General features: G+C 38.0%; 6 protein-coding genes and 2 pseudogenes across 8 annotated transcripts; 2 read left to right on the top strand and 6 right to left on the bottom strand.

Moving 5' to 3' along the window:
- Nucleotides 1–166: 166 nt before the first annotated feature.
- LOC104760619 (malate dehydrogenase 2, cytoplasmic) lies at nucleotides 167–2,531 on the top strand. Its single transcript, XM_087500210.1, has 7 exons — nucleotides 167–365; nucleotides 776–934; nucleotides 1,022–1,197; nucleotides 1,313–1,590; nucleotides 1,674–1,809; nucleotides 1,899–2,010; nucleotides 2,209–2,531. The coding sequence occupies exons 1-7, from the start codon at nucleotides 323–325 to the stop codon at nucleotides 2,301–2,303; spliced, it is 999 nt and encodes a 332-aa protein (XP_087356336.1). The 5' UTR covers nucleotides 167–322; the 3' UTR covers nucleotides 2,304–2,531.
- A 955-nt stretch (nucleotides 2,532–3,486) lies between these two features.
- Nucleotides 3,487–4,114, bottom strand: LOC147921546 (uncharacterized; annotated as a pseudogene).
- Nucleotides 4,115–18,564: 14,450 nt separating this feature from the next.
- Nucleotides 18,565–20,783, bottom strand: LOC104760617 (putative inorganic phosphate transporter 1-6 pseudogene; annotated as a pseudogene). Its single transcript, XR_015588504.1, has 2 exons — nucleotides 20,721–20,783; nucleotides 18,565–20,325 (listed from the first exon to the last, which is right to left on the bottom strand). The product of XR_015588504.1 is annotated as a putative inorganic phosphate transporter 1-6 pseudogene (transcript).
- Nucleotides 20,784–21,800: 1,017 nt separating this feature from the next.
- LOC104760618 (putative inorganic phosphate transporter 1-3) lies at nucleotides 21,801–24,143 on the bottom strand. Its single transcript, XM_010483569.2, has 3 exons — nucleotides 23,946–24,143; nucleotides 23,261–23,672; nucleotides 21,801–23,151 (listed from the first exon to the last, which is right to left on the bottom strand). The coding sequence occupies exons 2-3, from the start codon at nucleotides 23,659–23,661 to the stop codon at nucleotides 21,978–21,980; spliced, it is 1,575 nt and encodes a 524-aa protein (XP_010481871.1). The 5' UTR covers nucleotides 23,662–23,672; nucleotides 23,946–24,143; the 3' UTR covers nucleotides 21,801–21,977.
- Nucleotides 24,144–27,101: 2,958 nt separating this feature from the next.
- On the bottom strand, nucleotides 27,102–32,464 carry LOC104763156 (putative inorganic phosphate transporter 1-3). 2 transcript variants are annotated; one of them, XM_087499644.1, is made up of 3 exons: nucleotides 32,446–32,464; nucleotides 28,368–28,746; nucleotides 27,102–28,254 (listed from the first exon to the last, which is right to left on the bottom strand). In XM_087499644.1, the coding sequence occupies exons 2-3, from the start codon at nucleotides 28,679–28,681 to the stop codon at nucleotides 27,102–27,104; spliced, it is 1,467 nt and encodes a 488-aa protein (XP_087355770.1). In that variant the 5' UTR covers nucleotides 28,682–28,746; nucleotides 32,446–32,464. The 2 variants fall into 2 exon arrangements, with proteins under 2 accessions (XP_087355770.1, XP_087355769.1); XM_087499643.1 differs by lacking the exon at nucleotides 32,446–32,464 and having other exon boundaries at nucleotides 28,368–28,768.
- Nucleotides 32,465–37,931: 5,467 nt separating this feature from the next.
- LOC147921545 (uncharacterized) lies at nucleotides 37,932–40,178 on the bottom strand. The gene is made up of 3 exons (XM_087497732.1): nucleotides 38,544–40,178; nucleotides 38,140–38,331; nucleotides 37,932–38,063 (listed from the first exon to the last, which is right to left on the bottom strand). The coding sequence occupies exons 1-3, from the start codon at nucleotides 40,176–40,178 to the stop codon at nucleotides 37,932–37,934; spliced, it is 1,959 nt and encodes a 652-aa protein (XP_087353858.1).
- Nucleotides 40,179–54,239: 14,061 nt separating this feature from the next.
- Nucleotides 54,240–56,035, top strand: LOC104763155 (putative inorganic phosphate transporter 1-3). The gene is made up of 2 exons (XM_087497626.1): nucleotides 54,240–54,679; nucleotides 54,797–56,035. Exons 1-2 carry the CDS (start codon nucleotides 54,279–54,281, stop codon nucleotides 55,947–55,949), a joined length of 1,554 nt encoding a protein of 517 aa, XP_087353752.1. The 5' UTR covers nucleotides 54,240–54,278; the 3' UTR covers nucleotides 55,950–56,035.
- An 8,808-nt stretch (nucleotides 56,036–64,843) lies between these two features.
- On the bottom strand, nucleotides 64,844–66,458 carry LOC104763154 (uncharacterized). Its single transcript, XM_010486563.2, has 2 exons — nucleotides 65,168–66,458; nucleotides 64,844–65,052 (listed from the first exon to the last, which is right to left on the bottom strand). Exons 1-2 carry the CDS (start codon nucleotides 66,456–66,458, stop codon nucleotides 64,844–64,846), a joined length of 1,500 nt encoding a protein of 499 aa, XP_010484865.2.
- Nucleotides 66,459–69,431: the final 2,973 nt, after the last annotated feature.

Below are 69,431 nucleotides of genomic sequence, written 5' to 3'. Positions count from 1 at the left end.
ATCAATTAGAGCCTTTAACCAAATTAGTAGTCGGTAAAGAGTAATCAACTCGCTTAAATAAACTGTACATGGGCTTAACTAATTGGGCTTTCTGTAAGAAGGTTTGGCCCATTAAAAAGTCCAAAAATGGATACTTTCATTTCTAGCATATTCGATTAAATCTGATGACGTGGGGATCACAGCATGGATCTGACCTTCTTTTTTCACCACCCGATAAATAAACCACACAAGCAAATCAAACCAAAGCTTCATACCTTCTTCACGCTCTCTCACTCATCATCAAATCACAATCTTTTCTACTTAATTTTCCGATCTCGATACGATGGCGAAGGAACCAGTTCGTGTTCTTGTTACCGGAGCTGCAGGTAATTTCATATCTCTCTCTGGCATCGGATCTCTGTTTATTGATTCGTATATCGTCAGATCTTTTACGTAGTTGGAAGTTTTGCTAAATTTGAAAATTTTACTCGAGTCCGGTAGCGAGATCTGAGCTGAGAAGATTTATTGGATCTTGTTAGTTTCGCTTTTGAAAAGTATAGTTCTGAGTGAAGCCTGCTGCATGTGATGTGAGATCTAATTTATGGATTTATTTGATTTTTTTCTGATTTTGGAACCTGTGTTTAGCGATTGATTGGTAAATTTGTGCGTAGATCATCTTTAAAATGTGTTTGGATTGTTGTATGGTCATTTTGGGGTTGTTTTCTCATGATTTTGCAAGCTTAGTTTAACGATATGTGTAGATTTTGTTTAAGTGTGTCATTGTACGGTTGTGCAGGACAAATCGGATATGCTCTTGTACCTATGATTGCAAGGGGGATAATGCTTGGTGCTGACCAGCCTGTGATCCTCCACATGCTTGATATCCCTCCAGCAGCAGAAGCTTTGAACGGTGTGAAGATGGAGTTGATCGATGCTGCTTTCCCACTTTTGAAAGGTAATTTGAGTTACCGAACAAAGTTGTATGAACATATTGTACTGTGGAGACAAGAATGTGATGTTGGCGTTTTTTTTTTGGTGGCAGGTGTGGTGGCTACAACTGATGCTGTTGAGGGTTGTACTGGTGTCAATGTTGCTGTCATGGTTGGTGGATTCCCAAGGAAGGAAGGAATGGAGAGGAAGGATGTCATGTCCAAGAACGTTTCCATTTACAAGTCTCAAGCTGCTGCCTTGGAGAAGCATGCTGCACCAAACTGCAAGGTTATAAGTCGTCTATGAATCATTTATTTTTTAGCCATTTTGCGGAAATGTAACAAGATGATCTTTCATATTCTCCCTAAGAATCTAGTCTAAGACAACTCTCTGCATTTCGTAGGTTCTGGTCGTTGCAAACCCTGCAAACACCAATGCCTTGATCTTGAAAGAATTTGCACCTTCGATCCCAGAGAAGAACATCACTTGCTTGACCAGGCTTGACCACAACAGGGCATTGGGACAGGTCTCTGAGAGGTTAAGCGTGCCAGTGTCTGATGTCAAGAACGTGATTATTTGGGGAAACCACTCATCAACCCAATACCCAGATGTCAACCATGCTACCGTCAAGACTTCTTCTGGAGAGAAGCCAGTGCGTGAGCTAGTCAAGAACGACGAGTGGTACAAATATTTAAAACCTCATAATATCTCCATCTAGTTTCTTTCTATGCAATGGTCACATATGTTTGAGGTTAATGTTGTAGGTTGAATGGAGAGTTCATCAGCACCGTTCAACAACGTGGAGCTGCCATTATCAAGGCCAGGAAGCTGTCTAGTGCGCTCTCTGCAGCTAGCTCTGCTTGTGATCATATTCGTGATTGGGTAGTTGGAACTCCCGAGGTCTGTCATTCCTACTATTCAATTTTCGAATCAGTTGATTGTTTTGTGTATTAAATAAAACGAAAATGTTCTCTGATTTGATTTCTCAGGGCACATTTGTTTCAATGGGGGTATATTCAGATGGATCGTACAACGTTCCGTCTGGACTTATCTACTCTTTCCCCGTAACCTGCCGTAATGGAGAGTGGACCATTGTTCAAGGTAAATATATTTTCTCGAAACCATATAGTTACCATAAGTAAAACACAATGCTTTAGAGGACCTGTGTACTGAACCGTAAACTCGATTGTCCACCTAGAATCCTAAGAGTGCAAAGCTGGTCCTCGTTGCAATATAGCGAGCTAGAGATGCTGGTTTATAGATTGTTCTGATGTGTGTGTGTGCTGTTGTTGATCACAGGTTTACCAATTGATGAAGTATCAAGGAAGAAGATGGATTTGACAGCAGAGGAGTTGAAGGAGGAGAAGGACCTCGCTTACTCTTGCCTCTCGTAAACCGGTTTTTTCTCAGCTGGTTTAATCAAATGAGAGCTCTGTCTCGAATAAAGAACTTTTGTTATAAAAAGAGCTTTTAATGACCTCTCTTAAGGTTTTAGTCCTCTTAATTTCCGATGTGTCAGCGCTGATTTGCTGACCATATAATAAACAAACAAGCATTTCGATCTATCGGTTTCAGATTTGGATTCTCTTACGTTACGAGAAAAAAAAAACTCGATTTTTAAATTGTTGAGTTTTGCAGATATGGGTTAAATCGTTGATTGATCTCTGTCCATATGAAGAAGTTTTAACCCATATCATCACAACTTCTTCATATTTTGAGTCTTTACAGAAGACCAACTTCTTCTATAATGTGTATAAAATATACAAAGCATTTAATTCCAATTTTAATTACTGAAATTCAAAATTTTTTTTTTACAAAGGTCGTGTTCGTTTCACCAGTTAGCATGTTCAAATGATCCATTCAAAAGTTTTATCCAAATGATTCATTTGAATGTCAAATGACTCAACAACAAAAAAAATGGTTCATCAGTTAGCATGTTCAAATGATCCATTCAAAAGTTTTATCCAAATGATTCATTTGAATGTCAAATGACTCAACAACAAAAAAAATGGTTCATTTGGATGATGCATTTGAATGGAAATGTGTTTGTTTGGTTATTTTACATTCCCATCTAAATGGATTTGATTAGAATAATGACTAAACTACCCATGTTTTGATCTAACAATTTTTACTTTTAATCTTAACTATATTAATTTTAAATATTGATTTAAAATATATATACATAAATTTTCATTCAAAACCAAACAAAAACTCTAGAAATCCCAATATAAATTATTTATAACAATTTTTTATAGGATATAAAACATGTTATGCCAATGTAAATTATTTGTAAATTATTTATAACAATTTTTTATATAAGTTTTTACAATAAAGACTTGTGAAGTGAAGGAGAAGCTGAACTGCTCAAGAACAAGAGCAAGAGACTTAGGATTGAAACAGAGGAATCACTTTTGGCTTAGAATGGGAAAGAATCTGTATAATCATTCAACTCCCAAATGTTTCCTGCAAAACCAATGAACATCAATCAAGTTTGTAAATCCTTAAGCTAAGTGACAATCCCAAATCCTACTATGGTAACATCAAACAAACACACAGCTTTACCATCAAACAAACCACAACAACGAAGTCTATGCTTTAATAACCACAACTTCAAGCATCAAACGTAACCACAAAGCTATACTAACCGAAGTCTCTGCTTAGGATCAGAAAACACAGAGCTCAGAAAAAGCTGTAACATTCACATGATGGTATGTATGGAACATGTCCATCATTTTCATCACCATGATGTTCATATGGTTCCACCACTTCCCAATGTAAAAAATCAATATCATCCTCTTGTGAATCTTTGATAAAATTATGGAGAGCCATTGTTGCTGTCCCAATCCTAATCCATTTATTCAGCTCATACTTAGGGTGCTTCCTGTCAATAATTCTCCATTTGGCCTTCCAAACACCAAAGGTTCTCTCAATTATCGATCTGAGACCAGAATGTTTACGGTTAAACAGCTCCCTACTGTTGGTCGGTGGTCCTCCTCTGCTGAACTGGTCTAGGTGATATCTAACTCTGCGATGAGGGCCTAGGTAACCACTTCTAGTTGGATACCATGAGTCCACTAAATAGTATTTTCCAGGCGGAGGATGAGGGAAAGAAGCTTCTTGTGTAGCACAATATGTTAGCACTTTGTGTCATGTGCTCTCCCGGGAACTCCAACATAAGCGTAAGTAAATCTCATACTGAAATTGCACATTGCAAGCAAATTCATTGTTGCTTCTGCATATTGCAAGATCTATGTCCTACACACACAAAAAAAACAAATAAACATCGGTCATTGAAGAAACAAACAAATAAGCAACCAACACCCTCTTTGTTTAGTGTTTGTAAACATAACCATTTAACCCAAATTTCATCATATGTGACAACTATATTGCAGATGAGAAACCCATAGAGAATATACAAAGAAGAACTAAACCCTCATTCTTAACAAAGAAGAACTAGCGAGAGAGAGATAGAAGACTTCTAATTATTCAAATCCACCACAACTGAAATCAAAGCAAGCGATGCAGAACAAAATTGTCATAGAGGGATATAAATAAACACAAATCCATGTCTAAAAACATTCACAAGATCAAGCCAAATTCAAAACATTCACAAGATCAAGCCAAGTTCATTGAGACATTTCAACAAACAATTGGTTTGCATCAAAAACTACAAGCTCTAGACTCATCAAACATATGGTTTGCATCAACAAATACAAGCTCTGGACCTAAAACACTTCTAATCATTCAAACATGAACTCATTTCAAACTCTAAAGCAGTATCACCTATAAATCATAATTCACAAATCAAAGAGAGAACAGAACAAATTTGGACAAACCCACCAACTGAAATCGAAGGTAGCAGATGCAGAATCAAAAATTAAGTATAGCAAACAACAAATGTTACACAGAGTTCGATCAAACACCAAAATCTGAGATGATCAGAGCTGTTATTGAGAACTTACCAACACGATGAAGCGATGATGAACGAGAGAGACAATGAAACGATGAAGAGATTCTGAGATTTTGAGAGAACAAAGCTTTGTTGAAGCTTCGTTGAAGCTCAGCTCTTGAGAGCTTCGCCGAAGGAGAAGAGCTTCGTCGAAGGAGAGAGGAGAAGAAGAAGAAATAAGTAAATAAGATATTTTTGGGTTTGATGTAATTCTTTGGTTTTCTTCAGGGTATTTTTGACATTTTCAAATTTTGGCTGAATCATCTCCATCTAACTGCACCAATGAGACTCAACTAGTTTTTTAACTTTTTTTGGATGAGTTTTTAAAAAATCATTCAATTGATTCATCTAACTGATCTGTTAATTTGACATAAACAAACATCATTTTTCATCTTCACTTAGATGATCCATCCCAATAAAGAAACGAACAGCACCAAAGAAGCGAAGATGAATTTACAAAATACTAAGAAGACAGTCGGAGGTTATGAAAATGCCGGTGACAAAGGATGACGACAGCATTGAATATTAGTGATAAAGGCTGACGATGACGGCGACAATAGCAATGTTTGTGAGTTGTGAGAAATCGACACACGAAACTCAGCGAAAAAAAATTGTATATGTAATTCTATATATCCTAAGGGCATAATTATCATTATCCAGCTGAATGGAGTCTTGGCGCTCCACAATCAGACCAAATTTTTGCAATAAGGTTCAGCCCAATTTTTCAAGCGGTTAATCATAAGCTAAAACTATGTGAATTACATCACCTCCTAAGTGTGTTGCCATTCACTGGTGACACTCCAATTAGTTAAGCTTAGTATTGCTTATGTTAAGAGCCACCTCGTGGTGGTTAGGAATATTGAAGACTAAAGCTTGTGGTGGTTAGAATTTTGGTGGTATTTGAATGAGCTATATATATTGAGATATATGATTCAATACAATAGCGAGCCTCGAACTGTGCCGGAAATAATAGAATTGTACGTGTGGAATGGGAAAAATGGTCATTTCCGACATGTACAATATCAAAAAGTGTCAATTTCTACGGGTACACACTACCAGTGCCAATTTATACCTGTATTCCAATAAAATTCAAATTCCATATCCAATCATAAAAAATAGTGCCCATTTCAAAGTCAACACCATCAAACGCTGACTCAGATGACAAATGTCTCATGAGGTGCATCATATATCAAAACTACGTTATTTTGGTGTTGTAATTTCGTTTTGTTTAAAACATGTAACCCACAAATCGAACCCTGGTCCATCAAGGTATTTAAACAAACCTTTTACCATTTGATCCCACAGACTTAATGAAGGGAAACTTTCGAGATTATAACTATGTATCTTACTAGAGAAATTCATTGTTCTCACTGTTCTTCCATCCCTGTCGCTTCTTCCTGTGGTTTGTTTTGTTTCTGGTGATCAACCTCTGCGAATCATCGATTTAAAGAGATTGTTTTACTTAACAAAATCTGTAAAATAACATGAAAGACCACCATATACAGATTTGGGAGAGTAGGAGTCAACGAAGGCGGATCTGGATGGAGAAGAAACTATGACGGAGCACTTCTAAGAGCAGCCATAGACAGTACCAAGGAAATAAGGAAGAGGAGGGAGAAGGAGGAAGATTCTCGCCCGGTGAGCATCTTTATAAACATAAAAATTACATAATATTTTGAATAAGGCTGTTGGATCATTTGGTGAAAGCTTTGTTTTAAAGCCTTGCTAGGCCAGGGTTTGAGTCTAGTATCTTACATTTTTATTTTGAAACGAAATTAAAGTGTCAAATCGACGTCGTTTTCATATATTATCCCACCTCATCAAACATGTGTCATCTGAGTCAGATTTGACTAATATTTGGTATGTTGACTTTGAATTGGCACTATTTTTTATGATTAGGTATGAAATTTGTATTTTATTTGAGTACATGTATAAATTAGCACTGATAGTTTGTACAGGTAGAAATTGGCTTTTTTCCAAGAGCAGAGATGTTACAAAAAAGGAACGACGTCCTATTTCCCCCTCGAAACTATCATATTGTACCAGATCCACATCGAACTTTGACCTCGTTTTATATCTCCCACAAACTTAAGTGATCCACCTATTTTTCCCCGAATTGATGATTCTATTGCTATTTCCTCAAAATTTTGGATTAACCGGTTTATTAACCAAATACTCCCTCCGTTTCATAATATAGGATGTTTTAGAGGTTTTTCTTTGTTTCATAATATAAGATGTTTTCAATTTTTTAAGTAACTTTTAGATTACTTTTCTATTTTTTTATTATTTATTTTATGCAGTCTTGTTTATGATTGGTTGAACTTTTTTAATGTGGTTATTTCTTAATCTGTGTGCTTTCACTCAAAACTTCTTATATTTTGAAACGGAGGGAGTATAATAAAATCGATGCAAATCCGGTATGAAACCAATTTTTTAAACCAGACAAACATTAATACTTGAAACGACCGTAAACAATCTGATCCAAGATCTTCTTCTTCTTCACCTGGTTCTTCAAGCTAAAAAAAATATCCACAACAAAAGAATTCTTAGATGACTCATCAACGGACTCAAATCAAAGCCTCATATCCCCAAACAAACATCACTAAAAATCATATGCATAAAAATATATCTAAGAACAGATGATTCCAAAGAGCAACGAATCAAGCTTCATGCTTCACACAACACTCAAAATCAGATGTTAGCTCATAAAACAACAAGGTCAAGCTAATTTCTAAAGAGGTGAGAACTCAATAGTTTCGATTTCACATCAAATAGATCATAATCTGAAACAGTACCGAGCTGATTGAAACATGTGAGAGATAATCAAATACAATGAGCAAAGCTGATTGATTCGAAACCTAATTCACACCAAATTAAAACTAAAAACCAAATCCCCAAATACTGTTAACTTCAGCAGCGGTGGCAGTGGAGGAGACGACGGTCGGCGTTCTTTGATCGATGTACTTCGACGCCGGCGTTCTCCGATCTGGTTCTATCCAAAGTGGAACGTCGTGTAAAAAAAGAGAATTACAGTAAATCACAAAACCTAATATTGAAATCATGTCTTGATGCGGTTCAAGCTCAACAAATCACAAAAACTAATATTAAAATCGATTACAGTCACTACCTTTGAACCATGAGAGGTCCAAGAACCGAGAGCAGCAATGGTCCTGCGTATGGTGACATTGATGCCTGCTTCAACCAATAACCTTCAGCAACTGAAAATTTTCACACACCAAACGAAGAAATTTGAGCTGAATTTGAAATCTTAGAGAGATGATGATGGGAGAGAGAGAGACAAAGTCAATACGGACGGGAAGAAAGATTGAGATTTCACTCACTTGGGATTTAGTTCTAAAGATTTAAACTTTTGTTTTGGTGAGGATCGGATATCTCAATTGTTTTTTTTGTTCAAGCTTTTTCTGTTTTTTTTTTTAAAAATTTTTGGTTAAATTTTTTGTTTTCTTCACCTAGTTTAATGAGTTTAATTTTAAAATCGGGTTCAAGTAAGGTGTAATCCGGTTAGTAGGATTTGTTGTTGGTTAAGTAAATATTAAACCAACAATAAACCGTACAAACCATATTTACATTGAATTAGATGATAAGTTTTAATCCGAGGGAGAAATAGCAATGATACTATCAATTCGGGGAGAAATAGATAGATCAGTTAAGTTTGTGGGAGATATAGAACGAGGTTAAAGTTCGATGTGAATCTGATACAATATGATAGTTCCGAGGGGGAAATAGGACGTCGTTCCTACAAAAAAATTCCCAAGCATGTACAGGTTCTTTGTGCACAATGCTTGACAAGTTGAGCTTTTCAAGATTTGTTTACTAGTAGATTTTGTTCACTTATTTAGTGATGGTTTTTGAGTTTTATTAATTAACATTGAGGAAGTGAATTTTCCATAGCTTGGTCTATTTGATTTACGAGGAAGTTATCTATGTGAACAAAAATAATAAGAAATGTTTTGAGAAATATGCTCCTCAGTCTCATATAGAATGTGTAAAAAGTTCATTTTCACTTCATAGATGTTTTATAAATTTTAATGGTTTAATATTTTTGACTCTTTAAATTTGGTAGTCTTTTTCATAATTGGTTGTGTTTTATTTTAAACTAATTATTAAATGATATTTAGTTTTTAAAATAATTTCTTAAAACTCAGATCTCAAGTGATGTTGTGGGGAAGTTTATCCAAAAAATAAATTATTAAGAATTTTAGAAAATATTTCAAACTAAAATGGATCTATATTATGAAATAGTTCAAAATTTTAGAACATACAAGCCCTAATTTCAATATGTTAATAAAAAATTGTTTAAGAGTAGTAAAACTGAAACAACCCGACCCGTTTTTTATTATTATTTTAATAATAAATACAATATAATTAAGCATTTCATACTACTTAATTAAACCACCCAAACCACAATTCCTCATTAAACCAATAACAACCAATATACACAGCAGAAACGTACCAAGAAAACAAAACTAACATATCATCAATACAATAACATTCCTAACCATTATATCCCACAATCCAACATAACTCTAACCAAGTTTCGAACATAACTAATATAACCAACAACACACAAACTACACCCTAGATCATCTTCCCCCTCATCGCCATGATTCCACGTCACATACCTACACACATGAAATGACCTGACCCGTTTTTTTTAATTAATATATAATAAATAATAATAATAAATACACTAAAATTAGTGGTCTCATACCCACTAGCCACCTAACCTCAAACACAACCAATAGCGGAAATAACAGATACCAATATCCAATAAATAATAACCAATAACCAACATTAATTTCAAATCATAAACTAATGATCCAAACAGCATAAACCAGAGAACCAGCAATCCTAAACAACATTCTAGGACTCACTCTAGAAACCTAACAGAAGTCAGACAACCAAGCGAACCACTAGAACATCCTCCTCTTCATTGCCTTGATTCCACGATCACAATTTGCCTTTACCTGCACCACAAACACAAATTGCAATCATGAGTATTTTATAAACACTCAGTAAGGCAATCCTCCCATCTACTGGGCTATACACACAAGCAATAGAGACACTCTAACCATCAAACAACAGTCAACAAACAAACCAGGCTCTGCATCGACCGACACAACGCTTGCATCGACCGACACCATCAGGGACCAGCATCGACCGACACAAGGTATGCATCGATCGACACAAGGTTCACTTGCATCGACCGATGCTTCCACTTGCATCGATCGATGCATGCTCGACATCACGCGGAAACCCTAATCGCATCGACCGACACCTCCACATGGCATCGACCGATGCTCCTAGGTCAATCTGCGCCGTCCTCGCACTAGCATCAACCGATACACATGCCGAGCATCGTTTTTCCCCAAAGCTTCTCGTCGGATCTTCGTTCCTGCAACCACAAGAATCGATCCCAAGCCACAAGAAAGCTTCCTAACACCTCAAACAACATTCTAACAAGCCTAACAACACAGAAACAAACAGATCAGGGTAATCTCCAGCTTAGATAAGCCATGGTCATGCACTTACCTTTGCCAAGAAGATTCTGAAGCCTCCTACAACGCCCTAAGCCTCAGATCTCACCAGAAAAAGCCACCAATCCACAAAAATCTCCATGAACACCAAGAACACTCTTCTCTCTTCTCTTTTCTCTCAAAAACAGCCAAATTTGTCTAATGAGACAAAATAAACGACTTAAGGGTTTTTCCCCTTTTCTCTTTGCCCAAAACGCAGCGTTTAACTTAAGTCAAACCGCAGGAAATTGACCTACATCAACCGATGCTCCTCCAACATCGATCGATGCACATCCCAAACCGGGATTCCGGTTCGTGGATGTTACAATTCTCCCCACCAATTTAGATTCGTCCTCGAATCTCGAACAACACTCAGTCAGGGACCCCCGTGCTACCGTCTCCACAGCCCACACTCCTCCGACCGATATACGAAAAGTCACCTCTAGGCGATAGACTCACGCTCCAGGCATCATTTGCTCTCGACTTTTGGACTCTCCTTTTTACTCACAGGCCTAAACCTTGAGTTTTTTGTTGGATCCTCATCAGATCAAAGCCTGCATGCCATAATATTGGCTCTTCATCGGGCCTAAGCCCGCATGCCATAATATATATAAGGGAGTCCAATACTCGTCTCTCGGGTTGCCACCCTACAGCGCGCCCCCGGATCGTCACCCGAAGTCCATATACCAGCCATACTCCCAAGCCACAAAGTCTTAAAATATGACGGTACTAGGAGAACCTAAGTTCCCCAAGAGTCGCGAGCAAACAATTCTGAACACGTCTGAGTCCTATCCCTATCTAGGTTTCCTTTTTGTGGCTCCCGTAAGATAAAACGATGTCTTACCAGCCACATATCCCCTCACTGGAATACCTCATGACCACACAAGGATCATCTCACTGCCCAACGGGCCGCCACAAAGGCCAAACAAATATCCTAAACAGGACCGCCACCAAGGCCAAACAAATGTCCTAAACAGGACCGCCACCAAAGCCAAACAAATGTCCTAAACAGGACCGCCACAAAGGCCAAACAATTGTCCTAAAAAGGACAGCCACCAAGGCCACTCGTCCCGAAGGACCATCACAAAGACCATCTGTCCCAAAGGACCGCCTAAACAGACACTCTGGCTAAACAGCCCACCGCAAAGGCCACACAATTTGCTAAACAGCCTGCCACAAAGGCCAAACAATCGGCTAAACAGCCCGCGACAAAGGCCACACAATGGCTAAACAGCCCGCCACAAAGGCCATACAATGGCTAAACAGCCCGCCATAGAGGCCGCACAATAACTTAAAAGACCGCCACACACGGCGCAACGACTCAAAATTCCGCCACTAAAGCCACACAAGCCCCCCTCCAAGGCTCTCCGCCACTAAAAATGGACAAATTCTAACTCACATAAAACTTTCCATTTTTTAGCACTTTCCACTTCTGGAAACTTTCCATTTATAAAAACTTCTAAAATCAGGAAACTTTCCTCCAACACACTACCTCGCGGAAACTTTGTACCCCAAACACCACCTCATCTTGTTACTTAGTCGCACAACCAACCATCCCAAGCGACCAAGTAAACAAGAGAGATGGGCTGGAATACTCCATTCCCGTTCCAGCCACGGATTACAGATGGGACCAGGCTAGGCAAGCTTAAGTCGCGGCTTTCTTCTCATACCACTTCCTAAACTTTGCTTTCATCCTCGCCTCAGGCTCCCAAGTCTGCTCCTCAACACCATCACATTCCCAAAGGACTCTCATCAAAGGAATCTTCTTCTTCCAAAGTTCCTTGATCCTCCTCCCGAGAACCCTCACTGGTCTCGCCTCCAAAGTCATGTTAGACTGAAGATCCTCAGGAATCTTAGCCAACAACTGATCATCCTCACGGAGACACTTCCACAACATAGACACATGGAAAACCTTATGGAATGCTCGCATAACCTCAGGTAATTCCAGTCTATATTCCACCGTCCCAACTCGCTCAATCACTCTGAACGGACCCATATACCTCAGACTCAACTTAGTCTCAGTCAATGACCTGTTCGGACCCTGCAACATGGCCATCTTGAAGTACACTCTATCTCCAACCTGAAACTCAAGATCTCTCCTCCTCCTATCGGCATAACTTCTCTGCCGATCCTGAGCTTCCTTCATGTTCAGCTTGAGAACCCGAATCTTCTTTGAGGTCTCCTGAACAAAATCTGCCCCGTACATGCTCCTCTCTCCCACCTGAGTCTAGCATAACAGTGTACGACATGGCCTCCAATACAAAGCCTCATAAGGTGCCATCCCGATACTCGCCTGGTAACTGTTGTTGTAAGCAAACTCTACCAAGCTCAAATGATCTGCCCAATGGCCACCCCAATCCAACACACACATCCTCAGCAAATCCTCCAACGTCTGGATCGTCCTCTCTGACTGTCCGTCTGTCTGGGGATGATAAGCTGTACTCATATGCACCTTAATGCCCATCTCTGCCTGAAATGCCCTCCAGAACACCGAAGTGAACTTGGAATCCCTATCAGACACAATACTCTTTGGCACCCCATGCGACCTGACTATCTCCTTCACATACTTCCTAGCCAAGACCGCTGCTCCATCAGTCTTCTTAATGGCCAGAAAATGTGTCGACTTAGTCAACCGGTCCACAATGACCCAAATAGCATCAAACGTCCTGGACACTGACAAATCCACCACATAGTCCATAGTAATCATATGCCACTTCCACTCTGGAATGGGAAGACTCTTCAGCAAACCACCTGGTACCTGATGCTCAGCTTTCACTAGCTGACACACATCACACCTCGCGACCTAGCTAGCCACATCCTTATCATCCCGACCCAATGATATCACCTCTTGAGGTCATGGTACATTTTAGTCGCTCCTGGATGAATAGAGAACATGTTCGCATGAGCCTCTCTCAGGAGTTCCTGCCTCAACTCCTTATCCTTAGGCACACAAATCCACCCATGTACCAAAATGGTACCATTAGCTGAGACCTGATACTCAGAGTCAACAACCTTAGAGGCATTCACCAGCCTCAAACCATTCTCCTGAGCCAAACGCACTCTGTTCAACAGATCCGCTCTATCAGCTGCAACCAAACCCAACGGCTCCTGAGAAACCGCACACAAACTCAAGGTACTGATCTCTCCTAGCAGAGAGTCCATATCCTGCTCCTGAGCCAAAGATGCCCTCTTCCGACTTAGAGCATCCACAACGAGGTTAGCCTTATCAGGGTGATAAGCTACATCAAGATCATAATCCACCACCAACTCCATCCACCGCATCTGCCTCAAGTTCAGCTCGGGCTGAGTTAATATATACTTCAGGCTCCTATGATCTGTAAACACTTGTACCTTTGCACCATAAAAATAAGATCTCCAAATCTTCAGGGCAAAAACTACAGCACCCATCTCCAAGTCATGAGTAGGATAATTGTCCTCATGCTTCCGCAACTGCCGTGAAGCATAGGCAATCACCTTCCTATGCTGCATCAACACACACCCCAAACCAACTCTGGATGCATCTGTATAAACCACATATGGTTCTCCCTGCTCAGGCAACGCCAATACTGAAGCGGTAGTCAACATCTCCTTCATGCTTGTAAAGCCTTCCTCACACTCCTGTGACCAAACAAAAGGAACATTCTTCCCTGTCAACTTAGTCATAGGACGTACTCTGCTCGTAAACCCCTGCACAAACCTCCTATAGTAACCTGCCAACCCAAGAAAACTCCTGATCTCTATGGCATTTTGCGGTCTAGGCCAATCCTTGATAGCCTGAATCTTCTTCGGATCTACAGAAACCCCATTTGCAGACACAATGTGACCTAGAAAACCCATCTCCCGCTGCCAGAAACTACACTTGCTCAACTTAGCAAACAACTTCTGGTCACGCAACTTCTCTAGAACTGCTCTCTAATGCACTACATGCTCTTCAGAACTCTTAGAATAAATCAGGATGTCGTCAATGAAAATGATGACAGACACGTCCAGAAACTCCTGAAACACGCTGTTCATCAATCTCATAAACGCTGCTGGTGCGTTAATCAACCCAAACGGCATCACCACAAACTCAAAATGCCCATATCTCGTCCTGAAAGCAGTCTTCCTCACATCTGCCTCATCTATCAGAATTTGATGATAACCCGACACTAGATCTATCTTGGAGAACTAAGTAGCACCTCTCAATTGATCCAACAACTCATCGATCCTCGAAAAAGGGTACTTGTTCTTCACAATGACCCGGTTGAGACCCTTGTAATCAATACACAAGTGGAAACTCTCATCCTTCTTCTTAACGAATAACACCAGCGCTCCCATGGTGAAACACTAGGACGGATGAACCCCCTATTTTCTTTCTCAGCTCTACTAAACTAAAAAACAAGTATGCTGACATCAACTCACCACCACCCGGATATCAACACCTCTTGTCCATCCAAGAACCTCTAGTAGAGCTGACATCAACTCTACTAATAAACAAGTATGCTGACATCAACTCACCACCACCCGGATATCAACACCTCTTGTCCATCCAAGAACCTCTAGTAACTTGTCTCTTAGGGAAACTTCCACAAGATAGCTTATTACAAAGTTAGCTTTTGGCTTAGCAATTCTCCACAGCAAATCATCAATACGAACGTAATAAAACAAACAAGTACCATACTTCACACATTCTGATTCACCGCGTCAAATGCTTTGCAAGCCGCCAACTCAAACCTCTTGCCTTGTTTCCCTCAGCAAGCTTACCAAAACCTTGAATCTAGCAACCATGTCCATCTCCAATGATCGTAATCCAACATCGTCGCAACAATTAGATTATCCTGCCATGAAGGCTTCTCGTGAACTCATGTATCTGGCAAACATGCCTTTCCTGGCTCAAACCTGCTGCAACTCCCCTTCCCGGGACTCCAGCACCACCGGCCTCACAATCCTGGCGCACAGCCACACATTCATAACTGCTCTGGTCAACACATCCAAAACCAGAGATTAAACCAACGTCAATCTCTCGAGTTCTAAATTCAATCGGTTTGTTTATAATCACGTCCTAGGCATTGCTTGCTCCCAACTCCTCCACCCTTAGGTCGTAACCTTCGAGCCATACCGATCTCACTCTCGGCCCATCATCATCTTCGAGTTATACTGTCTCACTCTTGGACCACAATCCTCAAGATCTCGATATCAGGGGAACTACTCATCTCCTCAGGGGAACATTATCCCCTCTACCACTCTCGGAGCCCCAGCCCCTCGAGCTATCGATATTCAGGAGAATCACCATCCCCTCAGGAGTAACAATCCTTAACGATTATAAATATCTTCCGACCAAAAGTACCTCCTGTGGTCCGAGTATAACATTACAATGTTACACCTACCCACTCAACTTCTCATATCAACCTGGATTACCCACCAAACAGAGAAATATCTGATCCAACTACATATGAACACCTATCTGCCCCTCTAGGCTCGATACCTCTCGAGAAGAATTTTGTACCGGTCATCTACAACTGTTCCATCCTCCTAACAAAAGATGGATAGTCCTCAACATCCGCAGCCCTCGGCTGCACCCCGCCACATGCGGTACAACTGGAGCCTGCACAAAATTGACTAACTCACATAATCAATCAAAGCATGCAATCCCAACATCAACAACAGAAACCTAGTGAACCCAAACCTAGAACCGTAAGGGCTCTGATACCAAACTGAAACGACCTGACCCGTTTTTTTTTTAATTAATAAATAATAAATAATAATAATAAATACACTACAGCTAGTGGTCCCATACCCACTAGCCACCTAACCTCAAACACAACCAACAGCGGAAATAACAGATACCAATATCCAATAAATAATCCAATAAATAATAACCAATAACCAACATTAATTCCAAATCATAAACTAATGATCCAAACAGCATAAACCATAGAACCAACAATCCTAAACAACATTCTAGGACTCACTCTAGAAAACTAACAGAAGCCAGACAACCAAGCGAACCACTAGAACATCCTCCTCTTATTGTCTTGATTCCACGATCACACTTTGCTTTTACCTGCACCACAAACACAAATTGCAATGCATGAGTATTATATAAACACTCAGTAAGGCAATCTTCCCATCTACTGAGCTATACACACAAGCAATAGAGATACTCTAACCATCAAACAACAGTTAACAAACAAACCAGGCTTTGCATCGACCGACACAACGCTTGCATCGACCGACACCATCATGGACCAGCATCGACCGACACAAGGTATGCATCGATCGACACAAGGTTCACTTCATCGACAAATGCTTCCACTTGCATCGATCGACGCATGCTCGACATCACGCGGAAACCCTAATCGCATCAACCGATGCCTCCACATGGCACTGTCCTCGCACTAGCATCGACCGACGCACATAGTGCATCGACCGATGCATATGTCGAGCATCATTTTTCCCCGAAGTTTCTCACCGGATCTTTGTTCCTGCAACCACAAGAATCGATCTCAAGCCACAAGAAAGCTTCCTAACACCTCAAGCCACAAGAATCGATCCCCTTTTCTCTTTGCCCAAAACGCAGCGTTTAACTTAAGTCAAAACGCAGGAAATTGACCTGCATCGACCGATGCTCCTCCAGCATCGATCGATGCACATCCCAAACTGAGATTCCGGTTCGCGGATGTTACAACACCACAAACAACAATTGAGATGTGTAAGTATTATCACAAATACTTAGTGAGGCAATCCTTCCATCTACTAGGCTATACACACAAGCAACTGAGTTTCCAATGTTTAACAAACAACAAACCAGACATAAAACGCAACAGACAAGTTTGTGTCGACCGACACCAGAGTGGTGTCGATCGACACTAACCCATACATGGTGTTGACCGACACCCACTTGGTGTCGATGTCGATCGACACCGACCCCGCAGACACGTTCTGCTTGAAACCAAGCATCGAATCTCCGTTTCCAATCATCTCCAATCTGTTCCAAACTCACCCAAAAGCTTCAGGAACCTATAAGAACCATAATCCAACCACCACAAGCAAGAACAACACCACAAAACACAACAAATCAAGCTAAGAAAGGTTTCTCAGACTTAGATAAGTCATGGTCATGCACTCACTTCTTTTGCAGGAAGTTTCTGACCCAAACTAACAAATCCAACACCTTAGAAAGGCTTCCTTTCATTCCTAGCACCATATCTGCACTCCACACGCACAGATCTCACCAAAAACAGCTTAGAATCTCCAAAATCCCTCAAGCACACTCTCTCTTTTCTCTTTTCTCTTAGAACGGCCAAGACAACACCCTTTTCACGACCTAGGTCGAGTTTTCACTTATATACATCAGGTAGGTACTTCAATTGAACCAAACCAAACCAAAACTGACAATTTAAAACAACTTATCGATTCAAAAATCATTGGTGTTGAACAGTACCCTCTTGTCGATCGACACCCACATCAAAAACTACAATTTTAGTTGGCTGTTGTTATAAAAATAAAGATAATTATAAAGCAAAATTAGACGAAACAAAAAAGGTTTAAATAATGCACATTTTCCCAACAAGTAAATGAGAGTTTGTGTGACATTTTAAAGTAAGAGAACAAATTTAAGAAAACCATAAGTTTTTTTTTTCCTTTCTAAACAATTGCCGTATAGATGAAGATCCATCTGAGATGAGTACAGTCAAATTAACGTGAACCATATATGTGGAAAACTAGATGGAAAGATTGAAAGCAAAAACTTTATGAACCAACGTTGTTGTATGAAAACCAAAACAAAACAAAAGCTTATAAACGGAAAATATTAACTTAAACCAATCAGTAAACCAAAAAATTAGATGAAGAGAAATATAAACATACCATAACCAATTTTACGCTTTGATTTCAGTTACAAGGAGTCAAATATGATCAGGAAGGCGATTACGTGAGACCATTGATCCACATAAGAGCCTCGGGTGTTGAATTAGGTAGTAATTATGTTAAACCTGTAGTAGACTTAGACACAGCCAGGGAACTTCTCACACAAACAATATTCGGGACACGTGAAGCACAGATCATGATCGGTGTTGCACCGGATGAGATTGTGGTGGATAGCTCCGAATATATTATATATATATATATATATATATATATATATATATTTAAATTATGTTATATGTTTTTATTGTTTTACTTTGGATATCAAAGTCTAATAGCAGTTTTATTTATAATAATAAACTGTTAAATGAAAACATAATTAAGAAAAAACTTCTGAAAACTGAGTGCAATATAATAAAATCTAAAATCTGACAAAACAAAAAAAAAATCCTAACAAAATCCGATAAACAAGCAAATTAAACAAAAGGAAAATAATAAAATTTCTAAATAACAATCTTCTCCTGGATTGTCTCCGGTTTAGTTTCGCCGGAAAGCTCCTCAAGTGATATCCCCTTAGGCTCCGGGATTGTAAGATACGTGATAAGCAAGCCAGCAAGATTGATACCACCCATGATGTATAACGTCCTACTCATCCCCAAAGCTTTAACCAAAGCAGCAAACCCGAATGAACCAACCATCGCACCGGCTTTACCTGATGCGGCTGAGATACCGTGACAAGTCGACCTAAGCCTAGCCGGAAAGATCTCAGCAGGGACAATGAACGTAGTTGCATTAGGTCCAAAATTGGAGAAAAAAAAGGTGAATGAGTAGAAAACTACGAAACCAATCCTGTTAGCTGGTAAGGTCCAATGGTGGTACGGTATAGCTAAAACGAACATGAACACGGTCATCATCGCGAAACCAATGATCTGAATCCAGTACCGTCCAATTCTGTCGATAAGAGCAACAGTGAAAAAGTAACCAGGAACGGTGCTGCAACAAGCGATTATGGTTTGAGCCCTAGCGATCATGTAGAGTTCTTGGAGTGCGTTCATGACTTTTGCCGGAGGTAACCATCCAATGGTTGTAAAGATATCCTTCTGGAACAAGTTTTGGCTGTAGAAAGCAATGTCGAGGAGGAACCATGTGGAGGCTGTTCCGAATAGGTGGAGTCCGTGACGGCAAAGGAACTCCTTCGAGAACAAGCCAAACTCGTCTGAGGAAACCCTAGCTTGGTCATGCTTTGCGGAAGAGGCTTCGATGTCCACGTTGAGAACCTTGGTCATATCGGAAGCAGCTTTATCAGCGTTCTTGGCAACTAGAGCGGTGTAACGAGCGGTTTCAGGCATCTTCATCCGCCAGTAGTAAGTCAAGAGAGCTGGTAAGGCGCCGACCATCAGGATGATCCTCCACACGTAATCCGCCTGTGGGACGGTGGAGGCTGCACCGTCCAATACATAGGCCCGAGATGGATACTTCCTCTCGAAAAGAGCCGAGACAAGTAACGAAACCCCTCCTGCGGCAAGGATCCCAACTCCTTGCATAGAGAAAACACCTGCTACGAAAGCTCCACGAGTACGTTTGTTGGCATACTCGGACATGATCGTAGCCGAGAGTGGATAGTCACCACCGATGCCAAACCCAAGCCAGAAGCGGAAGAAGCAGAGAGTTACCATGACGGTTTTGGGGTCATTTCCAAGAGAAAGACCAGAACAAATGGAGCATATGGTCATGATCAAGAGTGTCAAACCATAGACTCTCTTACGTCCGAGCTTGTCACCAAGACACCCGAAGAAAATCTGTCCGAGAAACGTTCCGGCGAAGGCCACACCGCTCACGGCCGCAGAGATGCTGTCAGGGAGGGTTCCGGGAGAGGATGAGCCAGGAACCTGATAGTAGATCCGGCCAAGGAGCTTCGTGATGAGAGATATCACGAAGAGATCGTATGAGTCTGTGAAGAAACCCATACCGGAGACTACCACCGCCTTGACGTGATACCATTGAGTCTTTGCAGCGTCAAGAGCTTTCAAAATGCTTCCATGTTCTTCGTTAGCCATGGCGATATTTTGTTCTGCTCTTTTAACTCTGAAAATAAAATAAAAGTGACAAGAACTGTTACAGCATATATTTAGAGAAAGTTGTTGTAGCAAAATTCTAGTTTATAAGGATTTCGAATTTAGTAGTAATATCTTTCTGCCTATATTTAAGGAAATCAAAACAATCAACAAACTATTCCAAAAAATTAGAGATTCGAGTCTTGTATTGAAAAAATGCGATAAAAAATATTTAACACAGAAAGATCATGTCATGGTTCTTTCATGCAACATTCATGATTCATTGAACAAATTAGTTGCCGTAAAGAAACATCTGACTATAGTTTTTTTTTTTTTTTTTTTGTTAAACAACATCTGACTATAGTTGCAAACAAATATATGTATCGAAATTATAACTACATATAATGGACGTACGAAGGTGATTACCAGAAAGGGAGATCTCGAAACACTCGTTTGTTTTTGGCTGACGACTGTTGCAGATTAATTGTTAGGGTTTATTCTTTATAGCTTTATATATATTATAGACAAGAAGATGAGAACACAAATGGCATATTCTTTTAGAAAAAGAATATAATTACCGCAAGAGTGGAAAATTAAGCGAGCATAATGCCATAATTTTATATAAAAAAAGACAATTTAATCATTTTTGTTGCGATTCATTCTAACAAAGTTGATTCTAACAAACAATAAATATTCCCAGTAAAAGATTACTGAGAATATTCCCAGTAAAAGATTTACAAATATAAGTTTTTAGAGTTTTTACACATTAAAGAAAACTTAATATTTAGTTATATATACATCATTTTGTATTAAATAATTTCCAGTAATTTAAAACCAATGGTAATTTAGTAAATTCAAAATTTTCAATGAATATTTCTTGTAATTTACAATTTCATGTTATTAATCATTTCGTTTCACTTTAAGTGATGTTTTAGCAAATAAAAATGTGTTTTATTTTAAATAATGTTTTCAACTTTCTTCTATGCAACAAGTTACACGTATTTAATTTTTTTGACCAATCATATTTTACGTTATGTTTTAATCACTAAAATTACTTTCAATTAATGGTTTTTTTATATTATTAAGGTAAATTAAATAAAAATTTATGTTGTTAATTTGTGCATAGAAACCATGACCATCCCTTAAAATGAAACAGAGGAGATATTATTTCACGGAATGGTGGTTTTTTACTTCGTTGATGCATGATGCCTTAATGGGCTGCAAATCGCAAGTTTTTTTTGCCTGTTAACGCCTTAAGAAGATAGTCTCGTTTATCTTTTGTGTAAGCCCTTTTTGTTGTGTTTTCCTTTTTTGGGGTCTGTTGACTCCCTCACTCCCTCTTTTGGAAATGTTGTAATGTTTTTAATTTTCAACTTGGTTTAATCTTCTAATTTCAAAAGGAGCAAAAAAATGTGAGGCCGAAAAATAAAATATGAAATGAGGCCCGAGAAAATATATATATTAAGCCTTGCATTTAGAGGAGGAAGCTCCAATCCAGGACGAAAATTGTTGAAAAGATTTCAATGAATTAAACCATAGATATGCAGGATACACCATTTCTTGTAAACATCATAACTCAAGGTCACCCAACAAATTAAACGAGACAAAAACAAACATGGCACTCCAAATAATGAAATCAAAAATAGAAAAAATACAATAAGTTTCATTGTCACAAATCAGTGACTATTTTTCGTCCGGGCTAACCTCAGTCTCACCAGAGAGTTCTTCGAGGGACTTGCCCTTTGGCTCTGGGACAAGGAATGTGAAGAGCATACCAACAAAATTAATAACACCAAGCATGATCAATGAGTTCTTGACTCCAATACCCGGTGGGTAACCTGCGTCCGTCTTCTTTGGATCCTGTGATTGAGCCGCATAGAGGAACCCGAAGGCTCCAACAATGGCTCCAGCCTTACCTGTCGCGGCTGATATTCCATGGCATGTGGACCTTAGTCTAGCTGGGAAGATCTCAGCAGGAACAATGAAAGTGGTTGCATTTGGTCCAAAGTTAGCGAAGAAAAAGGTGAGGGAGTACATAATCACGAATCCGATACGGTTGTCTGGCTTGATCCAGTGGTTGTAAGGGAAGGCAATGGCAAACATAAACACCGTCATGAAGAAGAATCCCATAAGTTGGATTGCAAACCTTCCCATGATATCAATAAATGCGACAGTGAACCAGTACCCTGGAACAGTACTGCAAAGCGCGATGAGAGTCTGAGCCCTACCAATCTTGAAAACCTCGTGGATGGCGTTCATGGTGTCTGCCTTTGGGATCCATCCGATAGCCGAAAAGATATCCTTTTGGAACAAGTTTTGGCTGTAGAAGGCAATGTCAAGCAAGAACCAAGTAGAAGTACATCCGAGAAGGGGGAGACCATGGCGGCTAAGGAATTCCTTGGAGAACAAGCCATAGTTAAGTCTTGGGTCTTTAACGACATCCTCCGCCCTCTCTTCCATCTCAAGCTCCACTTGTAAAACCTTGGACATGTCTTGTGTGGCCTGTTTGATGTTCTTGGCAACCAAGGCAGTATACCGAGCAGTTTCAGGCATCTTCATACGCCAGTAGAAGGTCAAGGCTGCGGGTATAGCACCAAACATGACGATAATTCTCCAAATGTAATCAGCCTCAGGAGGCGTGGAGAGAAATCTGTCTTCCTTGTAGGTTGGTGATGGGAACTGCTTGTCAAAAATGGAAGATACTGCAAGTGCAACAAAACCTCCGGCCAGGATACCGATACCTTGCATGGCAAACACGGCTGCGATGAATGCCCCACGAGTCTTCTTGTTGGCATATTCAGACATGATTGTTGCAGAAAGAGGGTAATCACCTCCGATACCGAATCCAAGCCAAAACCTATACATAACCATTTAAAAAATTTAAACCTCACGTTGCAGTCAATAAATTTATTGATTCACCAAGTGTGTGTGTAGTGTATATATATGATACTATAATTGGATTGTACCTGAAGAAGCAAAGAGTGGTCATGACACCCTTGGCTTGGTTTCCGAAGGAGAGACCGGAAGCGATAGAACACACAATCATCATGATCAAAGTGAGTCCGTAAACTTTCTTTCGTCCAAGTTTGTCACCGAGCCATCCGAAGAATAGTTGACCAGCAAGGGTTCCACAGAGGGCCACACCGTTGACTGCCGCCGCAACATGAGGGGGTAGTGAGCCAGGTTTCTCTGATGCCGGATTGAAGTAGTACAGACGACCAAGGAGCTTTGTCACCAAGGACACGCAAAAGAGATCGTAGGCATCAGTAAAGAAACCCATACCGGCGATAACAATCGCCGTGAAATGGTAAAGTTGCGTCTTCGCAACATCGAGTGCCTTCAGCACTACGAGTTGTTGTTCAGCCATTGCCTTGAGCTCTGTGATAAAAAAAGAAAAATAATCCAATATTTCATGTCATCAATGGTCCCAATAAAGTATCCTTCATTATTACTTTTGAAATATTATGGTACTTTCTTTTCCTGTTATTTCTAAGAACAGTGGATTTGACCTTTGGTGTAGCCAAAATTTTGTAAAAGAACAAAAGCTACAAAAACTCTCTTGTAGTTTATATTATATCCTAAGAAGAAAAATTAATAAAACCAACATGATAAGTTATTAAAAATAAATCAACGAAGGCAAGTATTATTCACCTTAACCAGCTTTGAAGGAGATTAAGAACTTCTAGGGAGAAAGAGAGAAGATATGTAGGTGACAAGAAATGAACAATTATGTTGGCAATTTATAGAGAAGAAGACTGCGAAGCACATTGAAATAGATAAAAATAATAGAGTATTCTAAAAAGAGAAAGATATGTGAGCAAACGTGATCGCCTGCTTCTCTTCTTGACTATTTTACTATTTTGTAAGTCATTTGGGTTTTTATGTCAATAATTGATTGGTTATAAGCGGCAAAATAAACGCTGTTGTCTTATAGTATAAATTGGACGTACATGATTAACCATATGCAGATTATTATAAGTTTTACAATTTGAACTAGATGGTTAACGTGCTATACAGGGGAAAATATTTACGTAAGTTTTACTGTAATTTGTTAACGATAAAATAACAGTAGAAGTTTTATTTGATTTACTCTATATATTTTATAATCTTTTATATTTAATTTACTTAGTTTCATATTCTGGTTTCAATTTGTCTTGGTACATGATACAATATTTAAATCCGTAAATTATATAAATTTGGTAAATCTAAAAAGAAAACAAAACCCATTAGGCTTGGGCATTTGGGTTCCTTTCGGATTTTTGGATTTTTGGATTTAGAGGTAGAAGACCTGTTTGGATACTTCTAGCCTTCGGGTTCGTGTCAGATTTGGATCGGATATTGGATTACCCAAAGTTCTCAAAACTCAAAATTTGATTATCCAAATTTGTCAAAATTATTCAAAAATACCCAACTAAAAATTTAGAGTATTTTTTATCCAAATTTACTAAAAAATAGTTTACTCAAAATATCTAAAATAGCCAAAAATATGAATATTTTGGACACTTACATTATTAAAATTATAAATATTACTAATATATTATTATTATTATATAATAATATTGTGGGTATATTTGGGTATCCATTCAGATTCGGTTCAGATCGGATTCGGGTTTGGGTTTTCGGATTTAGAGATTTGAAACTCGTTCGGATATTTTAAAACTTTAGATATGGGTTTGGATCGGCTTTTTCGGATCCAGATATTTTGCCCAAAACTAAAACCCATATTGAAGCGGTTATGATTAGAAATCTCGATTTAACTTTTTGATTTTTTTAGTTGTATATACAATATTAAATAAAATATAAAATTTGTGATTTCTTAGATTTTAATAAGATATCATTATGTCAATGTGCAGTATGAAAAAATATTTAGTAACTTAGATATAATATTTTATTTAAAAGTATAAAAAATGTTGTATCTTAGTTTTAAATTATATATGTTATTATTAAACGATTTAGGGATGAAAATATTTAATTTTAGTTTTATAAATAAAATTAAGTTTAATAATTGTTCTAAATAGTTTGTTATTGTTTCTTTAAATTTCTGAAACAATAAATAAAATCTGTTAAATAATTTTATTAAATTAATTTCGAAGCTATTATTTTATAAACCAATATAAGTTTTTCTTTTATTAATTATTAAATTAATTAAAATGCAATGACATTTTTGTAATATATCACATGATAGTAGGATTAAATTTCTAACCAATATTACTTAAATAAGTATATAGAGATATGCGCAACTTTCAAATTAGAACCTATCCATTTGTAATATGAAATTTCTAATTCTAGTATTTTTATGATTTCGGATTCTTGGCAATGGGAACATTGTATTTATGAGTTGACGAAGATGCATTGCACCTAGTTAAGGAAAAAAAAATGTATGACTTGGTATAATATTATTTTCCCCCTAATTTATGGTAGCTCAAGTGGTTGAAGACATCATAATTCAAGTTTTTTTCCATGGTGATATTAACCATGGGGGAGTACTACCGAAGATGCCTTAGCACCAGAATACCTAGTTTTGCCAATGTTTGTGTAGTTGGGTCATAGGACTTAAAGATAGCAAAAAAATAGTTTCAGAAATAGCAAAAAAATATGGTATAATGCAATTGTAACTAAATATTTTTGTATATAATGCAAAAAAATAGTTTCAGAAGTAGGAAAAAAATATGGTATACCTAGCTTTCTGTTGTATATAGATGTAAAACATAAATAAGTACTGGTATACTATACCATATTATAAACTGACCTCTACCTATTTAATTGAAAGCCGAAAACTCACGCTAACAAATATAGTTTTATATATTTCTGTCTGATTCTGACTTTGCAATTATTGTTTTAAAGATATTTAAAAATTCAGTTAAGAAAATCAAAATAAAGAGTGTTGTAAATTCTTAATCCCACCGCTTCTTTAAGTTGTATATGTTTTTATAATTTTTTTCATTGTTTTAGAGGTGAACTAATATGTTGAATATAAAAATTAAAATAAAAATTTGGGGTTTTGGTCTTTCTACATAAACTTTGTATCAATCTAGAAATGAGATACGATATCAATCTAGAAATGAGATACAATAGTAGTTCATTGAGTTATTTTTACCCAAATTTGTGTCAATCTAGTAATAGTATAGTTTACCAATATAAGTCAGAAAGATTCAGAATTTCTAAATCGATGTACTTTTTTGTTTTTGTTTTTGGGTACTCGAATCGAATCGTTCAACTCTAATAGTTGACATTTGAGGAGTGAAAATCTGGATATATATTGTCATGAAGATTAGTTATCAATTAGCAAAAGTCAAAATCATTATTAAAATGAAGCATATTCGCAAAACATAGGATATTCGCGAGAGCATATGCAGATATACTCGATTTAATATACAAGTTCTTGTCTTAGTGGACTTCCATAGTTGCTATCTTATTTTATACAGCCAATTTAAGGATTGTTATCGACCGATCCAACTGATACCAAAAAAAAAAAAAAAAACTATTTAGTTTAAATTGATTCATTGTTTGCTTTGTAATTTATTTCTTCCAACAAAAAGGTAAATAAGTGGAGACTTTGATCACATGTACATAAAAATAGTTTATATGCTTAGTTGTAACTAAAGATAGACTTGATTGCGTGTTATAGAAGCAAATAACAAATTAATCAATACCATAATGAACACCAAGTATCGATCGATTACAATTTGTCACACAGAAAAACAAAAGTAGAGTTGCAGATTGCAATATCACAACTTTCACGTCACGCATGGCACAGAAAGTAAAAAATAAATAAAAGAAGAATTAGCAAACAATATGATAGCATGATTATTTATCAACCTCAGCCTCTCCGGAGAGTTCTTCTAGGGACTTGCCCTTGGGTTCAGGGACGAGGAATGTGAAAAGCATACCAATAAAGTTAATAACACCAAGCACGATCAATGAGTTCTTAACTCCAATGCCTGGTGGGTATCCAGCATCCACCTTGCTCTTGTCCTGTGGTTGAGCTGCGTATAGGAACCCAAAGGCTCCAACGATGGCTCCAGCCTTCCCTGTCGCGGCTGATATACCGTGGCATGTAGACCTTAGCCTGGCTGGGAAGATCTCAGCAGGGACAATAAAAGTGGTTGCATTTGGACCAAAGTTGGCAAAAAAGAACGTAAGAGAGTACATAACCACGAAACCGATACGGTTATCCGGTTTAATCCAATGGTTGTAAGGGAAGGCAATGGCAAACATAAACACAGTCATGAAAAAGAATCCCATTAGTTGGATTGCAAACCTTCCCATGATATCAATGAACGCGACTGTGAACCAGTAACCTGGAACAGTACTACAAAGCGCGATGAGTGTCTGTGCCCTAGCAATCTTGAAAACCTCATGGATACCATTCATGGTGGCTGCCTTTGGAATCCATCCGATGGCCGAAAAAATATCCTTTTGGAACAAGTTTTGGCTGTAGAAGGCAATGTCAAGCAAGAACCAAGTGGAGGTACACCCAAGGAGTGGAAGCCCATGGCGTTTCAAGAATTCCTTGGAGAACAAGCCATAGTTGAGTTTGGGGTCATCATCCCTTTCTTCAACCTCAAGCTCCACTTGTAAGACTTTGGACATGTCTTGTGTGGCTTGTTTGATGTTCTTGGCGACTAAAGCAGTGTAACGAGCAGTTTCAGGCATCTTCATACGCCAATAGTAGGTCAATGCAGCAGGTAGAGCACCAAACATGACAATGATACGCCAAATGTAATCAGCTTCAGGGGGCGTTGAGAGAAACCTGTCTTGCTCATAAGTGGGCGATGGGAACTTTTTGTCGAAGATGGAAGAAACTGCAAGTGCCACAAAACCTCCAGCCAAGATACCAATGCCTTGCATGGCGAAGACGGCGGCGATGAAAGCCCCACGAGTCTTCTTGTTAGCGTATTCAGACATGATTGTGGCAGAAAGAGGGTAGTCACCTCCGATACCGAATCCCAACCAAAACCTACGAACAATCGTTTAATATTTTAGACCTCATCAGGTCGAAACCTGACTGACGACCCTTTAAAGCCACTATAAAACTATTGATAAACGATGCGTATCCTAAGTGGGTTTTACCTGAAGAAGCAAAGGGTGGTCATGACCCCCTTGGCATGGCTACCGAATGAGAGACCCGAAAAAACAGAGCACACGATCATCATGATCAAAGTGATACCGTACACTTTTTTCCGTCCAAGTTTGTCACCGAGCCATCCAAAGAAGAGCTGACCAGCAAGGGTCCCACAGAGGGCCACACCATTAACCGCAGCCGCAACATGAGGGGGAAGGGAGCCAGGCTTTGCTGACTCTGGATTGAAGTAGTAGAGGCGGCCTAGGAGCTTGGTGACCAAGGACACACAAAAAAGATCATAGGCATCCGTAAAGAAACCCATACCGGCGATGACAATCGCTGTGAAATGGTATAGCTGCGTCTTCGCAACATCTAGTGCTTTTAACACTCCAAGCTGTTGATCGGCCATCTCAGGTTTTTGTCTCCCCTGCATTCACGCATAAAACGTTAAACTTTTGCGATGATATATTTTTTTCTTATATGTGTGTATATAATACTATATATATTATATATATAGAGGGTTTTAATATGTTATATGAAGACGTTCTGATCCTCCGGTCGGATAGGAGTAAAAACTAGGTTGACTCTTTATCAGGGTCATTTAAGAAAGACAAACGAGAAAAATGTCTTTAATTAGGAGACAACATTTTTTTGTTTTCTTTTGAAAGATTTCTTAGGAGACAACATGTTAAATTACTAGTCTACTACATTATCTTATAAAAGCTCTAAAGATGATGTTAAAAGTAAAATATCTGTATATATACTTACCTTCTCGACCGTTAAGTTAGTAACCTGTAAGAGGGAGAGATAGAGAGAGAGGGAGAGGAGAAAGAGAGACTGAAGATATGGTACTGGTGGTATGAGTGAAAAAATGTTGGGAATTTATAGAACATATGTGGGGTTGATATGCGGTATCTATCAGGAGGTATATACTCTCTTGCTATTTCTTTTTTTATAAGCTCCCGCACGGCCACACGCACATACACACATATATATATATATATATATACACACACTATAATGTTCGCAAAGTTTGTTTCTTTTATTAAAAATGTAGTTTCAAAAAGTGGTATTCCAACATAAACCAAGAATAAATCAACCAACAAAGTATTAAAGTACTAAACCAGCATCCTAACAATATTGTAATGATCCGACTCTAGCAACTTAACAGAAGCCAGATATCAACCAAGCGAGCCACTAGAACATCCTCCTCTTCATCGTCTTGATTCTACGATAACATTTTTCTTTTACCTGCACCACAAACAACAATTGAGATACGTGAGTATTATCACAAATACTTAGTGAGGCGATCCTTCCATCTACTAGACTATACACAAACAATACACAAAAGCAAGCAAACAAGAAAACTCTGAACACATGCGTCGTCGATGCACCATTGCATCGATCGACGCAAGGGTGTTGCATCGGTCCCTAGCTGTGTCGACTGATGCAACCTCGCGTCTCCATCAAATCACTAGCTGCGTCGACCGATGCAAGGTCGATGCAGTCGCGTGAAGCCTCGCAAAACACGATCTCTCTCGACTTCTCTCGGCTACAACCGAGGCTCTATCATCTGTGTCACCAAATCCGACCTCAACAGGCCACAACCACCATGACAACCAAGCACAAACAAGCACACAAGTAATCAATCACCTAAAAAACACATAAAACACACACATCTAATCGCTTAGATAAGCCATGGTCACACACTCACCTCTTTAACAAATGGATCTTACTCTAAAACAACGAGAATCACACCATACTGACCACCACTATATATCGCCTCTCCTAAGGCTAGAACTCTCCAAAAACAGGCACAACTAGCTCTAGAAACTACCAAAAACTCACAAAACTCTCTCTGAACTTTCTCTCTTCTTTCCAACTCTTAGGAAACGACAAAAGTGCCTAATCGCGTCTAATTTTTGGCCTTAAAAACAAAGCCCTAGGTTTCCATCAACCGAATTGTGTCAGACCAAACAAAATAGAACTAACCCGATCACAAACCGTACAATTGCATCGATTGATGCACTCCCCTAACGTCGATCAACGCACGAACCGGAAATCCGGTTCGTGGGCGTTATAATTCTCTCCCACCAACAAGGATCTGTCCTCGAATCCCACAACACCGTACATCCGTCAAGGACCTCCGTGCAACTGCCACCACGGCCCACACATCCTCCGACCAAACTAGACATTATCAGCCAAAGTTTCCCGTGCAATTGTCACAACAGTCCGCACACCTTTCGACTAAACTTTTGGAGGCCCTTTTCTTGTCAATATACTCACATCTTCGACTTTAATTTCCCACAACTCAGTGGTTCCCCCGTTTTTGGTCGCAACCGACAAAACATGTTGGCTCACTGTCAAGCTATCTGCCTTAAATTACGATATCCAAGAAGTAACTCACATCTACCCCCCCCCCCCCCCGCTCTCAGGTCGCAACCTTTGAGACATATCGGCTCGCTGCTTGGCCGCAACCCATAGCTATGGTATCCTAGGAATCTTAAAATCCCGCTCTTGGGTCGTCATCCTAAAGCGCGCTCTCGGATTGTCATCCGAAGCTAACATATTACTCCCACCCTCTGGCCATAAAGTCCATCGCGATATCGATACCACATGAGTTGGACCCACACGGTCTAGAGCAAATAAGTCTGATGCCTTCGAGTATATCTCCCAACTAGACCTATCTCGACACTTTCGTTTTTTAGAAAGCAAAGACAAGTGGTTGGTATTGTTGGAATTATGAAAGTTTTCAGGAAATAGAAGTTTCTAAAAACTTTCATAATTCCAACAATAACAACCACTTGTCTTCGCTTTCAGGAACAAGCTTCACTTGAATTACGCATCCCGAACACCACCTCATCTTGGTACTTAGTCGCACAACCAACCACCGCTAAGCGATCAAGTATCAAGTGAGATGGGCTGAAATACTCCATTCTGCTCGAACCACAGACTTCACCTCACAACAATCCAAACGACAATTGGGAATGAGGTTATGCAGGCTCGAGCCTCGACCTGCTTATCGAACCATTTCTTGAACCTTGCCTTCATCCTCGCCTCATGCTCCCAAGTCTGCTCCTCAACGCCATCACAGTCCCACAAGACTCTCATTAAAGGAATCTCTTCCGCGAAAGTTCCTTAACCCTCCTCTCGAGAACCCTCATTGGCATCGCCTCTAAAGTCATGTTGGGCTGAAGATCCTCAGAAATCTTAGTCAACAACTGATCATCCTTATGAAGACACTTCCTCAGCATCAACACATGGAACACCTTGTGGAGGAAAACACGCATAACATCAGGCAACTCCAGCCTATATTCCACCAGTCCCACCCGCTAAACCACTCTGAACGGACCCATGTACCTCAGACTCAACTTGGTCTCTGTCAATAATCTGTTCAGACCCTGCAACATGGCCATCTTAAGGTACACTCTATCACCAACCTGAAACTCAAGATCCTTCCTCCTCTTGTCAGCATACTCCTCTACCGACCCTAAGCCTCCCAAATGTTCAGCTTTAGAACCAAATCTTCTTCGAGGTCTTCTGAACAAAATCCGCACCATATATGCTCCTCTCTCCCACCTAAAACCAGCATAACAGTGTTCGACATGGCCTTCCGTACAACGCCTCATAAGGAGTCATCCCAATATTCTCCTAGTAACTGTTTTTGTAACCAAACTCTACCAAGCTCAAGTGATCCGTCAACTAACCACCCCAATCCAACACACACATCCTCAACAAATTCTCCAAAATTTGAGGATGATAGGCTGTACTCATATGAAACTTCGTGCCCAACTCTGCCTATAACGTCCTCCAAAACACAGAGGTGAACTTGGAATCTCTGTCAGTCAAAATACTCACATGCACACCAGGCAATCTGACTATCTCTTTTACATACTTCTTAGCTAAAACCGTCATTCCATCGATTTTCTTAATTGCCAAAAAATGTGCTGACATAGTAAGTTGGTCCATAATGACCCAAATGCCATCAAACGTCTGTGACACTAGCAATCCTACCACGAAGTCCATTTTGATCATATCCCAGTTCTACTCCTAAATGGGTAAACTCTATAGTAACCCACCCAGAACCTGATGCTTGACCTTCACCAAGTAGCAAGTGTCGCACCTCGCAACCCAATCAGCCACATCCTTCTTCATCCTGACCTAGTGATAATATCGTTTGAGGTCACGATACATCTTCGTCGCTCCTGGATGAATGGAAAACACGCTCAGATGAGCCTCCCTCAGAATCTCCTGCCTCAATTCCTCATCCTTGGGCTCACAAATCCGTCCATGTACAAGGATTTTCCCATTGGCGGAGACCTGATACTGCGAACCGACATCTCTAGAGGCCTTTACCAGCCACCTCTAGAGGCCTTTTCGCGCCCCATCATGATCATCATCTCTGCCTCGAAAGCTGAGATAACCAGAATCCTTAAGTCAATCTCATCCCCTAATAGACCAACATCTCTCCTGGACGCTCAAATATCACTCTACCGTGATGGTAATCCAGATGTGCCTTATATCGATGCAACCAATTCATACCAAGGATGAAATCATACAACTCTACGAGATCGATAATCAAATCAGCTGGGATCGACTCCCATGAAATCTGAATATCAACACCTCTCGCCCATCCAATAACTCTCAGAAACTCGTCTCCCGCGATTTTATGAACACCCACCCGCTCTTTGGGATCTCCTTTGATATTGGCGCTCTCAGCGCACTCCAGGGTAAGGAAGCAATTAGTTATTCCAGAATCAAGACGTGGGACTTAAACCCGTCCACCAATAAGGTTCCTACACTAAGCTAATATGCTAAGAACCCTAACATTTTATCAAAGGCAATTCATAAAATCTGAAGTTTCGAAATTCACAAATTCTTAACTTAGAAGTTAAACCTATGATTGCACTGGCATAGATCCGCTGGTCTCCATGGTCGATCAAACCCGTAGTATCAGCTCGATCCACCCAACCGGCTGCACGCCCAGCTGCACTCCCGGCTGCACTCTAGCTTGCACCACTACCACTGCCATTTGCTGAAACTTAGGACATCGGACTTGATGTGCCCCGTATCGCTGCAGTGGTAGCACACTTGAGTATCTGCCTGCTACTGTCATTGCCCGCTCCTTACTCCTCTGGGGACAGTTGACCATCTTGTGGTCCATGCTACCGCACCCGTAGCATCCCTCACCACTAGGACTCTGAGTAGCCTCCAACTTTTTCTTGGTTCCCTGTGCAGGCTTTCCGTCCTTGCTAGAACCTCCTTGATGATGAACATACCTCGGTTGTACCACTGGATTAATGCCACCACATAAGCTCTCATGTTCTCCTCAATCTCAGCTGTAGTCTCAAGTCATCCCGAAGCACCCTCATGAACCTCCTGACCTGCGAGTCCTCAAACTCCATTACCCGACCCCCATACACAAAAATCCGAATGAACTCCACGTATAGCTCACGAACTAACTGAGTCCTTTGCGACAGTTGCATGAACTGCACCTTCATCCAGTCTATTGTTTCACGAGAAAAATACTTACGGTTGAACTCCTCAATGAAATAACCCCAAGTCATGTCCCTCTACACTCTATTGGCAGCCACTGACCTTCACAACACATGAGCGTTATCTACCAAGTAGTGAATCCTTATATCCACATGATACTCCTTAGGATACCTGAGAGACTAGAAGTTGCATTCCAGCTTCGTCCTCCACGCATCCGCCACAATAGGGTCGGTACTACCTGCGAACTGAGTCTTACCAATCCTACACATCTCCCCCAGAATGATGACGTATTGGGAATGAGCTCCTGCACCTGCAGCCACTGGCTGCTGCACCTCCGCCACCATAGGCGGCATAATCGAAGCCTACGCCGGAATAACTCCTTGCAACCACTCCAACAACTGCGCCACCAAGCCCATAATTCTAACATCTCGGCTAGGGGCTTAACCTGCAGCAACTCCCACACCCGGAAAGCCAGCACAAACGGCTATCCCGACACTAACACTGCCCGCATCGGCTCCACCGGCTCCTACGGTCCCATAGGAACCACTACCAGCCACACCCATTGACCCCTCCTGAAACGTGTGCGACTCGCCGACGCCCTCAATCATCACACTCTGATCCACAGTCTCACTAGTAAATGGACCTCTATCGCTACCACGACCACAACCTAGACTGCGTCCACGACTACGACCGCGTCTACGACCAGCAACAACGCCACCTCTAACCATCTGCGCTACCAAAGACAGAAGGCTAAGCACAAAATTCAGACCGCATACACAATCACACAACCTACCGTGGAATCTCATAGAAGACTCGAAGAGGATGTTCTAGGACCCCATGCAACATACAATTAACTAAATCTCATAATCAACTGAAGCATGCATTCCCAAACATCAACAGTAAAAGCTACAGTTAGCCCTAGGCATTCGGGTACCCGTTCGGATTTGGGTCGGGTATTTTTGATTTTTGGGTATTTCGGTAAAGGGGTCCTAGAACCATTCGGGTATTTTTAGTATTCAAATCGGATTTCGGATAAACACCCATCAGATTCGAATCGGGTTCGGGTTTTATCCAATACTCGAAATATACTTCAGATTTGGGTTCGGTTTTGATTATTTACATCACAAACTTAACAAAATACTGGAATTCAATCCGAATTTCAAATATATCCAAATTAAATTCTCTCCAACTCTCATATTAAATGTGAAGAAAAGGTTTGACAAACATGTTTTTTTGTTGAAAATATTCTATTTGTTTTGCATTTCTTCTTCTTTGTGTTTTTTAATATGTAAAAACAATATTTTGGTATCTAGAATTCATGAGTATAGAATAAAAAATGCAATTAAGCCTCTACAAAATAATTAAAATCTCTCATATCTAATTTTTTTTTTTTAAATGAAAAATATTGTACATAGTAATATATAAAAACAAGAGGTTTTAGAATTAGTTAAAGATATTAAAATGGCAAAATGGTTAGAATGCACCCATTGAATGCTTTAGGTGATGGGTTCAAACCTCACTAGTGACTATTTTTCACTATACTTATACATGTTTGGGTTAATTCGGATACCCGTTCGGATATCGGATAATACTTGATCGGGTTCGGGTACTCATCTCAATAAATCCTAGACCCATTCGAGTACTTTAAAATTTTGGATACGGGTTCGGATCGGGTTTTTCGGATCGGATTCGGGTTAGATTTTTGGGTTCGGGTATTTTGCCCAGGCCTAGCTACAATGAACCCTAGACATAGAAATCGTAAGGGCTCTGATACCAAAACGAAACAATCCAACCCATTTTTTTTCTTTTTAACATAACATTTAACTAGTGATCTCATACTCACTAACAACCTAACAACGTTTAATTCAAACCGCAGAAATAACAACAACAATAAACCATCAACTATCCAACAAAGAACTCCAATAATGAATAACCAATTATTATTCCAACATAAACCAGTAATAAATCAACCAACAAAGTCTTAAAGCGTTAAACCAGCAACCTAGCAATATTCTAATGATCCGACTCTAGTAACTTAACAAAAGCCAAATATCAACCAAGCGAGCCACTAGAACATCCTCTTCTTCATCGTCTTGATTCCATGATCACACTTTGCCTTTACCTGCAGCACAAACAACAATATAGATGCATGAGTATTTTCACTCGGTGAGTCATCCTCCCATCTACTGGGCTATACACACAAGCGAAAAGATAAACAAAAACCATACTTAAAAGCAAGCAAACCAGACATGCGTCGTCATTGCGCCCTTGCATCGATCAATGCAACTATCAAATCCCTAGCTGCGTCGAACGATGCTCTCCTTGCATCAACCAATGCAACCTCACATCTCCATCAAATCCCTAGTTGCATTGAACGATGCACTCCTTGCATCGAACGATTCAGTCGCGCGGATCATCCCCGAACACGATCTCTTGACTTCTCTCGGTTCTAACCGATGTTTCATCATCTGTGTCGTCAAATCCGACCTCAACAGGCCACAAACAACATGACAACCAAGCAAAAACAAGTAAAAAAGCAATCAATTCATAAGTTAATATTTTATTATTTTATCGATAAAATAATAATTATTAATTTATCGATAAATTAAAACTTTTCTGAATTAATAAAATTTCGTGATCCTGATTTTATTAATTTATAGAGGTTTTACTAGATATAGAGTAGTATATATGAAAAGTGTAAGAAAATTAATTTGATCACAAAAATTACAAAAGTAATTTCTAAAAATTAATGCTATTATACATATGCTAATGTTTAAGAATCTTCCCGTATTTATTGGCATAACATGTCCAAAACAAAAACAAAAAAAAAACCCAAAAAACATGAGAATAAATTCCCAAATATTTTCCAGAGGGTAGACATGTCCTTGAACTATTTATCAATATAAATATTATACTAATGTTGTTATCATGGTGGCACCGGAACAAAGATAGGGGTTTTAATGGTGGCACAAGAACAATTATTCAGACTGAACGTAACTAGTAGAATAAGTGAAAAAAATGTAGATTGGAATGTTTAATGCCTAGAAAACACAACCCAACAAAATTATATTTAAATTTTGAGTTAATAAATATATATTTCATATTCATAGTAGCATAGTTAAATTTGTTTTCTAAACCACTGCAGTTAATCTAAGTAATTTGTTTGATGGAATTGTTTTGATCGATATAAAAGTAACTCATCCATTTTAAAATGTAAATTGATTGGCTTATTTTAATTATCTTACAATTTAACGTATTTAAGTGTTAGTGTATGTCACTGTGTTAGCATAGAAAAGTTGTTAATAATGTTCATATACTTGTGTTGCTTTACAAATTTTAGTAGAAAAACATATATAACATTTCAATTTAAAACAAAAATACAGCTCGGCCTCCAGCGCTATACAAAATACCGGGAACAAAAATAATAAAGGAAAATATTTTTATTTCATTTTCTTTTTATTTTATTAACGGAGACTGCACAGAGGAAACCACAATTTGGTCGATGGTTGGTTCCACGTTTGGCTTCATTTATAAATCCGAACTAGAAAATTTATTGAGAAAAACTATGTGCATACCATGTTCCCAAGTCTTAACTAACAGGAGAGGCCGGGCAACATGCCAACATCCAATTCTACGGATGGATTACTATAACTTTTCAAAGTTTTTATAATTATACATAGGGGAATTTTTTTTATTTTTATAAATTAAATCAATATAGGATATATGCAACTTTATGTTGGTGTCAGTTGTTTACAAATCTTTCAAACGGTCAAGTTTGGTCTATTGTTAAACATTTGTTTTATTATTTTTTTGTCAACCAAACATTAATTTAGAAAATAACTTCAAGGTTGATTGCCCAAACTGGAGGATAAAAGTTTACAAAAGAAATTTCAGAAGGTAAAGATCTCGAGGAACGAGCAAGACGATCTGCCCGAACATTAAATGTCCTTGGAATCTTCTAAAGCGTGAAAGAAGGAAAGGAAGAGCGGAGCAAGCAAAAATCATCCAACAGGTTGGAGAAAGCGGGCCACTCATCAGGAGACTGTACCATCGCCACTAATTCTGTACAATTCGTCTCAAAACGTTGACAATCGACATCCCTCGCCAGCAGGGATTCCATCGCCCAAATCAAGGCCTGAAGCTCCGAATGTAGGGGAGAAGGGCTCCGCCGTTGACTCCGTGCTCCCATTAACACCGTGATATCCTCCCTGTCACAAAACAACCAAAAGGGTCCGAGACCTTCCAAGAACCATCAACCTGACACCGGGGAGAAGGGTCCCGAACCTCCACAGGCAAAGGATCTAGTGCAGCTGAGTAGAAGGATTTGGCCTCTTCCCATAACACTTTGTCATTGGTCGCCTGATTAATAACCTCAATTGGTTCCGCTTCAATTCCTTGAAAAACTTTTTTATTTCTATCCTTCCAAATTGACCATAAGAGCCACGGTAAACGTAGACATATATCCAGGACATCCGTCTGAGATAATGCCCGCCAAAAGAGAAAATCCAGATTCTAATATATTGAACCATAGGAAAACCCCCCAGGGTTCAAGGCAATCGGGGACAAATCCCAGATCTGACGTGAATGGGAACACTCAAAAAGAGCGTGATTTATATCTCCATCTCCGAGTCACATCGTTTACATAGAGTATCGCACCGGACACCCCGATGTGCCAGCCGCTCCATTACAGGGAGGGAGCCGGAAGCAATCTGCCAGAAGAAATGTTGAACCTTCGGAGGAACCTCAAGTTTCCAAGCGTGTGCCCTAACCGTCGTGCACGACGGTCCATATTCTACCTCCTTGATTAATTCCCGGGCTAACCGATAACCCGATTTAACCGTATATTTCCCTGATTTAGTATAGTGCCAAATCAATTTATCGGGTTTATAAACTTTACTAATCTCCATAGAGTGAATAATTTGGACATCCAAGGGGTCCAAAAACTCCTCAAGAATTGGCATTTGCCATTCCTTAGTAGTTGGATTAATCAAATGATTAACCATTAAACTGGGAAGTAACAATCTTCCTCGACCATTCGCTGGTCGTGGTGGATTATCCGGAATCCAGGGATCCCGCCAGACCGAAACCTGACAAGCTGAACCTATCGCCCAACGTGATCTGTGTACCACCAAACCTTTAGTTGAAAAAATACTCCTCCAAGCAAAAGAGGGGGAGTATGTCTTTTTGGCTTGTAAGGGATGTTCTTTTCGAAAATAACGTCCTCGCATTACCCAAGCCATCAACGAACTTGGATAATGAATTAACCGCCAAAACTGCTTTGCCAACATTGCATCGTTGAATTGTTCCAAAGACCGGAAACCCAAAACACCATCACATTTATCCGTGCACAACTTATCCCATGCTAACCAATGCATGCCTCGTGCCTTATCATTCGACTTCCACCAAAAGTTTGAGATAACACTCGTTAATTTAGACGTCAGCTCCTGCGTTAATTTATAGGAAGACATGACATGAGTTGGAAGAGCCAACGCTACCGATTTTATCATAACTTCCTTTACCCCTTTGGATAAATACTTAGCCGACCAACCATTCACTCGATCATCCAAATGGTCGTTCACATAACTAAAAACCTTAGTTCTCGAACCCTGGAGGTTCTCGGGAATGCCTAGATACGAACCCATACCACCTTCTTTGGAGATACCCATAACAGATTTCAAATGAATCCTTCGATCAGACGCTTTCCCATAATCTCCTATAATTTCCATAACCTTAGAGCATTCTGCCGTCTCTGCTTTACAGAAAAACAAACTATCATCTGCAAACAACAGATGTGAGACGGGCGGACAATCCCGAGCCAACTTAATACCGGTGATCCTATCCTCTCTTTCAGCCTTCTTAATATTAGCAATTAAAACCTCTGTGCAAAGTATGATTAAGTAAGGAGATAAGGGATCTCCTTGACGTAAACCCCTCTGTGGCCTAATAGAACCTCGTGGCTGTCCATTGATAAGTACCTGATATGTAACCGAGGATACACACCACATAATCCAGGAGATCCATTTCCTATCAAACCCCAATTCAACCATTAAAGCTTCTAAAAAGTCCCATTCAACGCGATCATAAGCTTTACTCATATCCGTCTTAAAGGCAAGAAAGTCCGTCTTACATCGAGGATTTGTATTTAAGCCATGAAACATTTCCTGAGCAACCAGTATATTATCTGTAATTAAACGACCAGAAACAAATGCCGATTGGGTGTCTGAAACAAGAGACGGAAGGAGCCGTTTCAACCGAAAACAGAGGACTTTAGAGATAATCTTATAACTCACATTACAAAGACTGATCGGTCTAAATTCCGTCATCCGTTGAGGCCTTTCGTTTTTAGGAATGAGACAAATATTTGTTTCATTCAATCGCGGATCAAAGCAATCCGTATGAAAAAAACTCTTTAATCAAAGCCACCAAGTCTTCTTTGAGGGAAGCCCAAAACCTCTGGAAAAACAAGGCTGTCATCCCATCAGGTCCTGGTGTTTTCTCGGGTGCATCGCAAACAAAGCCCTGCGAATCTCTGCTACCGTAATTTCCTTTATTAAAATCCTGTTCATACTATCTGAAATCAATGTGGGAACTTCATGTAGCATCTGGTAAATCCCCCTCACATCAGACCGCTTAAAAAGATCCGCAAAATATTTTTATTTTTCTTTTGTAATTATTTTTATGATGTTTTTCCTTTTAAAAAGAATGTTGCATATTTTAATCAAACAACATGAAAATTCTATACGCTATCTTATATTTTTTCTGTTTTTTTGGTCAAAACTTAAATACAAGGCCAAAAATTTATATTAAAAATCAGAATATTTGTTTAGGTATATGCATATACATTCTTCTTTTAATTTTTTAGAATTTGCCTTTAAGTTCAGGTTTTACCCTTCTGATTTTCAGGATAGTATGATTGAGAACAAATAATGAGCTTATATTAATCTTTGATTAATTTAGGATAATGTTACTATAGTTATATATAAAATTAGTCAATAAGTTTGGAGAAATGCTATTTGTTAGTGTGCCATTTTTCGAAACCACTCAGTTACCGTTTTTCAAAACCACTCAGTTTCCGCATTTGTTAGTGTGCCATTTTTCTTCCAACAAGCTTCTACCACGTTCATAGCCTCAGATCTCCACTCATCAAGAAGGATCTCTCAAGAACAGCAAGGATTCTTCACAAAAACTCTTAGGAACTAATCTCACTCTCTCGAAGGATGAAAAGTGGCTAATACTAGACAAAAGCGTCGATTTTTCCCTTTTGTTATCCGACCTTAGGATTTTCTACACAAAACCGCATCATACCGACGATCTAAAACCCAACCGGCAGAACCACCAATTGATAGTGTCGACCGACACCCTCCATGGTGTCGATCGACACCCAACCCAAAAATCCAAAAGCTGGTTCGGGGATGTTACAATTCTCCCCCACCAGCATAGATTCGTCCTTCTGGTGTCAGTCGCACTAACACCTAGCGAAGGTTGGTATCGACCAACAACCTCCTGGTGTTGATCGACACGGGCAACCTGATGTCGACCAACACCAGGCCGACAACCACCGAAAACCCTAGTTGTGTTGACTGACACCTCCACATGGTGTCGACTGACACTCCTTAAAGCCCTCGTGTCGTCTTCGCTTTGGTGTCGATCAAAACTGATGTCGAGCATCATTTTTCTAAGATCTCCAGCGTGAATCTCCATTCTAAAATGCCTCCCACTCGACCAAGGCATACATAGGAGAAAATACAAGCGACAGAGACACGAAAATCACACAAACATTCAAGAGAAATCAATCACAAAACTCATAGAAACACAAAACAGAGAATCTCAAGCTTAGATCATGCACTCACTCTTCCAACAAGAAGATTCTGACCCTAAACCCACGAAAACAGCCTCCCAACAAGCTTTTACCACGATCCTAAGGATCTCTTAAGAACAACAAGGATTCTTCACAAAAATCTTAGAAACCAATCTCACTCTCTAGAAGGATGAAAAGTGGCTAAAACTAGACAAAAGCGTCGAGTTTTCCCTTTTATATCCGACCTTAGGGTTTCTTACACAAAACCGCATTAAACCGATGATCTAAAATCGAACCGGCAGAACCACCAATTTATGGTGTGACCGACACTTTCTTTGGTGTCGATCGAGATCCAAACCAAAACTCCAAAAGCTGGTTCTTGGATATTAGAGTTATACTGAAATTCTTATGGTTTTTGACCATCACCGCTTATTCTCTGCATAATATAAGCAGACATGTAGGTCGCGTTTTTGAATAAGGAACATGTCATGTCAAGATTAAATGAAAAGGAAAATTATCTTTTAACATTGTTCCCATTACCCATATTTTGTAAGAAATGCGGCTTCCGCAGCCGCTTAGACGGAGAATAATAACTCGGAAGTCGGAATATGCCGTGATTTCACTATAACTAATGTATTATCTATAGTGACAAAGTATCTCTAAAATAAAAATATTTTTTATTCAGCTACTACTGATAAAAATAATAGGTATCAGGAAAGTGTTTTTAATCAAATGGTTACAATACCACCTTTCCCCAGTATAATAAGAATTAACTATGGATTGAGTATGGTATCGATTAAATAATGAAAAAAAAAGCTATCAGTGATTTAGTAACTTTGAAGAGGTCACAAATCATATCAAATTAAAACTCAATATGGTGCTATCATTTTAAATTTATTGTATTTATAAAAAAGCTGGTCCTCTGCACGCAAAAAGTAAACTCCTCTTTCTATAAATGTGAACAAGTCCTTGGTTATTTGATACAGCTATGTAACTTGACTGAATAATGTTGACATGTATAATTAAGGTTCCACCATTTCTTATCAAATATCTGATGATATCACTCTTATTTTCTTTTGCAGAAAAAAGTCTGGTAGCAATCCAAAAAATTGTCAATAGAAAAAGTTAGAATTTGGTTTTCAATTGATAAAATGTTAGAATTTGTTTTTAATTTTCCCATATACAAATATAATTAATTCGTTCCAGTTTGAAGTTTAAAATTTGAAAACATACGTTAGATGTGTAAACATCTACCACTGAATTAAATTTCAATAGCTATTACAAAATATAATGTCTAATTTAAGCATCTAATCAATAGAACATGAATAATAATAATATATGTGAATATACCTTGGCATGGAGATAGTTATCTATAATGTGAATATAATAAATACTATCTAATCTTCAATATGTTGTACGGTTCCTTCTATCTAGGAGTGTGTTGTACGCGTTGACATTTTGATGGTATATCTATATGCTTTGATAAGGAACCGTACAACACATTTTTCTTAGCTTTCTCGAGGACACAAAACTATTAAAAAAGCTATAAGCTGGAATTTCGGAAATTATTATAGAATAGTACAAACTAAAAAAAAAAGTATATAAAAGTTGTACGAAAAATTGAAGGAAAATCAATATAGGATAACAAACTGATGGTATAACCTTTTTGATATCACATTTATGATTGATAATTATTGATAAAGCAGTATGGATATACCAATCAAAACATATAGGATGGTAAAATAAATAACACAATATAAAATAAACAGCGTTATAACTAGCCAATATATATCTTATTTATATGTCTATATATAACAGGTTAGACTTTATTTTTATATTATCGAACTGTTTTGTATAAAGCCACAAGGATTTGATAGATCAAATCAGTGAGTACTTTCTATTTTCGTTTTCAACACATTTGGGTGTTTTAGGCCATGGATGTTTGTAGTTTAAAAAGGGTTCTTGAATTTTGGATCATATTTTTGGTTTTTAGATATTGATTTTACTAGTTTTTGATTTTTTTGTACATTTTAGTTTCTTTACAAACGTGAATGGAGAAGTGTCTTTAGTCAAGTGGTTAAAGCATCATCTCTGCGACCGATCACACCAGAGTTTGATTTCATTAAATCGCGATGCCTTGCATAATAAGTTGATAGATTATATTATTTTGATAAAAACAAATAAGGAAAAAATAAAAAAATGTTGACTATGGTTTTTTGAGGAAAATTTTCTTTGAAAAATGTTAAAACACTTAAAAACTAAATTTCCTATTTTCTTTAAAAACTTATTTTTTTTTTCTTTCAAAATTATGAAATGGATACAAAAGTGCACAAAACAATGCCAAAAACTATCTAAGGAACAACAAACATTCAAGGTCTTACTTAATGTTATTTTTTATGACAGTTGAAAATAATTCTACATAAAATAAGTACATATTTTCTTTCTTATTTAATTTATGAGGTCTAAATTTGTTCAGAAATCTTTTTTTTATCATTAGTAACATTTATTTGAATAAGGTAGTCTGAGACGTTCGGGTAATCGATTTGGTTTCGGATCTATCCATTCAGTTTTGGATATTTTGGATATAGAGGTTTAGGATCCATTCGGTTACTTTACAATTTTGGTTCGTGTTCAGTTCAGTTTTGGTTATTTTTGGTTCGATTCCAGATATCCGAAATAGTATAATTTTGTTTTTAAAAATATTAGTTGAATAAAATTTGATTATAATTTAACAAATATATCTAAATACTTCTAGATATTTGGTTTATTTAAAATATTTTGATATTTGGTTTACTTCAAATATTTTAATATATTATTTGGTTTTTAGTTTAATTGTTACCTTATCTTAATTAACACACGCATAGAAGTGTTAAAACTTTGAAGTGGCGCATTGGCCACATTTTACGCTCAAGTTTTGCTGAGTACTCACATTCGATTGTCGGCTAAATCATATTTTTAATATGAGTTCGGTTTGATTCGGATAACCGAATGAATATCGGTTTGGTTATTAGCTGATATCTATTGATAGTTGAAACACTATCCAATCGATTATTACCCACTAACCGAACCAAAACCGAAATTTGGTTTTGTTTCGGTTCGGTCCATTCGGTTCGGTTTATTTGTCCAGGACTAGAATAAGGAAATGTTTGCATGTGGAAGAAAGTAAATATTTAGGGTGTGAAATATTACTCTTCCGTGAGTAACCACTAATCAGAGGTGGGATAAATAGCTGTAACATCCGTGAACCAATTTTTTGGTTTTGAGATAGGTATCGATCGACGACACCATAGGAGTATTGGTCGGTACCATCAGTTTCTGGTTCGAGCGAATTAGAGCAGTTTAGTTTAGGATAATAAACCTTAAAACGTGTTATTTAAGGGAAAATTCGAGTTTGAGGGTTCTGTGACTGCTCATTGGTCGTTTCCAGAGATAAGAAAGAAAGAGAAGTTTTCCAAGTGTATTCTTGTGGGGTATGCTTCCTGTGGAGTGGTGATCTGAGGCTAGGAACGTGTTGGAGACTTGCTGTGGTGTTTTTCGTCGTTCTACAGTCATAATCTTCTTGTTTAAGAGGTGAGTGCATGACCATGGCTGAACTAAGCTTGAGATTTTCTGTTGTGTTGTTCTATGAGTTGTGTGATTGATTCCCTTGAATATTTTTGTGATTTTTGTGTTCTATGTGGCTTGGTCTCGCTCTTGTGGATGACTTGGTTGAGTGAGAAGCAATTGGAGGCGTAGATCTAAGCTGGAGATCGAAGAAAAACGATGCTCGGTATCGGGGTCGATCAACACCAAGATGTTGTTGGTCGACACCAATGCGAGGACGACGCGAGGACTGTAAGGAGTATCGATCGACACCATGGAGAGGTGTTGGTTGACACAGACTAGGGTTTTCTGGGAATGTCGAGCAGGTGTTGGTCGACACCAGGTTGAGAGTGTTGATCGACACCAGGATGGTGTCAGTTGACACTAACCTTCAACAACGGCTGATCTTTGTTTGTTTGGCCTGGTTTGATTGTGTTATAGGTTGTTTGTTGTTTGGAGATCTCAAATGCTTGTGTGTGCCCAATAGATGGGAGGATTTTCTCGCTGAGTATTTGTGATAATACTAACACATCTCAATTGTTGTTTGTGGTGCAGGTAAAGGAAAATTGTGATAGTGGAATCAGGGCGATGAAGAGGAGGATGTTCTAGAAGCTTGGTTGATTGTTCTATGCATCAGTTAGGTTTCTAGAATGGAACATTGTTGTCTAGAACGGATGTTAGGTTGCTAGTTCTATGAATTGTTGTATGCTTTTGGTATTGTTATATTGTTGATGGATTCATATATTTATTTTATTCATTTAATGATATTGGTTTATTTTATTTTCTGTTATCTGCTGGTTGTATTGATTGGAGATAGGTTGTTAGTGAGTATGTGATCACTAGAGAATTATTATATTAAAAAAATAGGATGGATCGTTTCAATAACCAAAGCAAACTAACCTGTAACGCCCTGACCGTCACCTTGCTTAGTCGGCCCCACGTCCACTCTTGGCCAATGGGTCCACCTTACTTAGTAGGCCCCACGTTCACTCTCGGCCTGTCGGCCCACACATATCCGGCGGCCGAGAAACTTTAAAGACTTGTTTACCATCCCTACAAATCACCAATTGATATCTCTCTGTGTTTTTTCCACACTCGCACAGTTTCGACAATCTATTCCCGGAAGGTCACCTATCCTAAAACTACTCCAGCTCAAGCACGCTTAACTATGGGGTTCTCTCAGGGCCCTTGACCGAAAAGATAAGTGTACTTTTGTGACATAGGTGGCAAAATCAATTCGTTTAAACTTTTCCGCAAACCGGGTTGTCACATACCAAACTGACCAAAAACTTTTGTTGTTTGGTTCGGTTTCAATTATAGGTCTTGAAGGTATCGACAATATGTTAGATTATTTTGATTAACAAAAAATATTTGTTCAGTCCTTTTGCTAAATGATTTTGTATATATTATCGAAGTACGGGTTTCCAGAGCGGGGTATTCGTTACTTAACGTTAAGGTTGCGTTCGCTTTGCTCGGAAGGTCCGAGAAGTTGAGTCGTCATTTTCTAGGGTTCTATCAAGCTGGAACAATGGGAATGTTATTAGGCGATGAATTGTTATTATGGGCTTAGGATCTAACACAACACAAAATTTAGAGCAAATCCTAATTTAATATGGTATAAGATCCTACACACACTGACCTATTAATTAATCCAGCCCGGAAAAAGGTTTGATCATCCCATTAATTGAAGGCCACATAGAATGCCCAGTTCCATCGAGATAGCTAAAAAAAAAAGCATTATCTCGAGGGGGCGAGATGGATTTTATCGATATTAATGGCTAGAAGAGCCATTATCTCGAGGGAGCGTGTGGAGAAAGATCCCACATTAGAAATATGATGGGACTTAAGTAATATATAAAAGGTCAGGGCCAATCCATTCATTGCCAATTGGTTTTAAGTTGGAAGCTCATAACAAATCCTAATCTAGCATGATATCAGAGTCTCCCTTTGGCCTGCGAAATTTGCTTTGAATATCTCATCCAAATCGTGAGTCAAGCATGACTTGAGAGGACAAAAGTGCTGACAAGCCTGTGGTCATGGATTCCAGTGGTGAAGCAGCGTTGATCTCACCATCTAATTTTAACACAAGTGATCCTATAGGACAGGTTTTAACACCAATCCTTTTGAACGGTACCAACTATTAAAGATGGTCCAAACACATGATGAATGCCTTACGAACCGTAAGTTGGGATTTCTTAATGGAAGTCTCAAACGACTAGTCGATGATGGCGAAAATGTGGATCATTGGGATATGTTTAATTCAATAATCATAAAATAGTTGTTCAGCGCTGTGGAACCAAGACTACGATCATCAATATCCCTTGTCGATGATGCCTTCGTGATGTGGGCAAGTATGAAGAATCGTTGGTCTATTAGCGATGGTATGCGTGAGCATAAACTTTAATTCTATAGTGACAAGTACCTCCAACGCGACCCCAACCAAATTTCCACCACTTACGGATCATCAATGGAGCTCACTAGCTGACTTCATTGAGAAAAACAAGAAAATCAACTGATCGAATCAAGAGGGAGATTCTGGTAAGAGAGAAATTTTTTTTTATATGGAAGTTATACTCGGTTAGATTTGACTATTGACTCAGGCCCATTTCATCATATGACGGTGATATTAATCTCTTGACCAAACTTCATAAAATCGACCCATGTGCTATCAGATTACCAAATGACAAAGTTACTTGGGCAACACGACATATAACTCTTTTTCTTGGAGGAAAATTAATACTTAGTCATGTGTTCTATGGAATTATCAATTACACTTATATCTATTGCACAATTGTTACGTGATGATGCCATTGTTATTATCTTTACTAAACAGTTTTGTGTGATATAGGACCAAGCTTCAAGAACTTTGATTGGAGCGGGAACTGAATGGGGTTTATCATTTGGCTGGTGCTGTGTTACCTCAGTCAAATAGTGTTGCAACAGGGAATACTCGAGAATTATGGCATAGCAGAATGGGTCATCCTTCGCCGAAAGTCTTGTCATTTCTTTCAGAAATTGGTGTTTTCAATAGTAGTATTAGTGCTTTGAAGGAATGTTGTGATGTTTGCTTAAGAGCAAAACAAACTAGTGTTTCGTTTTCCGAAAGTTCAAATAAAGCTGATGATTTATTTTCTTTAATTCATTGTGATGTTTGGGGACTTTATAGATCAAAGAGTACTTGTGGAGCAGTTTATTTTCTTACTATGGTCAATGATTTTTCTCGAGCTGTCTGGACACATCTACTTCTTGAAAAATTATAACAACCCGTCCCGCGGACCCCAATAGCCCACCGCTAGCCGCCCTAACATACCCCAAGCTGGCCCTGCAGGGCATCGACCCTAAACCCTCACTGTGGATAGGAACTATTCATCCAAATCCACCAGTAGGTTATTGGTGCGCCAGGCGTTCCTCGAACCCTGGTCCCCACCCTTTAACAATCTTCCCACAGGACAAGCTGTCACCAATTGATCTGCAAGTTGGATCAGTTGAGGATAATCAGACTTGGTTGCAAATGGTTTTTTTGTATCAAATATAACTCGGACGATTCTATCGAATGGTTCAAGGCTATACTTGTTGCGCTTGGGAATCGTCAAAAGGAGGGAAATGACTATACTGAAACTTTTGCCCCAGTTGTGAAGATGACTACAATTCGTACTTTGTTGAAAGTTGCTGCTGCTCATGATTGGGAATTATTCCAGATGGACGCGCATAATGCTTTTTTACATGGTGATTTATAGGAAGAGATATACATGAAGCTTCATCCCGGTGTCACCGCAACAGAACCTAATCAAGTATGCAAACTTAAAAAGTCACTCTATGGGCTCAACTAAGCCCCACGGTGTTGTTTCACAAAGCTTTCTACTGCCCTTTTACAGTTTCGATTTAAATCGAGTTACATGGACTCGTCTCTCTCTACATACTTCAAAGGAAGTTCCTGTCTATGCGTTCTGATATATGTGGATGATTTTATTGTTGGGGGTAATGATGCGGCCTTAACAACATCATTTTAGAAGTATATGAGTGAGTGCTTTTATATATATGAAGGATTTAAGTCCTTTGAAACTTTTTTTGGGATTGAAGTGTCTAGAGGAAAACAAGGAACCTATATCTCTCAACGCAAATATACGTTGGATATCATTTCTGAATGAGGCATGCTTGGAGCTCAACCAATAGATAACCCAATGGAACAAAACCACGCTCTCGCTAAAGATGATGATGTGTTGTATTCTGGTCCATCTTGGTATCGCCGGTTGGTTGGTTGTTTGGTCTACTTGGCGCTTACTCGTCCAGAACTTAGCTACGTTGTTCTTCTCTTGGCACAATTTCTTATAGAATCTCGATAGCATTATTGGGAGGCGGCTGTTAGAGTTGTTCGGTATCTTAAAGGAACTTGAGGGCAAGGTATATTCCTTAGCAAGGACTCTGATCTTGATGCATATTTTGATTCTGACTATAATTCATGTCCAAAGATGCGTTGGTCTTTGTCTGGTTATGTTGGTTTTCTCAGAAAATCTCCTATTTGCTGGAAAACAAATAAGCAGAAAACGGTATCCATATTTTCTACTGAAGCTGAGTATAGAACTATGACTTTTAACTACCAGGAAATAAAATGGGTGAAGGAGTTACTTCTTCTTTTTCATGTTCTTCGTCCAGAACCTATAACTCTTCATTGTGATAATAAAACTACTATTTATATTGCAGCAAATCCAGTATTTCATGAACGGACGAAACACATAGAAAAAGATTGCTATTTTGTTCGGGATGGTATTAAAGAGGGCATTCTCTCTACTAAAAATACATTAGTACTGTAGAACAGTTGGCTGAATTCCTAACCAAGGCCCTTGGACGTCAATAATTTCAGTATGTACTTCGCTAGACGATTTTCACTTCTCGAGGAAGAATATTAGGCGGTGGATTATTATTATGGACTTAATGTTGTAGAGGATATGAAGAGATAGAAGGATAGAAGATTTACATTATTTATGTCAAAGAAGGATAGAAGATTTACATTATTTATGTCAAAGACTATATATATATATATATATATTTGTAATCTCTTCATTCACATAATAACACAACAGAATATTAGAGCAAGCCCTAGTTTGGCAAATTTTGGTCTGAACCCCACCATTTGCTCGTATTGCTAGAACATGTAGTACACCTTCCTACTTTGTTGGTTAATCTACTTTATAACTTTTAGTTAATTTTATAGATAAAAAAATTAATGAAAATACATATATATAATAGTTTAATTGTGTGTTTTACAAAAAGTTGCGATTGTTCATTGTAACGGTTTTTTCTGTAAAGGTGCAACTGTTCATTATAGAGTAGTGTCTATTTGAATATTTGTATCTTTATATATATATATTTGTCTATTTGAACTGTTTTCATTTTTTGTCATGACATAAAATAATATAACATTTCAATCTTAACGATTTTTACAGCTTTCTAAATTATACTCTAGCATTCATTCTTTTAAAGATAAAGAAATTCCTCCAATTCTTGATTTAACAAAAGATTTTTGGAATGATGAATCTAAAATTTCATGAAAATACCTAGAGTTTATTTTCCAAAAGTTATATGGATTTTATAGTGAGCTTTTGGATTTGACTTTTGAATATGGTAATAAAGATGCCTTCTATTTAAAAGCAGTTTATATGAGTTTGTAGGTATAATCAAGTGGAGACACAACAGTTCCTTTTCGTAAAAAAATTGTTTTTATTTGTTTTTTTTTAATTCAAACGGTTGTATCTGTTCATTGTAGAGTTGTGTCTTTCACTATATTTTATTTATATTTTTTCATCACAATTTTTCGTTCTAATAGATGTGTCTATTTAAATAGTCATGCTTTTTGAACTCTCTTTATATTTGTCTCTTCATCACTAACTAAAAATTTTGTGGAAACAAAACTTTCGTTTTATGTTGAATCTAAATAATTTGAATATTAATATCTAATATTCAATGTTATTCTATAATCTAACTAAAATTTTAGATATGATTATAGTAATATAGAAATTTAATAAAACTTAATATTGAATTTACAGTTGCGTCTATTTATCGTAACTTTTCGTTAAAAACTATTCTAATATTTAAAATTAATTTTCTTTTGTTTTTAAGAGTTGTGTATTTTAATTTTAATTTTTCGTTGATACAGTTTAAATATATTTTTAATTCTAGTTGTTTACTAGAAAATTACATTTACTCATTACAACCATTAGTTTAATATTCTCAGTTAGGATCACTTTGTCATAATGATTTTTTTTAATTGTAGCTCTTTACCATAATTCTTCATAAAAATATCTTATATTTATAGTACTCTAAACAATACATTTTGTAAAGTTCCGTCTATTCTACATAATATTTTTTGTTATAAGTTTTCATTTTGATGGTTGTGATTTTAATAATAGTTTATGTGTTCAAACTATTCTATTACATTCAAATAATTTCATAGTGTATAATTCTAAATTTTAAATTAAATTTATTCTTTTTTCTAAAAATTTCCCTCGCGATGTCATCCCGGGGTCCGAGTCCTAGTGACAATATTAAAATTTATTGCAATTAATTAGTATTTTTTTCTTCGTTAAGTTGATAAACTAATTTGTAATGTAAACGTCTAATTTATCACAGGCTTTGTTTCAGAACTAAACTTATAAACACAAAATGTTAAACTCTAATTTTAATTTGTATGATAAATTAGACGTGCGCATGAAAATAACATGTGTTAGGGTAAATATTTCTTTCCAAAAACGTTAAAGAAAAAGTAAATTTTCCAATATTTTATAATTACTATATTATTCTGTTGTTGTTGAAAACTACTCTCTAAAGAATCATTATATGCTATGCATTAACTGTTAAACTAGTTTCAAAAATACTGATGTGGAAGTATATACTCAAATGCAGTGAATAAAACGACTACTTCATAATATATAAGTATAACTACATGGATCATAAATTTTAGTGGGAGCATTGTCTCTTGGATTTAGTTTGACTTACACATATATCCAATTCAGCAAAGCGTAGCAGAAAATGATTTGAACATATTTTTTGTATATATCAAGGGTAATTATATTTAAATGGTTGACATTTAATTTGAAAGTAATGTTTAGATTAATCTAACTAGAAACGTTTTTTATTTTTAAAGTTGACTTTTCATGGACGATTAAAAAAGTTCGTTAAATGAAAGTCAACTTGATATTTAGGGAAATTTAGAAATATAATACGATTATACGAGTACTACAATATAATTAAAAGAATTGCGTTAAAAAATTTAAAATAATTTGAGGAATTGTTATCTTGTTGCAAACTAGATAGTATTGTTATGTGCATATACTTCTCATTACTGCCATGTCGATTACTCCAATATAGTTTCGTAGCTTTCCACATCTTCATCTATTTTTATTTGGGATTTTACTCCAATAAATTCTCACTGGTAGCCTATTGAGGAATCACATCGTACTAAATTACACACTGATAACATTTTTGAAGACTACGCATTTCTTGTGGATATATTTAATTTAGAAATTATTGGCATTTTAGTACATTTTCTAAACTTAATTAAAAATATAGTACAATTGGAGAATTACTCAGAGTTCCACTTGTGAGATAGAATATTTGTGAGATAAAATTGTGAGAGAGAAAGAGAAATGAGATGGTGTGTAGGTGAGAGAGAGAAATAATTTTTTTTCATCACACTTCATCATATCTATTTATTCAAATATTTTGCTAATATGACTTTTCAAAAAAAAATATCAGATATATAAGAATCTATATTTTTTCTTTACAGTTTGATATGTATTTTGTTTGTTGATTTTATTTTGATAATGTTAAATATTTTTTACAAATTTTGTATCTGTACACATTATTAAGTGTACGGATGTTTGTACACTTTATTAAATGTACAGATGTCTCTGCACATTAGTAAGTGCACACATTACATCTATACACTTAATAATGTGTAGAGACTTCTGTACACTTAATAAGGTGTGTAGATATCTGAATATTTAATAAGGTATACGGGCATCCGTACACTTAATAATGTATACATACACTTAATAATGTGTATAGATAGCCGTACACTTAATAAAGTGTACAAATACAAAAGATTTATATAATATATTTAAAATTATTAAACAAAATGCATATCAAATTATAAAGAAAAATATATAGTTTCTTTTTGTATTTGAGAATTTTTCTCAAAAAATATTATATTAACAACTATTTAAATAATTATCACAATTTTTCAATCTCATAAATGGGTCCTACATAACTTTCTATCTCACACACACTCACACACAAACATTCTTTCACCTATTTTGCCAATGTTTGTACTGAAACACTAATAAAGTTTCTAAAATGTACTATAATGCCATATACCCTTTAATTTATGATATTTACGGGTACTTATCCCATTCATATCATATAAGACTTGGACCAAACATAGAATGGGTCCATGATAAGAAATCTGATAGATGCCATGGATGCCATATACTAGTAAGACATTACTAAAAGGAATAGAAATGATGTGTAGACCATTATACCATATCCAGAAGAGCAACAAAAAATATAACAGAAAACTAATGGAAAATATGTTTGAATTGAATAAAAATGTGGATATACCCTTAAGATGCCGGAGACTATGTTTCTCCGATCTGCTCTATAAATATTGGCCGTCTCAGCCACCACAAACATAACCACCACCACCACCTTTCTCTCTCTCGCTCTCTCTCTCTCTTGCATCGTCATTCGCCACCATTAACACATCTCGACGGTGAGATTAGTTACAACTTTACACACATATACATATATATAGTTTAGATTTTTATGTATAGTCAAAAGTTTTCTTTGCACTCGATCACTATAATAAATTTGTTTATATAGTTTCATGTAACTTAGATTAAACCACCAAAAAAAAACATCTCTATTCATTTTATTTGTATATATTAAAGTACCAAAAAAGAAAAGATTAGTTGCATCTTTACAGTACCACAAGAAAGAATATCTAAACTTTTGCTTCATGAAAACAGGAGAGACGAAATAGACTCAGATGGCCGATCAGCAGCTAGGAGTGTTAAAAGCACTCGATGTTGCGAAGACGCAACTTTATCATTTCACGGCAATTGTCATCGCCGGTATGGGTTTCTTCACGGATGCCTATGATCTTTTCTGTGTGTCCTTGGTGACGAAGCTCCTAGGACGCCTCTACTACTTCAATCCAGAGTCAGCAAAGCCTGGCTCCCTTCCCCCTCATGTTGCGGCAGCAGTCAATGGTGTGGCCCTCTGTGGGACTCTTGCTGGTCAGCTCTTCTTCGGATGGCTTGGTGACAAGCTAGGAAGGAAAAAGGTCTACGGTCTCACTTTGATCATGATGATCGTGTGTTCTATTGCTTCGGGTCTCTCCTTTGGAAACCAAGCCAAGGGTGTCATGACCACTCTTTGCTTTTTCAGGTACAATTATCACGGTCAAAACTGTTTTATATATGAACATGAGATCATCCACATGATAGTTACAACCTCCAAAAACAAATAAAATATAAATATTAACATTTGAACGGTTATGTATAGGTTTTGGCTCGGGTTTGGCATTGGAGGTGACTACCCTCTTTCAGCCACCATCATGTCTGAATATGCTAACAAGAAGACCCGTGGGGCTTTCATCGCTGCCGTCTTTGCTATGCAAGGTGTCGGTATCTTGGCTGGTGGTTTTGTGGCTCTTGCAGTCTCTTCCATTTTCGACAAACAGTTTCCATCGCCGACCTATGACCAAGACAGGGTTCTCTCAACACCTCCGGAGGCTGATTACATTTGGCGTATCATTGTCATGTTTGGCGCTATACCTGCGGCCATGACCTTCTATTGGCGTATGAAGATGCCTGAAACCGCTCGTTACACTGCTTTAGTTGCCAAGGATATTAAACAAGCCACAAAAGACATGTCGAAGGTCTTACAAGTAGAGCTTGAAGTTGAAGAAAGGGCGGATGACCCAAAACTGAACTATGGATTGTTCTCCAAGGAATTCCTTAGGCGCCACGGGCTTCCACTCCTTGGGTGTACCTCAACTTGGTTCTTGCTTGACATTGCTTTCTACAGCCAAAATTTGTTCCAAAAGGATATTTTTTCAGCCATTGGATGGATTCCAAAGGCAGGCACCATGAATGCCATTCATGAGGTTTTCAAGATAGCTAGGGCACAGACTCTCATCGCGCTTTGCAGTACTGTCCCAGGGTACTGGTTCACCGTGGCATTTATTGATATCATGGGAAGGTTTGCAATCCAACTTATGGGATTCTTCTTCATGACGGTGTTTATGTTTGCCATTGCCTTCCCTTACAACCACTGGATCAAACCAGACAACCGTATTGGATTCGTGATTATGTACTCCCTCACCTTTTTCTTCGCTAACTTTGGACCAAATGCAACCACTTTCATTGTTCCTGCTGAGATCTTCCCAGCTAGACTAAGGTCCACATGCCACGGAATATCAGCTGCGACAGGTAAGGCTGGAGCCATTGTTGGAGCCTTCGGGTTCTTGTATGCGGCTCAATCACAGGATCCGGCCAAGACAGATGCAGGATACCCACCGGGTATTGGAGTCAAGAACTCATTGATCATGCTTGGTGTTATCAACTTTATTGGTATGCTCTTCACATTCCTTGTCCCTGAGCCAAAGGGCAAGTCCCTCGAAGAACTTTCTGGTGAAGCTGAGGTTGAGAAATGATTAAAAGATCATATATTTTCAATACATGTCTGTCATTCGTTTTCCTCATTTTAATGTTTCATTTTTTTTTTCTGTGATATGATATATTGTGCACTTCTACTTTTGCATTTTTTGTTAGTGTGTATAAGACTCCTAACGCAAACAAATGAAAAATATGTATTTTCCATATCTATTATATTTTTCCATGACTTTATATCTTTTTTTTTTGTAAACCAACTTTATATCCATAACCAAAATAGTATATATTATATACAAATCTCTATATTATTAAATAAAAAATGCAAAAATATATATTTATCGATCAATTTCCAAAGTATATACTTGAATTTTCATTGAAAATATAACACATATTCAAATTTAACATGTATCTTATACAAATCACAATAATAATCTACCAAATATATATTTTTTATTTTATCCTAAAATATTATACACAATATAAAGCTGTGCGCAATTTATTTCTTCTCCTATTGCCTATTTGTATGGAAAAAAAAAAAGAAAAAAAATTGGGTTTTCTTGGTCTTTAAACTGTTCCCACAAGCCACGGTTTCTACATACAAGAACATGCTTAACAGAATTATTCATTCAAGCCATCCAACAAAATTTTAACAGATAGTCGTCTGACCGATAGCTGAGGTGGAATGGAGTGCTGAGATGGAAGAAAATTGTTGGACAAGATGACGAGCCATGGGATTTGGAAAGTAGAAACAATCGTGATATACTCGAAGATATTGAGAGTATATCTCGATAAGGGAATAAGGAGGTAATATTCTTGGGGATCAAGGATAATTTTTTATCGGTAGGATGTACAAAGATTTAGGTTAGAAATCGAATGTGCAAGTATAAAAATGATGAGGGCTAGTCACATAAGGAGCTAGCACTCGGGGATTAAAAGTGGTGAGATTTGTTACCTTCAAGCAATCATAAAAAAGCTTAGAAGGTGAGTGTGGTTGTTTCTCTTAAAATCTACACAAGGTGTTGTATGAGATAGATAGGAGAGTGAGCTTAGTTTCAAATCTTGTAAGAAACGTGAGTTTTTGTATAAGATTGAATAAGAAGTGTTTGCTTGGCGCAGTTCCAAGTGGGTGTATTTCTCGTGTGTATCTCTATACCCTTACACTTGTAGTGAAAAGTAATTATATGTTAGAAATAACTCTTCATCCTCTGATAAGTTGGATAGTTCCCTCTAACAATATGAACATCCCATTCCATCTTCGAGTATAACTATTTCTACATGTCTAGCACTTTTTAATCCTAAAATGAAAAGATAGACTTTTTCCATAAAGCTCAAACATCAAAAACTCACTTTTAAAATTTCTGAGGAAATTTTTGTACAGGTGTTAGTATATTTGAAAATCTCTTTCGACACTCAATATATGAAAGTGTGAGAACTTATGATCTGAACTATTCAAATAATTGATTTCTTTAAACACTCTTTGATTGATAGAAAATCTGTTTACAAGTTTGTTCTAAACAATTTTCTAATCTCTCAAAACTCTCTTAAAGAACTCTCTTGCTCTATCTAAGTTCTTAGCTCTTTTTCTTAAAGACTAAAACTTAGTAGCTAGATAAACTTTCTCTTGTTTGTGCTCAAGCTCAACCTAGCCAAAGCACTCCTATTTATAGATCTAGGTATTGACTATTTAATTAGTAAATTACCTAATCTAATCCTAATAGGAATTGGAGAATTTCCTTTTTCTTTATGATTTAGGAAATTTCCCTCTTTCTTTATGTTTACATTCCTATTGTAAACATGAAGCTTTTTGTCCTTCTAGAAGCTTCTCGTGCCTTCTAATCCTGTGTAAGTCTTCAAGCTTTATAATTGCCGACATAGATAACTTGATACTCAGTTCTTGTATTAGTGTTCTGTCTTTCTGAAGTAGTTCATCCACTTGTTCAAATGTTGCATCTTCAATCTCCCCCTTTTTGACTTTGTGCTTCACAAGCATCAGATCTTTAATTCTTTTATATGCATCCAAGTTTATCTAAATGAAACCTTAAATAAACTAAAAATTCTTAGTAGATAACAGTCACAAATTCTTCAGAACAGCAACATCAAACCAGTGACGACAAACGAACTCAAATGATTTCCAAAGATAGTTCTTAAACAAGAATTTTAAAAGACGACTGCTCCCCCAGAGTTGTAGTTCCCCCAGAATACCAGGACTCCATCACTTCTCCCCCTGCTTGTGAGCACAACAGTAAAAAACCTACTAAATCATTCTTGACAATGGATGATTCTGAATCAATCTGTGAACCACATCAGTAAGCCTCTGACGAGCTTGAGCAGTATCAACCAATGCTGCCCAACTGAACAACCTCAGATGTAGAAGAAGACCCTTTATCTGCTTGTCTTCGAACTGGAGATTTTTGCATCTGCTCCTCATTTTCTGGAACCTGATTATGCTTAATCCCATAAGCAGACCATGTCATGACATCCTTAGTATATTATTCAGCAAAAACTTCTTCCTCCTCTTCTGACCATTCAAGCGGACCCTCTTGGAACCGAAGTGTTTCAAAAATCGTATGAGGAAAGATCACACACCGAGTAGCATCATTCCAACTCATGTCCATAATTTGACCATAGATCAATTGAGCAATATCAAATTGGATGCCCTGAACAATCTTGTATACTACTTGAGCTCGTTTAACAGAAGGATGATTCCTATGAACAGAAGGAACCCAATTATAGGCTGCCAACATCATGAGAGCTGCAACTTCTCCAAGCAAATCTCTAACCTTTAAGTTTGACCATGTAGACTTGTCTTTTCCACTCAGAACTTCTGCAAGTTCATCTTTACTCAGCTTATCTACTTCTGCACTTGTTGTCTTCTCTGCTTTAGTCAATGGAGGAAGGTTAAAAGCCCGATTGATAGCCGTGGGTGAAAACTCAAACCAGTGTCCTCACACAAAAACTTGTACACCATCCCTAGATCTCCTATTTGGTATATTTGCATAAAACTCACACACAACTTATTTGACAAACACAGACGGATCTTGAATTGTAGCTCGTAATCCTAGAGACACTACTTTCTCTATAAACCCAAATTCATCAGTTTGAGACATATCCAATTGTCTTTCGGCTGTAACCTTTCTAGAGAAAATCTTAGAGTACCTTGTTTGAGCTGCCTTGGTGACAAACAAATCAGACTGAAATCCGGATTTTGCTCGAACATTCCTAGTGCTTGGTTCTTCGGATCTTGAACGCTTAGCCTTGGATACACCCTTTGTCTTGGCAGACGAAGTGGTTTTCTGTTTCTTGCTTCGTTGCTTTTCCGTGTGTCGTTCGATCTGCTCTTGTACAAAAATTTCCTCAACCCCAAAATCTTCATCAGATTCCGAACCAACATCCTTCCATTTTCCTTTGACAACGAATTCGATTTCATCATCAATAGAATTCGCATCATTGGGTTCCGCAAATCCTTGTTCGACTCGAGTTTCGACCAAATCATCCTTAGATGAATCATCATCACTGTCGGATCCATACGACACAATTTGGGGTTGAACTTCTTCAGCATCACTCCCTTCATCAACAAGCTGTGGTCGAGTTGCTACACCATCACCTCGAGACATCTCCGACTCTCTTCCTTTACTTATCAAACCTCTTCGAGTCGCCTTTACCATCTTCAATTTGATTTCTTTTTAGGGTTTTCTTTGACACAAACAAAGTAGAGACTCTTAGACTTTCCTCTTCTTATTTTGTAAAACACAAAACAAATATTTTGTTTTCCTTTTTTTTCGAAAACCACAAAATCTGCCCATATCTCGAGAAAATCTTTCCTAATATCTCAACCCTACATCTCAGATTCTTTTAAACTATTAACCAAAATCAATAAACCAAACACCAATTGAATCTGAGCCGTACCAGCTTTATCAACCCTATCTCCTCCTGTACCAGCTCCGATCATGTGAGTGATTCACATCTCACACACACCAATTGAATTTCGCAAGAACAAAAAACGATTACAATCTAAAGCTTTGGTGAAAATATCCGCTAGCTGTTCTTCAGTATCAACATGCTCAATCAAAACTTGCTTTCTTTCAACCAATTCTCTGATAAAATGATGTCTCACATCAATGTGCTTAGTTTTTGAATGTTGAACTGGATTTTTAGAGATATCAATTGCACTCCTATTGTCACAATACACTTGTAGCACCTCTGAATCCGTAGCATAATTTGCTGACATCTGCTTCATCCATAACAACTGAGTACAACAACGTTCCATTGCTATATATTCTGATTCAGTTGTAGACAAAGACACTGAATTTTGTTTTTTACTCAACCAGGCAATTAGATTAATGCCTAGAAAGAAACAACCTCCATTTGTACTCTTCTGATCTGTTACACTTCCTGCATAATCCGCATCACAATAACCAACCAACCCTTTTTTTGAACCTTTAGAGTACCAGATCCCAAAATCAACAGTTCCTTTGACATACTTGATAATTCACTTGACTGCTTCAAGGTGAGACTGTTTTGGTTTTGATTGAAACCTTGCACATATCCCCACACTAAAACTCAAATCTGGTCTACTAGCAATAAGATACAGCAAACTCCCAATCATTCCTCTATACTGCTTGACATCTACATCCTTACCATCAACATCTTTTGATAGTTTCAATGCAGTACTCATAGGTATCAAAGCTTCTTTGCATTTATCCATCTGAAACTTTTTAAGAAGCTGTCTAGCATAGGTGCTTTGTGAAATAAAAATTCCTTGATCTGACTGTGTAATCTGCAATCCGAGAAAATACTTTAATTCTCCAACAAGACTCATCTCAAATTCTTGTGTCATACTACTCACAAACCTATCCATCAATTCCTTTGAAGTACTTCCAAAATAATGTCATCAACATAAATCTGAACCCTCATGATATCATCATCTTGCTCCAAGATAAATAATATCTTGTCCACACTTCCTCTATTATAGTTCTACTCTAACAGGAAATTAGTTAGCCTTTCATACCAAGCTCTTGGAGCTTGCTTCAACCCATAAAGAGCTTTCTTTAGCTTGTATACATACTCAGGCCTAATTGGATCTTCAAATCCTTTGGCTTGTTCAACATATACTTCTTCTTGTAAAATCCCATTCAAGAAGGCACTCTTAACATCCATCTGAAAAACCTTGAAGTTCAGAATACAAGACATTCCTAGAAATAATCTAATGGACTCAAGTCTTGCTACTGGTGCAAAAGTCTCTTAAAATACACCTTCGATCTGTGTATACTCTTGTGCAACCAATCTTGCTTTATTGCGAAACACAACACCACTCTCATCAATTTTGTTCTTGAAAATCCACTTTGTACCAATGATATTCACATCTTGATATGTGTATATTTTACACTCTTTCAGCACGCATTTCTCATTCATTCTGTTCTCTTAACTCATTGTTTTGCATTGTTTTCAGTCTCTTTGCATAATATTCATATTTAGGTAGTTTTTGCATTGGTTTTGCATGCATCTTGCATATTGGAGTTATTTCAGGTGTTTTAGGAAATGTCCAAACCATCAAAAGCAAACAGGGAGCAGGAGAGCAGTCCAGCGACCCAACCTTCCACGTCTTTGATCGAGTCGAGTGCAGATTTTAATTTGGGATTCATCTTTCGACGTCTTCATAAAAGCTGTAGAGAATCGAGTCATCTTTCCAATTCCGTTGATTTCAAACCAATCGGAGGCGTGGTTCAAAAGTTATCACCGTTTTAGTGGATGCACGTACGTTCTGAATTCCCACTCGACCTGCACGCAAAGGAGAGCTCTCACTCGATCGAACATGTTAGCAGCGACTCGACCAAGACGTCTCAGGAGGGCTCCTGAGTACCCTCAAGACTCGACTCGATCATCAGCTCTCAGACGACACGTCTCAAGCTGCCACTCGATCAACGATCTCAAGCCACCATTCGATCAAACTTCCTAGACTCCGACTCGATCGACACTTTCACGATGCGACTCGATCGACGCTCTTAAACCGACGTCCTGGTTTTGTTCTGAAGACGCGTCCGAGAAGGTTCCTGAACCGACGTTCTATATTGTCGTTTTATGTTTTAGGGATTTCCATGTTTTACTATAAATACGTTTTGTTAAGTTTTTACTCAGACATCTCAATTTTCCTTAAGGTTTACTAGCCACCTAAAATGTTCTCTGATCTTGTAATCCAGATAGCTTTGATTTTATAGAGTTTTTGCATTGGATTTCTTATACAACGTTGTTCACCTCATTTTTATCTATCTCATGATGCTTCATTCAGTGCTTTCTGAGTTTGTATCGTTGATGATGATTTCTAGATCTGAGTAGTGTTAGAGTTCTTGAGGATGGGATAGATTAGATGGAGGATCTTAGTATGTAGGGTGTTTAAGTTTAGATTCCTATACTCCCTTCTGGACTAGAGTTAGAAATACTAGTTTCTCTCTGATCAATTGGAACTAGGTCTTAGACATTTCCGCACCCAAAAGGTGTTTGATGAAATGTCTGACCAACTAGTGCTAGAGACTTGCATTCCTAGCCTAAGAGATTAGGTGTCTAGGGTGTTCGTTGACGTGAATGAACTGGTTCGTCATGCCTGCTCAACCATGTTTCTCTAGCGAGAGCTAGGTTTGGAAGTGTTCGAGTTTGAGTAGCTTCTGCCAAGAGATTGGATTAGCTAAGTTATGATGTTCGTTGTCTAGGGATAGTCTGCTTGTGGCATGTTAAACACTTTGTAGACTAGGAGACTCCGCCAAAATCAACAACCCCATCCTTAAGGCTTCTATTTATCCGATTGTTTCTACATCTTTAAACTTGTTCTTTTCTTCAGTTGCAATAGCTTGCTTTTTTTGTCTCTGCTCGTTTAGCTTGTTTTTGCTCTCTCTCGTTATTGCATTTGAGCTCTTGTTCTGCAAACTCGTTTTGTTCTTGCATCTCGTTCACTCTACGTTGTTAGACAAAAACTCATTTTGAATTTGGCTTAACTTGTGGCTGCTTGATTGCATCTCGATTGTTAGTAAAGTTTCTCATTTGGATTGACACCTTCTGTACTACAACTGCAATAGGTTAATTGAGACCTACTAGGAGACACAAAAATCTTAGTATCAATTTGGCACCTTCTGTACCCATGTCTATTGGTCTTCGAACCAGTTCCCAAACATCATTACGCTCAAATTGTTTCAGTTCTTCTTCCATGGCTATAATCCAAAAATCATCTTGAACAGCTTCTATATGATCCTTTGGTTCGATCATTGACACAAAACACTCATAGAAAATTGTCTCTAGAGTTGTTAAGTAACTTGTCATCTTCTTAAAGTCAAGCTGAATTCCTCTAGTCTTCATTTTTCCATTCAAGTCTCCAATGACATCAAATGCAGAGTGATTCTTATGAACTTGTTGTACTTCTTCTGGTTTTGTAACAGAAATATCCAACTTAGAAACTTCATTGCGTGCTTTAATTATACTTACTTGTTATGAATCACTGTCTGAATCATCATCTCGTACAGCTACAGACTGGTAATCAAAAACCACATTTATTGATTCCATGATTATGCATGTACGTTTGTTGTACACTCTAAACGATGTACTACTCTCCACATAACCCAAAAACATGCCTTCATCACTTTTGGAATCGAATTTACCAAGATAATCTTTGTCATTTAAAATGTAGCATTTGCACCCAAAAACATGGAAATAGCTCAGATTTGGTGTTTTGCCTTTCCACAACTCATAAGGCATCTTGGTTGTATCTCTTCGTACATAGACTCTGTTAATTATATAACATGCATTGTTCAAAGCTTCAGCCCAGAATTTCTTAGCAACAAGGTTTCCATGAATCATTGCTCTTGCCATTTCCTGAAGAGTTCTATTTTTTCTTTTTACCACTCCATTATGTTGTGGGGTTCTTGGTGCTGAGAACTGATGTGCAATCCCATGTTGTTCACAAAACTCCTTCATAGCTTCATTTTGAAATTCTCCACCATGATCACTCCAAATTTTCTTGATGCCTCCACGTTCATTAAGTAGTTGTAAAGCTAAAATCTTGAAACTGTCCACCGTATCTGACTTCTCACGGATAAAACGAACCCAAGTATATCTGGAGTAATCATCAACTAGTACAAACACATACTTCTTTCCAGCTAAGCTTTCCACTTGCATTGGTCCCATCAAATCCATGTGAATCAAATCCAGAACTGACTTTGATTGAACATCTGGTACCTTTTTATGCTGAATCTTGACTTGTTTTCCCTGGTTACAAGGTCCACACACCACATTGTCTTCACTTTAAGCTTGGGTACCCCTTGAATTATCTCTTTATTCACAAGAGTAATAAGATTTTGTGTTCATATGACCAAGTCGTTGATGCTAGAGATCTATACTACCTTGAGCACTGTAGCATTTGATTGATTGTTTCTCCCACATGTAACAATTATTTCCAGATCTCACACCATATAACTTGATATTACCTGATTCATCCAATGTTTTGCAATCGACCTTTGTGAATAAGATTGATAATCATTCGTCACAGAGTTGACTAATACTTATCAGATTGGCACGCAATCCTTGAACTAGATACACATTCACAAGTTGTGGAAGCTCTTTATCACATGTTGTACATTTGCCTTGTATGAACCCATGACTTCCATCTCCAAATGTTACTGTACCTCCCTTCAATTTCTTAATGTTCTGTAGCTTACTCTTAATTCCAGTCATATGCCTTGAGCAACCGGTATCAAGAGAACCAAGGCTCTGCATCTTCTTGCTCTTCAGTAATCATGGCCATATTGCATCTAAATCCTGATCCAGAAGCTACAATTGAACCCGACTGATATAGATCAGTTTTCTTCATCCAAACCTGTCTTCTCACTCCATTCCAAAAGAATCTTCCTTGGTGTTTTAAGGTACAGACCTTCTGTCAATACTTATAACATAATCATTTGAAGTGACCCATCTTCCCACAAAAATAACAGCTCAAAGATCCATTAGAAACTCCCGTAGATGTCTCCTTCTCATATTGATATGCTTCAGCCGACACAAATTTAGTTATTTGTGATTTAGCTCCCTTGTTCTCATTATAGCCTAATCCTCTATGAGTATTCTCTGTTCTCCCATAGCTCAAAATCTTGTCAAGTTGCTTTGTACCTGCGAACATATGAATCTTTCTATGCTGTTGATCTAATTCAGATTGTAACTTTGCGGTTCTTTTCTTTTCATTAAGCAGCACTTCGTCAAACTTGTCTGCTTTTGCCGATAAAACCAATTTCTCTATTCATCAAATCTAGCGAATCCTTAGCAATCTTCTTTTCATTTTTCAATTCATCTTGCAAAGACATAACAAGTGCTTCTAGACGAGGTTTTTCTTTTACCAACCCTTGATTTTCCTTTCCAAGAGTAATAAGTGTGTTTCGCACTTCTTTGTAAGTCTTAACAATGTCAAGAACTTCTTCTCCTTCTGAGTCTGAATCAGTAACCTCTTCCTCATTCTCAAATTCAGTGATTCCTACCATAGCTACTAAATTAATGAGCTCTTCTTCACTGCTACAGTCACTGTCTGATTCCTCCTCAATGCTAATCATAGATTTCTCTTTCGTAGCTTGAGAATTACTCACACACTCTTCATGTGTGTGTCCAATACCTTTGCAAATTGTGCACTTGGCATCTCGCAATTTGATTGTTGGACATTCTCGAATAAAATGACCATATCCCTTACATTCATGACACTGCATATCATCCTTTTTGTTCTCACTCGTCTTTTTGAATGAATTGCTCTTCCTTGGACCTTGACCTCGTTCAATTCTCCTTAAAGCTCGATCAAATCTTCTTACCAACAAGCTCAGAACATCTTCTTCTCCTTGGTCAGTTATGTCTTTGCTAACTGCTAGAGCTATTCCTTTTAGTTTCTTAATTCCATTAAGTTCCATCTCGTGTGCTTGTAGCATTCTGACCACTTCGCCATAACTGAGATTGTCTAAGTTTTGAGAGACAGTTAAGGCTGTCTTGTATCCCATGAATCTTGATGGAAGACACCTTAAAAACTTTTTGACTAACTTCTGATCCTTATAGGTTTTCCCAAGAATTAGAGCTTCTTGTGCTAGAGCACTCAACTTTGAACTAAAGTCTGAAATTGATTCATGCTCCTCCATCTTTAGATTCTCAAATCTAGAGGCCAACATATCTTTTTTCGAACTTTGTACTTTTGTTGTACCTTCATAATGAATTTGAAGGATATCCCATGACTCTCTAGCAGTTTCACATCCTTGAATCAATTCGAACTGTTTTCTTCCAACACTACAATGAATAGCACTTAAGGCTCTTGAGTTGAACTTTGATCTCTTTTGTTCTTCATCGGTCCAGTCTGACTCAGGTTTACGAATTCGCTCGCCTGTTTCATCTTTGATTGTCGGTTCCTCCCACTTTTCTAGAACAGTCTTCCAAGCAAGACGATCAATACCTCCGATGATAGATTTAATCCTTGACTTCCAAAACCCATAGTTTCCATCATCCAAGACAACCTTGTTGTTGTTGATCAGATCTCCGTAGCTCTCCATCTTGTCCACAGAATCTCACCTGTAGTAATCCGAACAAGCCCCGCTCTGATACCAATTGAAAGTGTGAGAACTTATGATCTGAACTATTCAAGTAATTGATTTCTTTAAACATTCTTTGATTGATAGAAAATCTGTTTACAAGTTTGTTCTAAACAATTATCTAATCTCTCAAAACTCTCTTAAAGAACTCTCTTGCTCTCTCTAAGTTCTTAGCTTTTTTTCTTAAAGACTAAAACTTAGTAGCTAGATAAACTTTCTCTTGTTTGTGCTCAAGCTCAACCTAGCCAAAGCACTCCTATTTATAGATCTAAGTATTGATTATTTAAATAGTAAATTACATAATCTAATTCTAATAGGAATTGGACAATTTCCTTTTTCTTTATGATTTAGGAAATTTCCCTCTTTCTTCATGTTTACATCCCTATTGTAAACATGAAGCTCTTTGTCCTTCTAGAAGCTTCTCGTGCCTTCTAATCTTGTGTAAGTCTTCAAGCTTTATAATTTCCGACATAGATAACTTGATACTCAGTTCTTGTATTAGTGTCCTGTCCTTCTGAAGTAGTTCATGCATTTGTTCAAATGTTGCATCTTCAACATAGACTCATGTAAATTTCATATTTTCATTATATAGTTGATTCATCATCCCAAATACTATAATTCGAGAATCAAGAATAGAGAATATATCATTCAAGGTGCGTATGCATGCCACCACATCGGTTTTTTTGTAGTTTTGTATTTCAATACGAATTATTTTTTCTACAGATTCCACCCAGTTGCATGTTGAGTATTGAGTTTATGCTGGTTATTCATTAACTTTAACGTCTATAATCTCACTGATAGAAGAAAGTACTCAAACTTTGTTACTATTGAACTCCGATACACCGTCTATAATGGAATGAGCCACCGGCACATCACCAGTTGATCAACTCAACTCCTGAGCAACACATATGTCGCTTGCTATAACAAACAATACATAAAGATCTAAAACAGATTCATCCGAGTCTATATACAATTGATCTTATCCTTCTGCATGTGCTTCTTCAAGACACACATGTTGTTTCTTCACTTTTCTTTCTCCTTGTGTAGATGTAATGGGGCTTATCAATATCCCCCCTTCAAAATAAACCTTTTCCTCAAGCGTTACACCAAAAAATTGTCTCTGAACTTCCTTCGCATTCTCCCAAGTGTTCTCATGATCCGGAAGACCCTTCCAATGTACCAACACTTCCAAAACACCCTTATCATTATACCGAGTCTCTAACAAGCTCTCCGGTTCGATGATCAACTCACTATCTTCACTAAACATATCAGGTAAAGAAATAACCTGCTTCTAAGCTCCCAACACTCGTTTAATTTGAGACACATGGAACACCGGGTGTATTTTGGATCCATCAGGTAACTTCAAGCGGTACGCTGCTTTACCAATATACTCCATAACTTCAAACGGCCCAAAGTATTTAGCTGCCAACTTCTGACAAGCTCTTTTAGCCACAGATTGCTGCCTGTACGCAACTTCAGGAAAACCCAACTACCAACTTCATGTTCCACATCCCTTCGGTGTTTATCTGCGTTGTTCTTCATTAATTGTTGAGCATGAACCAAATGGTCTTTAATCTGAGTCAACATCAGATCTCTCTCCTTCAGCATCGTCTCTAACTCCGAAACTTTGGTTGAGTGTTCTTCAAAACGCATGATGGTTGGAGGATCACGACCATATAACACTCTAAAAGGAGTCGTTTTCAGAGATGTATGGTAAGAGGTGTTATACCATAATTCAGCCCATGAGAGGAACTGTTGTCATGACTTAGGATGTGCAGACGCAGAGCATCGAAGATAAGTTTCGAGACATCTATTGAGTACCTCAGTCTGGTCATCGGTTTGAGGGTGAAAATCGGTGCTATACTTCAACTTGGTACCAACAAGCTTAAAACACTCCTTCCAAAACGCACTCAGGAATGTATTGCCTCGATCTGAAATTATAGAAGCTGGATAACAATGTAACTTGACCACCTCGGCAATGAATACTCTCGCAACATCATACGCAGTGAATGGATGCTTAAGACCGATAAAATGGCCATATTTGCTAAGTCGGTCCACTATCACCAAGATGACATTCTTCCCATGAGATGTTGGTAATCCTTCCACAAAATCCATTGTAAAATCTTCCCAAACTTGTCGTGGCACTGGTAACGGTTGCAGCAACCCTGTTGGAGACAAGGTAGAATACTTGTGCCTCTGACATATATCACATTCAGCTACAAAACGCTGGACATCTTTCACCATACCTTCCCAATGAAATGACTGTTGTATGCGCTTGACTGTTTTCAGAACTCCTGAATGGCCTCCCATCACACTATTATGATACTCCTCCATAATCAGCTGAATATGCTTTGATTATTTAGGAATAAAAATTCTGTTCTTGCGCCACAATCTCCCTTCCTTAACCATCAACTTCTTCTGAAAACCTTGATCTCGTAAGCAAGTCTGAATTAAAGCCTGAATCTGCTGATCATTCTTTATTTCTTCATAAATGTCTTGTAGTTGTAAAACTGTAGGAACCGTGAATGCCATTAACACATGAGATTGAAAAGTTCCCTTCACTTGAACCATTCGTGATAACCCATTAGCCGCTTTGTTCTCCACTCCAGGTTTGTAGATGATTTCAAAGTCGTAATTCAACAATTTCACCAGCCATTTTTGATAGTCCATCGTTACCTCCCGCTGATCCAAGAGAAACTTAAGATTCTTTTGGTCAGTATGTACCATAAAATGTCTGCCAAAGAGATAGTGTTTCCATTTTTGTATAGACAGCACAATCGCCATTAACTCACGTTCATATACCGGCTTAAGCTGTTATTTGGCCGACAATCCATGGCTAAAGTAAGGAATAGGTTGCTTCTTTTGCATTAATACAGCTCCTAAACCAAAGCCTGATGCATCTGCTTCCACTACAAACACTTCATCAAAATCTGC

This window comes from Camelina sativa, chromosome 18, assembly GCF_030686135.1.
Source record: "Camelina sativa cultivar CO46 ecotype springtype chromosome 18, ASM3068613v1".
NCBI classification, from domain to species: domain Eukaryota; kingdom Viridiplantae; phylum Streptophyta; class Magnoliopsida; order Brassicales; family Brassicaceae; genus Camelina; species Camelina sativa.
This window is presented reverse-complemented; position numbering and strand designations above follow the sequence as displayed.

Coding starts and splice junctions, on each gene's coding strand:
- LOC104760618 (XM_010483569.2), bottom strand. CDS start 23,661: ATGGCTGAACAACAACTCGTAGTGCTGAAGGCACTCGATGTTGCGAAG. Junction 23,152..23,260: donor ACCACTCTTTGCTTCTTCAG/GTACAATCCAAT, acceptor GGTTATGTATAG/GTTTTGGCTTGGATTCGGTA.
- LOC104763154 (XM_010486563.2), bottom strand. CDS start 66,458: ATGGAGAGCTACGGAGATCTGATCAACAACAACAAGGTTGTCTTGGAT. Junction 65,053..65,167: donor TTTGATGAATAGAGAAATTG/GTTTTATCGGCA, acceptor ATATGTTCGCAG/GTACAAAGCAACTTGACAAG.
- LOC147921545 (XM_087497732.1), bottom strand. CDS start 40,178: ATGACGGAATTTAGACCGATCAGTCTTTGTAATGTGAGTTATAAGATT. Junction 38,332..38,543: donor TTGCTTCCGGCTCCCTCCCT/GTAATGGAGCGG, acceptor GCATTATCTCAG/ACGGATGTCCTGGATATATG. Junction 38,064..38,139: donor TAGATCCTTTGCCTGTGGAG/GTTCGGGACCCT, acceptor GTTTTGTGACAG/GGAGGATATCACGGTGTTAA.
- LOC104763156 (XM_087499643.1), bottom strand. CDS start 28,768: ATGGCCGATCAACAGCTTGGAGTGTTAAAAGCACTAGATGTTGCGAAG. Junction 28,255..28,367: donor ACCACCCTTTGCTTCTTCAG/GTAAAACCCACT, acceptor GATTGTTCGTAG/GTTTTGGTTGGGATTCGGTA.
- LOC104763155 (XM_087497626.1), top strand. CDS start 54,279: ATGGCCGATCAGCAGCTAGGAGTGTTAAAAGCACTCGATGTTGCGAAG. Junction 54,680..54,796: donor ACCACTCTTTGCTTTTTCAG/GTACAATTATCA, acceptor GGTTATGTATAG/GTTTTGGCTCGGGTTTGGCA.
- LOC104760619 (XM_087500210.1), top strand. CDS start 323: ATGGCGAAGGAACCAGTTCGTGTTCTTGTTACCGGAGCTGCAG. Junction 1,810..1,898: donor GGGTAGTTGGAACTCCCGAG/GTCTGTCATTCC, acceptor TTGATTTCTCAG/GGCACATTTGTTTCAATGGG. Junction 2,011..2,208: donor AGAGTGGACCATTGTTCAAG/GTAAATATATTT, acceptor TGTTGATCACAG/GTTTACCAATTGATGAAGTA.